This window comes from Amborella trichopoda, chromosome 1 (assembly GCF_054954075.1).
Source record: "Amborella trichopoda isolate Santa Cruz 75 chromosome 1, AtrichopodaSantaCruz75HAP2 v2.0, whole genome shotgun sequence".
NCBI lineage: Eukaryota > Viridiplantae > Streptophyta > Magnoliopsida > Amborellales > Amborellaceae > Amborella > Amborella trichopoda.
The window spans coordinates 35,085,806-35,157,894 of NC_142336.1; the positions used below are offsets into that span (position 1 = coordinate 35,085,806).

Genomic DNA, 72,089 nt, shown 5'->3' on the forward strand with positions numbered 1-72,089 from the left:
CACTTCTATTATAAGAAAATACTTTAATTGGCTAAGATCGTTAATGTCATTTATTATGAAGATTTGCCTCTAATTTTGAAATTCCCTTCTGGCCATTTCCTATGATGACAATGTCATCAATATAAATGAGAACAACGATAGTTCCCTTATTTGTTTTCCTTACAAACTTAGAGGAATCCGCACTATTTTTTTTTAAAACCCACATGAATGAGAGCATAACTCAATTTTGCATTCCATGCCCTAGGGGATTGTTTCAATCCATATAAAGCCTTTTTTAATTTACACACTATTCCATTTTCTAGTTCTTTTGGATGACCCGGAGGCAAACTCATGTAAACTTCTTCTTCGAGATCTCCATGGAGAAACACATTTTTCACATCCATTTGAGATAATTGCCGTCCAAGATTAGTAGCCACAGATAATAGGACATGAACCATGTTCATTTTTATGACTGGAGCCAATGTCTCTTTATAATCAACACCATAAGTTTATGTAAATCCATTGGCCTCATGTCTGGCCTTATATCATTCAATAGTTCCATCACTTTTAAATTTAGTTTTGAAAATCCATTTGCAGCCAACAGTTCTTTTACCTATAGGTAGTTTGACAATCTCCCATGTATGGTTTTTGTCAAGAGCTCTAAGGTCCTCCTCCATGGCTCTCCTCCACATAGGCAGGGATTGGGCCCCAAAAAAAGAACTAGGTTCTGGACTATTAGTGATGGCACTTATAAAAGAAACATAATTTGGAAACATATGATTGTAACATATGTATTTCTGAATAAGATGAGAAACAACATGACAAGTGAAAAAATCCGTAAGATTAGATGGAAAATATCAGTATTAACAACAGGTAGCGATGAGATATTAGTACACTCCCCCTGAGTCATATTTTCAGAAGATTCAGCAGAATTACTGTGAAAATACGACTCAGTTTCAATAAAAACAACATCCCTTGGGACATATAATTTTCTTTTCTTCGAATCATAGCATTTGTGCACCTTTTTAGTAGAAGAGTACCCAAGAAAGATACATTTAGTGACCCGTTTTTCAAGTTTGTCTCTATTTTGTTCATGAACATAACCGGTGCACCCAAAAACTTTCAAGTGAAAAAAATCAAGACATCTTCCTTTTAGAATTTGCAACGGTGACTTTTCTTTTAGAATTCTACTTGGGATTCAGTTAATCAAATAACAGGTTTTAAGAACAGCTTGAGACCAATAAACTTTTGGTATATTCATTTGGAACATGATGGATCTGATCCCCTCCAGTAAGTGCCTATTTTTTCGTTCGGCAATTCGATTTTGCTGTGGAGTCCCTATACAAGAGGTTTGGAGTATAATGCCACGAGGAGTGAGAAAATCTGAAAAATTCTTATTAACTAATTCGGTTCCATTGTCGACATGAAGGATCTTAATTCTAACATTAAATTGATTTGAAACCATATGACTGAATTCTTTGAAAAACTTCACTCTTCAATTTCAATAAATAGATCCAAGCTATGCTAGTTTTATCCTCGATAAATGTGACAAAATACTTAAACCCAATGTAAGAAGTTATCGAGGAAGGTCTCTAAACATCAGAATGTATCGAATGGAAGGGCTCATCATAAAAACTTGTAGAACTTTGAAAAGGTAATTGAACTTGTTTTGAAAATTTGCACACATCACATGAACTCTTGGAAATACAATCTTTAAAATATTGTCTGAAGGATGGCAATCCTAGAGTGCATTAAATTACTATCATTCAAATTTTGTCTAGCTGTTAAAGCCTTATTATGCAAATCAACTAAATATAAGCCATGCAAATTATGCCTCTCACCAATCGTCTTCCCCATGGCCATGTCCTGAAATATCACAGATTGGGGAGAAAATATGACGTTACAATCCAAATCATTGGTAATTTGCTAACCGAAAGTAAGTTTGAAGGAAATGGTCGCATATAAAAAGCATCATGATAGTTATCGGAAAGAAAATTGGCTTTTCCAATCCCTTGTATAGGAATCTTCACCCATTGGTAATTGACACAGGTTGGCTATTCATGATTTCTTTGAAGTTGGAAAGACATTCCAAACTCCCTATCAGATGGTCACTAGCCCCTGAGTCAATAATCCATGTGGATGTTTTTCGAGGCAACAAGGCACAAGAGTTAGCAAAAAGATTACTTGTTTCTTGAGAAGATTTATTACCCCGAGGGTGTTTCCTATGTGGAAGTAAAGTCATTCTTCCCCAATTGTTGAAGAAGTTGTGCTAATTGTTCCAGGCTAAATTGAGAGCCAGAAGATGCAGCTTGAGCAGAGGGACTTGCTTGAGCAAATGAGCCTTTGTTCCACGCCTGCCTAAGATGAGGATGTAAACCCTAGCACCTATCCTTGATATGACCAGTATTTCTGTAATGATCACACCGCGTAGAGAATCTACCCCCATTGCCACGTCCTCTCCCCCTTCCACGGGAAGCAAACCCTCTACTCGAATTACTTATATGTTTGGAGGATTCAAACTTGTTGGCAGTAAGGGCAGTTCTTTCGGAATTTTCAAAAGTCTATTTGTTTTCTGAAGTCGTGACATTCCTTCTAGTTTCTTCTTGATGGATTGATGCACAGACATTCATAAATGAAGGAAGTTCTTTAGACATTAATATTTGACTTCTGATATTCTTATAATTCGGTTTCAACCCAGCTAAAGATAAGAAAATTTTATCTTGCTCAATCCTTTGTTGAATTTCTTTTAGGTCGGTGGTAGCAGGTGAGTAAAGAGACAATTCATCCCAAAGTTTTATGAATGAAGCAAGATACTCTGTAATAGTTTTCTCTTCTTGCTTAATGCGAGATATTTCTTGTTTTAATTAAAAAATACGGGATAAATTATCTTGTTTCCCATATACTTCTTTTATGGATCTCCATAAATCTTCAGCATTCTCAGCGTCAGTGAAGATTTCAGCCATATTAGGCTCGATGGAATTGAGTATCCAAGACATAACTTTTATGTCTTCAAATATCCAGTCCTCATTGGCCAAATCATCTTTAGATGGTGATATTTTTTTCCCTTCAACATGACCTTGCTTCCATTAAAGGAGATAAGAGCAGCCTTAGACCAAGTTAAGTAGTTGCTTCCATTCAATAGAGTACTAGTGAGCTTGTCATTTGTATTATACTCCTTTTTATGAATAACTGTTTTTTCTTTATCTCCCATCTTAGAATACAATAATAAAAGAAAAACTTAACTATCAATGGTCACCACGGCACCAAGAATCAACAACCAATGACCTGCACACCCAAATAAAACCAAGAATCAACAACCAATGTGCTGCACACCCAAATAAAAATCTCGAGCAAAAAAAGTCAGAGCACATATCTTCGAAAAGTGCTCTGTTTCCAGCACTATTTTCCCAAGGAAATTTCTATTAAGAAATTTTGCACTATTTTAAAAAATAAAATAAAAAATGCCTGTGCACCACAAGTTCTGCTCGAGCATAAATTTGCCCACCAATTTGCACACAAGATGAGAACAAATTTTGCTCCACAAATTTTGCACACCAAAGATGGTGCAAAAAGAATGATGTAAACTTTAGATAAGGATGACTAGTTTTTTTTTTTCACAATCAAGATGATCCACCAGAAAAACTCGTGCCAAAGAGATAAAGATGCCTGTGCACCACAAGTTCTGCTCGAGCATAAATTTGCTCACCAATTTTGCACACAAGATGGTAACAAATTTTGCTCCACAGTTTTTGCTCACCAAAGATGGTGCAAAAAGGATGATGTAAACTTTAGATAAGGATGACTATTTTTTTTTTACGATCAAGATGATCCACCAATATTTGCACAAATTTTCAATATCGTGCAAAATTTTCTTTGTGTAAAGAGAGAAACAACCATGGTAACAAAAAAAACAAAAAAACTTACTGGTTCAATAATGGCAGAGGCTAGAACGAGTGTCTCTCAAATTTTATAGTGACTAGATCAACACGGACCCAAACAACAGCCATTAGTAGCTCTGGAATAGATATGCTCTGTTACCATGTAGAAAAAATAAATCAAATGAACGGTATATATGTGATTCGGCAAGATGCCTACATCCACAGAAGAAGAAAGTCACTATTTTTTTTTTTCTTGTATTGATTACATGGGCTGCACCATATATATATATAGACACACACACACAATGATACACCAAATCATAATCCCATAAAAGTAGCTCAACACGATGAACTAACAAGGAGAGACTCCACAAAGATAGATGATTATGTTTTTTAGCTGTAACCATCCAAAGATAGGGTCAACTTTCAACAAGCAAGCACTTATGCTCACGAGCTGCACAAGTCCATATTGATGTATCTAGCATGGTGCCTAATGTCGACACAACTGCTTGTTCTCCTTTCCCAGGACTTACTGTCGAGCAATATAAACAACTGTTGGACCTTTTTTTGGTTGATTCTTTTACACCTCTGCTAACCTCGCAAGTACTATCTCTTGTCATGCACATTCTACACTTCCACTTAATACTTGGATTATTGCTAGTGGGGTATCGGATCAGATGACACCCCACTCTCCTCTCGTTTTGACACCACCCATAAAATGGCTAACTGGACATACACAATCCATCACACACAAAGGAATTAATCACCTGAATTTGACTTGAGATTATCAAATGTCTTTTGTGTTCCATCCTTTAACTTTAACTAGCTTTCCCTTGGTAAATTGATCCAATTGATGAATTGTATTGATTTTTTTCCCAACCTTTTATGTATTTCAAGACCTTGCCATGAAGAAGTTGATTGGAGTGGGTGAAGTTCGTGATGGACTATATCATTATGTCCAACCATTATCACCATCAGCCTTGCTAGCTGTTCAAAAGGAAACTCGAGTCCTATAGCACCAGCGATTAGGTCATCCACTTTCTCGTTGTTCTCCTAACTTTGCTAGTTATCGTTCTTGCTTGAATAATTGTGATGTGTGCCATTTGGAAAAATGGAAAAGGTTGCCTTTTTCCATTAATATCAATAGATGTCATGATTTGATTTATTGTGATATCTTGAGGGGGGGGGGGGGGGGGGGGGGGGGGTGGTTTATAAAAACTGCATCTTTTTTACTTGCACAATACTTTCTTATTATTGTCTCATTGTCCGTGGGTTTATTTGATACGTTTTAAGTCTGAAACATCATATTTTTCAAAATCATTTTGTGCCTTGATAGAACCTCAGTTCCAATGTCAAGTTCAACAAATTCGAATTGACAATGGGAGCATAAGTTTTTTCGAGTGTTCGGGTCATCAACGAACTTGTGTCAACGCCCTCAACAAAATGGAGTAGTTGAATGTAAGCATCGTCACTTGTTGGAAGTAGCCTGAACCTTGTGCTTCCAAGCAAACTTACCTACACATATATCTAAAAAATTGCTTGCCTACACATATACTGTCTAGTCAAACCCCTCATAAGGTGCTTCTTGGTTCCCAACCATCCTATGATCATTTACGAGGTTATGCCCACATTCATGTGCCTGACTGACACAAATTTCCTCTTGGAGTATCTCTGTAATAATTCTAAAAAAAAAAAGGGGAAACTTTTAATAAGTGATAGTTCATATGAGCATGATGGTCTTTAAGGACCATAACTATTTTCAAAAGCTTTTTTGGTTTAAAGCTTTTGCTGCCTTGCTCTTGCCACATCCACTAAAGGACGTGGGCTTTAAGAGTTTAAAGTGTAATTTAACGGTTACACCTCATGTGTGAGGAGTAACTTAATAAAAGAATATAATATAGTATCCTAAGAATTTAAATACAAGAGGCGAGGACTCCCACCCTAGAAAATTTTGAGATCTCTCTCTCTAGCCGAATTTTTATCGGAAGCTCCCTCTCAAATATTTTAGGTAAGTGACTTCATTATCTTGAAAAATAATCCATTCTTTTTAAAAATAAAATGAAATAATTATTTCTGCTTATTATCATGAATTTTAGGCGCGATAAATTTTATGCACAAGTGACCGCATTATTTTAAAAAATAATCTTTTTAATAAAATTATAATATTAGAATTTTTAAATGCTGTAAATTCTTAGAAATAAATTTATTTATTTATTTTTCTTGTCTATTGTTAGAAAATTTTAGAAATAAATTATTAGAAATAAATGTGATATTTTTGCTGTTAGTAAAATTGTGAGATTTCTTTCTACTGTTTTTGAATATTTAGATATTGTAAATTTCATCTGCAATGACTGCCTTATTATTTAAAAACTGATATTTTTTCAATTGATTATAGCATTGTAGTGAAATGTTTTAATTACGAATTGACATCTCATAAATTGTGATAATTTTGTATTCTTGAAATTCTATAAGAGTTTTTCTATACATATTAAACTGGCAATTATGCTAGAATGTCTTTACGAACTGCTACCTTTCTAAATTTGAGCCCAAAATATTTGATTGGTTATTTTGAAATGTCATTGAAAGTGATTGTTATTAATGGTTTCAGTGAAATTTATATTAATGATTTCAGTGATACGTTGAGTACATGATATTGCTGCTTTCGAATGTTTAAAGAGATTTAGAAACACTTTAAGTACGCAAGTGGACTCATCTGGTTCGTCGGTGAGGTTTAAGTGGACCTATCCGAGATACCGGTAGGGATTAAGTTGACTCATCCGGTACGCCAGTGAGGTATAAGTGGACCTATCTGGGACGCCAATTGGGATTAAGTGGACCCATCAGGTCGCTGATGGGGTATATAGGTGACCTACTTGAGACGCCAGTAGGGTATTTTGTGAAATCCTTTGAATTATGTACTGCCGTTAAAATGTTATATGCATTTCAATCATTTGGATTATGTTTAATTATGCATTTCTGAAAGTGAAATTGTTATAGATAAATGCTTGTGCTCGAATTGTTTTTTAATTGACCTCCATTTTGAAAGTTTGTTTATATCTTTCATCGATGATTATTTTTAGGATTATGATGATCACTTACTGAGTAGCCAAACTCATCAGCCTATGGTAAACATTTTTCAGGATTACTACGGTTTCATTTTGAGTGCTCGTCAGGATCAACTTTAAAAGATATTGAAGTTGTGTCAAAGCTTTCTTTTGTTACTTTGTAAGAACTTGCCACTGTAAATTTGTCCTATCAAGAGATGTATATATGTTTTGACTGTCACATCTCAAGAATAACAGTATTATAAATTCTTGGTGTGTGATAATTATGGTATCAGAGCAATAGGTTTAAGATTATTTGGAAATTTAAAAAGAATGTACTTAAAGTAATATTTATTGCATGTACAGATCAGGGCGAAGTCAAGATCCAGAATAGCCGAAGTTATTATGAAAGGAATTCACAATGCCTTGGAAAATATGGTTGCTCTAATGCAACATCAAATGGAAAACAACGGTCCACCCAGGTAGTCAGTTACGGGAAATGGTGGGAGTGATATCAAACAATTTAAGAAATTGAACCCACCTTCTTTTAAAGGTGTTGTAAACCCACTGGAAGCCGAGGGATGGATTATGTAATTGGAGAAAATATTTGAGGTATGGAATGTCCTGATGATAAGAAGGTAGCCTTGGCAGTTTTTATGTTAGAAGGAGAAGCACAACATTGATGGAGAATGGTAAAAGGAGTATCGGCCAAAGAAAATAAACCCTTGACTTGGGAAGTATTTATAGAGGCATTTAAAGAAAAGTATTTCCTAGATTTTATTCGAGACCAAAATGAAATGGAATTTCTGGAATTAATCCAAGGAAACCGGACAGTAGCACAGTACGAGGCCAAATTCACTGAATTGGCCAGGTTTGCACCACATATGATTAACAATGAGACAAAAAAAGTGAAGAAATTTGAAAGGGGTCTCAGACAAGCTATTAGAAGCAGAATATCAGTCTTAAAATTGAGAACTTATGCTGAAATATTGGATTGAGCTCTAATTGTTAAAAAAGATTTCGAAGATTACCAAAAGACTAAAAATCAGAAAAGCCATGTTAGACCCACACCATCTAATCGACAACAGTTTGAAAGGGCAAACAAGAAGCTAAGGCTCGTGCCACTTCAAAGCCCAATAGAACCATGTAAAAAATGTGGGAAAAATCATGGATTCAGCCCTTGTTATTGGAATACCGGAGCCTGTTTTAAATGTGAAAAATTGGGGCACCAGATTAGAAAATGTCCTAGCTTGTAGATGCAACAGCTTCCAAAGTAGGGAGAGATAGCTCAAAAGCCTCAGATGAAGGGAAGAGTATTTGCGATCATCGAGCAAAACGTTCAAGCCTCAAAATTAGTGATCAAAGGTACTCTTATTATCTTCCAAAAAGTAGCTCATGTTTTGATTGATCCTGGATCTACTCATTCATTTGTGTTACCACATTTTGCATGCCACTTAAAGGTAGAACTAGAACAATTAGAATACATTTTAGAGGTAGCCACATCGATGGAAAATTCATTTGACACCAATATAGTATACAAATCATGTGTAATAAAGATAGAAGAAAAGGAACTGTTGGTTCATTTAATACTCCTAGAAATCCAAGATTTTAATGTAATCTTGGCATAGATTGGCTTTCTGTATACCATACAACTATTGATTGTTACAAGAAAATGGTTACCTTTAGTATTTCGAATCAACCAGTATTTTACTTCAATGGTATCAAAAAAGACTCTCCATCATATTTAATCTCCTGTATTCGAGCTAATTGCCTCGTTCGAAAAGGGTGTTAAGACTTTCTTGCCTATATCAAAGAAGATAGAAAAGAAGAGATAAATTTGGATACCACTCCGGTTATCCGAGAATTTCTCGACGTTTTTTGGGAAGAATTACCAGGATTACCTCCTGACAGGGAAATTGAATTCTCTATTGAATTATTGCCAGGGGTAGCCCCAATTTCTAAGGCACCTTATAGAATGGCACTTGCAGAACTTAAGGAACTGAAACAACAATTAGAAGAATTATTAGATAAAGATTTTATCAGGCATAGTGTGTCACCTTGGGGTGCTCCGGTATTGTTTGTTAAAAAGAAAGATGGGACTATGAGATTGTGTATCGATTATAGACAGTTGAACCAAGTGATAGTGAAAAATAAGTATCTATTACCTAGAATTGGTGATTTATTTGATCAATTACAAGGATCACAAGTGTTTTCAAAAATTGATCTTAAATCTGGATACCATGAGCTTAAGATTAAAACTGAATATGTTCCCAAGACAGCTTTCAGAACAAGGTATGACCATTATGAATTTTTGGCCATGCCTTTTGGATTAACCAATGCACCGGCTGCATTTATGGATTTGATGAATTAGATCTTTAAGCCCTTTTTGGATAAATTTATTGTGGCATTCATCGATGACATTTTAATTTATTCCACGAATCAGAAGGAACATGAGCAGCATGTAAGAATGGTATTGCAAATATTAAGAGAAGAAAAATTGTATGCCAAACTTAATAAATGTGAATTTTGACTTGAACAAGTGACATTTTTAGGACATGTCATATCAAAGGAAGGTTTACCAGTTGATCCTTCAAAGGTTGAAGTCATTGTTAATTGGAAACAACCAAGAAATGTGACTGAAGTTCGAAGCTTTTTGGGGTTGACAGGAAATTACAGAAAGTTCGTAAAAGGATTTTCTCGAATCGCAACCCCATTGACACCGAAAATGTCAAATTTGAGTGGACAAGTGAATGTGATGAGAGTTTTCAAGAACTAAAAGTTCGATTAACTTCAGCACCTATTTTAACTATTCCTGAGGGGAGTGGGGGATTTGTGATTTATAGTGATGCTTCACATAAAGGCTTGGGCTGTGTATTAATGCAATATGGGAAAAAAGTGGCATATGCATCCAGACAGTTGAAAGAATATGAGAAAAAATATCCAATTCATGACTTGGAACTGGCTGCAATAATATTCGCTTTGAAAATGTGGAGGCATTATCTATATGGTGAGCAATTCGAAATATACACAGTCATAAGAGCTTGAAATACCTCTTCTCTCAGAAGGATTTAAATATGCGGTAGATAAGATGGATGGATTTCTTAAAAGATTATGATTGTACAATCCATTATCATTCAGGAAAAACTAACGTTGTGGCCGACGCTCTAAGTAGAAAATCTACAGGAGTCTTAGCTCATCTAATGATCCAAGAAATGAGATTGTTAGAGGAAATAGTGCATTGGCATCTGGCTCCGTCCATTAATGGTGTGGTAAGTATGATTGCCAACATTAAGGCAGAACCCCAGTTAATCCAACAGATTCGATCGGTACAAAAGAAATACCCTAAGCTTATAACAATTGTAGAAGAGGTGAAGTAAGGAAAGAAAGACTAATGCTCTATATGTAGTGAAGATTTGCTAAGATTCAAAGGTCGGATTTGTGTCCCGAATGATGAGAGTGTGAAGAAAACTATATTGAAAGAAGCACATCATTCTCGTTATACGATACATCCCGAAAGTTTTAAAATATATCAGGACTTGAAGAAAACCTTTTGGTGGAATAATATGAAAACAGAGGTAGCACTATTTGTGTCTAAGTGCCTAACATGCCAGCAAGTAAAAGCTGAGCATCAAAGGCCCACTGGGTTGTTGTAGCCTTTACCCGTGCCAGAGTGGAAGTGGGAGCACATCTCTATGGATTTTGTCGCTGGTTTGCCTAGAACAAATTCAAGACATGATAGCATTTGGGTCATTGTAGACCGGCTGACCAAAGCTGCCTATTTTCTGCCAATTCGCACAACGTACACTTTGGATCGACTGGCCTAGTTGTACATTAAGAAAATAGTACGGTTACATGGAGTTCCGGTCAGTATTGTATCGGACAGGGATACTCGGTTTACTTCTAAATTTTGGGCTAGGCTACAATCAGCTATGGGGACGAGACTCACCTTTAGCACTGCCTTTCATCCCCAAACTGATGGACAATCGAAGAGGACTATCCAAACTTTGAAAGATATGCTGAGGGCCTGTGTCATTGACTTTACAGGAAGCTGGGATGACCATTTACCTCTGATTGAGTTTGCTTATAATAATAGCTTCCAAGCCAGTATCTAGATGGCACCATATGAAGTCCTGTATGGAAGGAAATGCAAGTCACCCATCTGTTGGGACGAGGTTGGTGAAAGGAAGCTTTTAGGGCCAGAAATTGTCCAGGTCACCATAGATAAGATAACATTAATTCGAGAAAGGCTCAGGACGGCTCAGAGTCGGCAAAAGAGTTATGCCGATAACCGAAGGAGAGATCTTGAATTTGAGGAAGGTGATCGAGTTTTCTTAAAGATCTCACAAATAAAGGGTATTATGAGATTCAACAAGAAAGGAAAGCTCAGCCCACGTTACATCGAACCATTTGAAATCCTGGAAAGAATCAGATGTGTCGCTTATAGACTTGCGTTACCACTCGAATTGGCAAACGTCTATAATGTCTTCCATGTATCGTCACTACGAAAATATCAGCCTGACCCATCCCATATCTTGAAATATGAACTTTTACCGATCAAGAAGGACCTATCCTTCATTGAGCAACCAATTTTGATACTGGATAGAAGCGTGCAAGTGTTGCGCAACAAGGAGATTCCTTTAGTCCGTATATTATGGCAGTACTATTCAAGAGAAGGTGATATCAAAAAAAAATATCCCTCTCTTTTTCAATAATAAGGTACACAAATTTAGATGACAAAATTACTTTAAGGGGGGAAGAATGTAATAATTCTAAAATTTCAAAAAAAAAAAAAAAGGGGGAAACTTTTAATAAGTGATGGTTCGTATGAGCATGATGGTCCTTAGGGACCATCACTATTTTCAAAAGCTTTTGGTTTAACGCTTTTGCTACCTTGCTCTTGCCACGTCCACTAAAGGACGTGGGCTTAAAGCGTTTAAAGTGTAATTCAACGGTTACACCTCATGTGTGAGGTGTAACTTAATAAAAGAATATAATATAGTATCTTAAGAATTTAAATACGAGAGGCGAGGACTCCCACCTTAGAAAATTTTGAGATCTCTCTCTCTAGCCGAATTTTTATCGGAAGCTCCCTCTCAAATATTTTAGGTAAGTGACTTCATTATCTTGAAAAAACTCCGTTCTTTTTAAAAATGAAATGAAATAATTATTTATGCTTATTATCATGAATTTTAGGCGCGATAAATTTTATGCACAAGTGACCTCATTATTTTGAAAAATAATCTTTTTAATAAAATTATAATATTAGAATTTTTAAATGTTTTAAATTCTTAGAAATAAATTTATTTATTTATTTTTCTTGTCTATTGTTAGAAAATTTTAAAAATAAATTATTAGAAATAAATGTGATATTTTTGCTGTAAGTAAAATTGTGAGATTTCTTTCTACTATTTTTGAATATTTAGACATTGTAAATTTCATCTGCAATGACTGCCTTATTATTTAAAAACTAATATTTTTGCAATTGATTTTAACATTGTTGTGAAATGTTTAATTACGAATTGACATCTCATAAATTGTGATAATTCCGTATTTTTGAAATTCTATAAGAGTTTTTCTATACATATTAAATTGGCAATTATGCTAGAATGTCTTTACGAATTGCTACCTTTTTAAATTTGAGCCCAAAATATTTGATTGGTTATTTTTGAAATGTTATTGAAAGTGGCTGTTATTAATGGTTTCCGTGAAATTCTTATTAATGATTTCAGTGATACGTTGAGTACATGATATTGCTGCTTTCGAATATTTAAAGAGATTTAGAAATACTTTAAGTACGCAAGTGGACTCATCCGGTTCGCCGGTGAGGTTTAAGTAGACCTATCCGGGACACCGGTAGGGATTAAGTGGACTCATCCGGTATGCCGTTGAGGTATAAGTGGACCTGTAGGGATTAAGTGGACCTATCTGGGATGCCAATTGGGATTAAGTAGACCCATCAGGACGCTGTTGGGGTATATAGGCGACCTACATGGGACGCCAGTAGGGTATTTTGTGAAATCCTTTGAATTATGCACTGCTGTTAAAATGTTATATGCATTTCAATCATTTGGATTATGTGTAATTGTGCATTTCTGAAAGTGAAATTGTTATCTATAAATGCTTGTGCTCGCATTGTTTTTAATTTGCCTCCATTTTGAAAGTTTTTTTATATCTTTCATCTATGATTATTTTTAGGATTATGATGATCACTTCTTAAGTAGCCAAACTCATCAAACTATGGTAAACATTTTTCAGGATTACTACGGTTTCATTTTGAGTGCTCGTCATGATCAACTTTGGAAGATATTGTAGTTCTGCCTAAGCTTTTTTTTGTTACTTTATAAGAATTCGCCACTGTAAATTTGTCCTATCAAGAGATGTATATATGTTTTGACTGTCACATCTCAGGAATAACAATATTGTAAATTCTTGGGGTATGACAATCTCGCTATGTATTTATAGGATATCCTTTTTGCACATCATGGGTACTACGTCTTTGATATCGAAACTCGAAAAATATTTACATCAAGAGATGTGTCTTTTATAAATGACATATTTCTTTTTCGCGAACTATCACAAAAAGAGCCAAAAGTAACCACTATACATTTACCAATTCTAGACAATGGTACTTTTAGCCTTGAACCCGAACCACTTCTCAATCCTCCTCCTATCACATCTCATGTTGACCTTATAACAAAACCACCAGAAGAACCGCTAATGGATGAACCTAGACGGTCAACATATAATCGCAGCATGCCAACATGGTAGAGAGATTTCGTTTGCTCTGTGGTCCATCCAAAAGTCACAACAACTTTTCTCATGACACATGGCTCTTCAACAGGTATTCGTTGCCCTCTTTCCAATTTTGTCTCCGATGTCAAATTCTCGCAACCACAATTTTCCTTTTCTCCAAGCAATATCCTCCAAGGAAGAACCCAATTCCTTTACCCTGTCGATTAAGTTTCTCCCTTAGAAAAAGGCAATGGACACTGAGATTGGTGCATTACAACAGAGTAATACTTGAATACTGCAGCCGCTGCCTTCTGGCAAGAAATCCATTGGATGCAAGTGGGTGTATAAGATAAAATACAAGGCTAATGGAACTGTTGAACGGTACAAAGCTCGCCTTGTGGCCAAAGGATATACACAACTCTAAGGGCTTGACTATCATGAGACATTTATGCCAGTCGCTAAACTTGTCATTATGTGGTGTGTCCTTGCTCTTGCATCTATCCGAAAATGACCCCTCTATTAGGTCGACATGCACAATTCTTATATGCATGGTAATTTGTACGAGGAAGTTTACATGCAGATTCCACCAGGATTTGCTTGACATGGGGAGACTCGAGTTTTTGGTCTTAACAAATCGTTATATGGGCTCAAGCAAGCATCTGGACAATGGTTCAATAAGTTTTCTTCCAATTTGCAATCTATTTGTTTTATTCAATCTATTGTAGATTATTCCCTATTTACCTTAATTGTTGGAAATACTTTCATTATTCTCCTGATTTATGTTGATAATATTATCGTCACTGGCAACATCGGCCACTTCATTTTGTTGTTAATATGGTTTCTTCACTCCAAATTTCATATCAAGGATTTAGGAGTCTTGAAATATTTTTTGGGCATAGAAGTCTCCTTTTCACAAAGAGGAATATTTATTAATAAAATATTATTGATATTTTGGTCAAAACTGAACTCATAGGTGTAAAGCTAGTTGCTTTTCCCATGGAACAACGCCTTCTTGAGGGGGTGCCAGACATTTTGATTAATCCAAAGTTTAATAGGAATAATTTGAAGGATGGGGTTATTAGAGGTCATTTTTCCTGTTTATTTTTGGTGCTGGTAAGCACTAATTTTGTCCAGCGTTTGTGTTGGTTGGAATTAGATCATGCGCGATCCAAGGCACAGATCATGCACTGCTATTATCCGAGAAGTTCCTGCTCATTGCCGATAAAATCGCGCAAAAGTTCAAAACCTCTTCATGCTTGAACTTGGGCATGACTTTAGGGGTAATAATAATGAGCGCATATACTATGCTCTCGTGGGAACATACTGTACATCAACTCCCTTGGTCTGAAGCCCTATTTAGGAGGTTTTTCGTATCTGATTTTGGGAACCACCCAACAATCATTACATGATTATTTAAAAATATATATATATATATTAAGTATGAGTTTTCTAACACTTAGATTTAACTTTTAAAAATTGCATTTTACCGTTCAATCTTTGACTCTTGAGATATTATTCAATTAGGAAATTGTTTTTATCAATGTCAATGTATTACATCTCCAAAAAATTGGGGTCCTAAAATCAATCTTAAACGGTAGGTTTTACAGAAGGGAATAAATAGACAAAATACTTCTCTGGGAGTACATTATGTTTTGGCCTAATTACAATAGACCTGTCAATTATCTTGTGGAAATGACCAACAAATACTTTTTGAATTTGTTCGATTGGAGACTCTTGAATTCACTTACTCTTTCTATCATACGAAGTCTCATGACACTTAATGGGATCAAAAGAAACAAAAAAAGAAAGAAAAGTCCTATGATCCTTGTAGAAGATTTCATCCCGGAACACACTACCAATTTCTTTCTTAGGGTAAAAATCCAATTTAGAGTAATTTTAGGGCCCCAATTGTTTATGAATATATATTCTTCAACATAGACTAATCTCAATAAAAAAAAAAGTTTCAAAGAACACTCCCTACGTACTTGAAAAAAGATATCTCAAGATTGAACAAAGAGCGACTAATTTTTGGTATGTGAAATCTAAGCGTTAGAAAACTCAAAATTTAATTTTTTATATTAGAAAAATGTTATTGAGTGGTTCCCTAAACATCAGATTTAAAAATAAATAAATAAATAAATATTGAAATAGGTTCTCTACCAAGGGAGTGTGTATACAATATATACTCCTGCGGGAGCACTGTATACGTCCTCGTAAAAGAATTGAGCAGACAGCTACAAGATAATGAATCCGTCTTGCCTTCCCTTATTACACGTCTTGCCTGCGCTTATTACACGCACAAATACTGAATCCGTCTTGCCTTCACTCACCTATCCGCTATATCCTGGTTTGACAAGAATCTATTGAAGAAAGAATGAAAGTGTAAAACGAAAAAATGTACCAAAAAAAATAAAAATAAAGAAACGGACAAAAGGAAAAGACACAAGGAAGAAATTATTCTTAACACATAAAATTCTTGTTGAAGAAATTTTTACTTCAATTGTTAACACTAAAAAAAAAAAAAAAAAAGTTACAAATAAATTCCAATACTAGACTCAACGAAACTTTTTTTCTCACTTGTTTTCCCAATATGCACTTTTCTAGCAAATACCCCCTCCCCCAATTAAAAAGGGTCATTTTTTTTGACGAAAATACCATTTTTCATACATAAAAATTTAAGTTTGGCCGACATTCACGTGGGCTTATATAGGCTGCCAGACCGCTCTTTGACATTACAGGACCACATTAAACTAAAAAAAGTGCCGGACCAATCTTTGACATCGCCGAACTGCACTTTGGGCCTGTTGTCGGACCACATAGGCTTGTTGTCGGACTGGATGGGCCTTTTGTTGGACCGCTCTTTGGCAGTACCGGACCGCATGGGTCTATTGTCGAACCGTTTCTTGTCAGTGCCGGACCGTCGCTTGTACTGCTGAACCACCACTGTTATTTATTGGACCTACATTACACTATCGGACCGCCCTAAGAATGCACTGGACTGCCTTTTCGTGGGAAAGAGGAGAGAGAGGAGTGGGTAAAAGTAAGAGAGAGTAGTTTAGACTTTTTTTATTTTTTATTTTTTATTTTTGAGTTGGGGGGGTATTTGCTAAGAAAGTATATTTTGGGATAAAAAGTGAGAAGAAGTTTTGTTGGGGGTATTTACTAGATGTAAAATAGGGAAAAACAAAACAAAACGCTCGAACCATGCTTTGACTTTTAAAGAAGAAAATTTATGCAAGGACCAAATTTCTTTAACAAAATTATGGTTTAGTCTAAACTTTAACGAATTTTACATGAATGTCTTCATTTTTTCTCCTTTTTTTTGTTTTCAGTTCAGCCCTAGGTACATTGTTGCAAGTATTAGACTGTATTTTTTATTTATTTATTTTGTGATTTTTAGGTAGTCTAATATCTCAAATATCCGAACGATCCATTTATAAAGTGGTCTAATATTGGAAACACCAAACTGTCCCGTACCGAGATATTTCCTGAAGTACACCATCCCGGTGACCGCATATAAAGTGAAAACTTATAAAAAATTAAGCAAGTTTGATATCTCTAATATTGTAGGGCCGAATTTCTCAACAAAAAAAACACACGAATATGGATATCTTGCTCCTTTAATGCATGATGAGTCACCATTCAAAAAGAAACCATGAATGTGGGTATTATAGTCATTTAATCCAAAGGAGTTAGAATTTGGAGCATTTCAATAATAGAGTTGTCAGAGTTTTTTAATTAATTTATTTTTATTATTTAAAATGCAGTTAAATATTAGAGACATTGGCTCGTATATTTATGAAACAGTCCAATGTTTCTAGTATGGCACCACCCTAGAAATGGATCAATCCTATATCTAGTGTATTTGACTGCCCTAAAAACTCCAAAAATACGAACTATGAGAAAATAAGGTCAAACATTGGAATCGGAGATAATTTTTTTCAAAAAAAAAAAAAAAAATGAAAATGCAGGACATCAAAATAAAAATTACAAAAATGACAAAAATTACGATATGTACATACCTTTTCCTTTCATGAATAACATGACTGGCGAATACTTGGTACTTACAAAGTAGCCCATGATAAACATGGTTGTTCGTTGAATCCGCGTATTTTTTTTCTTTGAGAAAATTTCGTAGGGATACCTTTTGTACTTGTTTATTACCATATGCGTACCTTTTTCGCAAAATTTACGAGGAGCGTCCCGCCTTTCTCAGGGGGCAGTGGTAATTTTTTTTTAGACACCTCGAGATGGATTTAATAATTACTTTTGTCATTGTTTGATCTTCATCTTGTCTCGATATTCCCATTTAAGTATGCAATTGCCAAGATTCATCATGATAATCGATGAGAAAGTCACGCAAAGTGGTTGTTCTTATCCGTCGTCTACCAATATGCTGAATGGCTCTAACATGCACAATTATTTCCATTGCCGCTATCTAAGGGTGAATCCCTTCATCATGAATTTTGTGAGGTGATAGATGACTCAAAGATAAATAAAAATAGTTCAAACCCCATCTCAAATAGATTACAGACGATGGAGATATGGCCCGTCGAAGTGAATATATTTCTACTGCAGATTGCAACAGCATATCTGAGGATTGCGAGCCCAACCGCTCTCGCCACAGGGAATTATAGACCTTGGGAGTATGATAATTTTGTAGATGCGAATATGACACACACTGCCACAAATTTTGAGCTCAAGATTCTCCATATATTTAGATAAAAATTACAGCTGTGGCCAAGCTTTTATACAATTTTTATGGTTACGGTTGAGGAGCTTGCCACTATTACATGAGAGATTGAAAATACGTCACACTTTATATGGCTGATAGGATATTGAGTCAGGAATCCAATGGTTTAGGTCCATGAGAAAAATCCTAATAGAGTGGGAGAAATCTCAAATAGTGTGACTAGAGGTCATCCTGGTTATCTGTCTGGCATATGATTTATAAGGATATGACTATCAACGAATATAAATAAGGAGTTAAGTCATCTCCAAATAACCTGAAACTTTGGGATGAGGGATATGATGCTTTAAATATGACTTTTCAAGAGTTTTGGACCAATAAATACAATGTTTTGGGCTGTAAGTCAATGCATATTATGGCCACCAACAAATTATGTATGATGAGCTAAATGATGTCTAATTTGTATGAAACTTGGACTAGAGGCATGTGAGGCCTCATTGAATATATATGCAAGAGAATGTCTCAATGTGCAATCACATGATGAGGTTTCCTTATGATCTGGCTGTCAAAACACTCATTTGGTAGACGACGGATTGAAAGACATACCATGTCGTATCCAAACTCTTTCAATATTGTGTGGAGAGATATATTATGTCCTCAGAGATATATGTCTCAAAGCTTGTCGCAAATTTAGAAGGTTTGTTAGTCTTTTATGATCGGTCGTTAACCAAGATACACATATTTAACCAACGATGGGTTTGAAAGTGTATCATATCGTATCCAAAATCTTCTAACATTGTGTAGAGAAACATATTGTAGCCTCGGGGATATATATTCGAGAGCTTATCTCAATTGAGAAGTCTTGATACCTTTTGCTATCATTAGTGGTTCGCCAAGGCATATGAGTTAACCGATAACCAGGATTCTTAAGGCATAGGGGCCCTCACTTGACAAGTCCTAGGCACATCATACTCCATTATTATACCAGGAAAATGCCCCACCAATATTATTCAAGAATCACATCTATTGGGTTTGTATAGTGATCCATTGTCTGCCAAGTTAAATAGTCTTGGTGTCCATTCCATACTTATTTCCTGTATCACACCCTCATGCTTGTATACATATTTTTTTCAGTGTTTTTAGTCTTGTATTATAACTAAAAATATACCCAACATGGTCCTGATCTATAATTTGAGCCACCCCACTTCTCTATCGATTTATCAAATTTTAACTAATTTTGTATGAATTTGAGTTGATATCACTCAAAGATTGGCGTAGATACGAGCATAAATAAGAAATACTATCAAGATACAACACTCTCTTAAGGAGTGTCACCAGAATAAAACAACATGAGGGTAGTAAAAAAATCCGAGGAACAAGTCCTCCAAATTATAGCTTGCACCAAAGATGACCCCTCCTTGGCGAGGCAATCCGCCACCATGTTCGCCTCCCTAAAGTTGTGCATGATCTGCCATTGGTGGTCGGTGAAGAAGGAGAGCTTTGCCTTGTAGTTATGGTGGTTTATACAAAGTCTCCATATGATTGAGCTCCAAAGTTTAAGTGAGTCGACGAGCACCTTGGAGTTGCTCTCAATAATCAGTGGCTTACATTCCAGATCATGAGCCAAGGAAATGCCCCATTCCAAGGCCTGAAACTCGACGACATTATTAGTTGTGGAGCAAAGTGGGCTATCAAAAGCCACAACAAAGTCTTAAGTATCTTTCCTGATGATTCCGCCACAGCTTGCAATGGTTGAGTTACTTAGGGATGAGTTGTCAATGTTGAACTTGAATAAGCCCATGAAAGGAGGAGACCAACCAACATGAAGAGTTAGGGGGGTCAGGGTGGTGGGGGGTACATATAGGAGAGAGGGTGTTGTGGGAACCTTCAGCTTGAGGCTGATGATGACGTGATGATCCGATTGATGGAAGTTCTAAGCCTTCCCCTGCAAGCCGGCTGGCAAACCTTAGGAGATGCTCCTGCTATTTGTACACGAAAGATGGTGTTCATTCTATTGTTTCCTTGTATCTTGGGGATAAAATCTTGAGAATTAAGATGTACATTGACTTTTATCAATAAGGGCATATATTTTCTTAAGATAGAAACATTTTCATGCTAGAAAATGCAAATGTTGTTGTCTATTTGTGGATCCTTTGGAAGTATTTTGTGTAGTATCTATTCTTTTTTTCCTTGTTCCACACACTATTTTTTACAAGTTACACATAAAAAAAACTGTCCATTTTAGATAATGAGCAGTTAAAAACGTATATTCCTCCTCCAAAGCCAAGATTGAGCTTAAGGCGGTTGTTGATAATGGATATTCGAGATGATGAGCACGTAAACCACAAATGAATCATTTCAAATATTTTTATTCAAGTAAAACTATGGTTGCTTGGTTAAAAACATGAACTCTTATATAGACGGTAATTTATAATTAAGCACCATTGAGAGAATCAATATTTATAGAGGATATGGGTTGTTCAATTAAAAGCCTATATACTTGTAGAATCTATCCATTATATATTAAGTGGGACAAATAGCTTGCTTATTCGTTGGACATGTGCTCAATTCATTTCTTATTTTATCCTACCCTTTTTCCATCTTTCTCCATTTAGCCCTTCTATTTTTTAGAAATTGTTGAAATATGCACAATCTGATTTTGATGATATCTTTGATTGTACAGTTGTGATATCTTTGACTATACAATTGTGTACATGTTTAATTAAGTATTAAGTTGTAAACAACATGTTTAATTAAGTATTAACTTATAAATAGCCTGTACACAGGCTATACCACAAAGATGTAACCCTATAAATAGGGTAGTATACACACGTCTAATGCATATTTAGTAATACAGTGTATGCATTCTGTAATACATCTATGGGGTTCAGTAATTCAGTTGTGTGGCTTTTATAATATGCATCCATGGGGGCTTAAGGCCCGAATATATAGCTTTTCACATTTTAACATAGTATTAGAGCAGGTCTGATCTGTGCACCTGCAAGCTTCCGCCATATGTATCATCTATCTCAGCCACTCTGATTTTTATATGTGAGCATGAAAGCTCCTCCGTCATTTGTCCTAGTGCCTCTTGCCAAGATTTTCAGCTACCTGAATCCCATGCCTTTATGCCAAATGTTTTCGCCACTTTGATAGGATTTGTTTGCCTCATATCTCATATATGGATTTTTATCTCTCTCCTTGGATATCTTTGTTAAGAGGGGGAAAGAAAAAAGATTTCACTCAGTCTCGTCCAAATGATCTGCATCTCCTTCCTTTTTCTTCTTTTTCGAATCATGATTCTTGAAATTTGCGCACCTTTTGTCTCTACTCGCAAAAATTTGTTATACTCTCACATCATGAAATTTGCTCGATGATGCTATAGTTTTTTTCCCTTGTAGAGAAGTAAAATCGTCTATGTTTTTTTTTTGTTAGTTTCAAATGTTCTTTCAGCAAGATGTCGTCAGCTTCTCTCTCTACCGCCAGCAAGAGCTCATTGTGCTGAAGCATCTGCTTCTTCAAGGGAAAATTTTCATCCACTTCACAATGATTTGCTTCTCTCTGTGTGCAATTATATATATATATATATATATATATATATATATATATATCTCTCTATCACCATCCAATCCATTATTTTAGGAACCTCTACATGATGTGCTTTGAGGTATATAAGATTTCCTATTTTGGTGGGAAATATATGGGATATGCAAAAGGGAGATCATGTTGATTGATATCTTATAAAACAAGAGGTTGCACATGATAGGATTTCTCATGTATCTTGGATATCCTACTTTGTAGGAAAGATATCCTAGTTAAACTAGGAATGGGAAAAATATCAATACCAATCCTATATAATATGGGATTTTTTTACGTGGCCGATTTTTGGATAACACTATATCCAACAAAAGGGAGTAGAGAGAAACAAATGGATAAGGGTAAAACAAAGGGAGAGAGAGAGAGAAGTTCGAGTGAAAGGAGAGAGATAGAGGGATCCGAGAAATATTTTATTGGGTAGTGATGGTCCTCTAGTATAGTGAGGGACCATTTTGTTTTAAAAAAGAAGCATTTATTTGCACTTTTTGAAATTGGGTGGGTCAATCTTTCAAATGGTGAACCAATTCAGTCATATTATGTCTTCGTTGTGAAGATTCTTTTATGTATGATCGAGTTTGTTACTCGATCTGATCATGTCTGATGATCTGCTAGATGCTGAATCGGTCTCGGGTTTTCACCGAGTTTTGTTGGCTCTTCGAAATCTCATTTTGTTTTTTTTCAGTTGTCTCGACAATTTTTCTACCTTCAGCTTTAGTGAAGATCTGAAGATTATACTGCTCGACCCTACTTTACTCTAGTCGTCTGTTCACGCGGACTATTACTCGAGCTTTCTTAGTTCGATGCATCGGTTTTTGACGATTGTTGATTTGCCGTTACTCGAGCTTCTTCTATTCTTGCCTTATTTCTGGGGCTTGCCTTCATTTGTTGAAACTCAAATGGCTTTCTCTTAACATATCTTGAGTTTGAGGGGGAGTATTAAAATATAGATAATTTAATGTCATTGATGATATCTTTGATTGCATAGATGTGATATCTTTCACTGCACAACTATGTACACGTTTAATTAAGTATTAAGTTGTAAACAACCTGTATACAGATGTACCACAAAGATGTAACCCTATAAATAGCGCCTTAAACACATGTCTAATGCATCTCTAGTAATACAGTGTATGCATTCTGTAATACATCTATGGGGTTCAATAATTCAGTTATGTGGCTTCTATAATATGCATCCATGGGGGCTTAAGGTCCGAATTTATAGCTTTTCATATTTTAACAGAAATGTATCAAAGTCTCTCGCTATTAATGACTCTGTCTAAAATAACTACAACATTAGCTCCATTCCCCACTCATTTAATATCTCACACTTTTTATTCTTATTTATTATCTATACAGCCTATTAACAAATGTGAACTCTTATAACTTTCATCCCTTCATAACTTTCTTAAACGTCTCTCTCTCTCTCTCTCTCTCTCTCTCTCTCTCTATATATATATATATATATATATATATATATATATATGTTTTGACAATATTCCATAATTTTATTGCTTATGAAAGAATTACAATAAGATTAAACAAGAAGAACATCCGAAATACTTAATGATTGTAAGGCAACTCATCTTTTCACACAAGAATCTGCCTCATTATTAGCTTCTCTAGAAACATGTTTGTAAGTGACACACACACCATTTCCAACAAAGCCAACCAAATCGTTCTAAGTCTCCACAAGGGTCTGAAAAATATTATTACACTAGTTAATAACATTCTGCTGAAATCCCCTATCCTTCAGTATTTTCATCCCTTGCAGAACCGCTAAGATATTTGCTTCACTTGCAGCTTTCTTACTATAAGGACCGGCAAAACAAAAAACCCCTAGAATCTCTGACTACTCCCCCAACCCCAGTAGGTCGTGGGTTACCCAACGAGCTACTATCAAAGTCAAATTGATGCTACTATCTTTCAACCTATTGGCTTTATGGCCTCACATTGATTACTTACTACATCATAAGATTATGCATATTCACTTCTATATCCACTTTCGAAACACCAAATCCTTCCTTCATGATTGAGAACCAACTCCACAAAGTGTGTTGAATCCTCCTTTGAATCATTATAAATTCCAATGAAATACCTTCATAGACCTGTCTATTCCTCTTTAGCCAAACTTCCCATAGAGCTACTATCGTCCCAATCTGAAAAGTTAAACTCCCTACTTTTGATAATCCATGGAATGTCAAGTACTCAATAATTTGAGTATGATTTTGAGACAATGAACCGACAATACCCATTTTTCTAAACAACCAATTCTAAATGACATATGTAAATGTGCAATGAAGGAAGAGATGTCCACTGTCATCACTCCCTTTACAAAGGAGGCAAACATTAGTAACGGTTCGCCCTCCTTTCATTATATTATCTGTTGTCAGTGTCTTCCCTTAAAACAATATCCACAAGAAAACTTTTACTTTCTGAGATATACTTCATGACCATATTTTCTAGAGAGAAGTTTTGTTCCACTTGTATCTATCATGAAACAATAGACTATATGCAGATTTTACCGAAAAATAATCATCACATTCAACTTCCCATACAAGCTCATACTCGACACTTTGGAAGATCCTTACTTCTTGTAACTCTCTCTCTCTCTTTCTCTCTCTCATCAATTTAAGTAAATGTTTCGCTTCCACTCCAACTTTCGAAAACTAGATTTCTTCAAACATCTCTCTCTCATCAATTTCAGTAAATATTCTGTTCTTCCACTCCAACTTTCTAAAACTATATTTCTTCAAACATCTCTCTCTCCATATGTTACCCTCTTTTTCCATATGACAGCATAGATGCAACTATGGAACTATTATTTTCCTTCAATGAATTATCTATTTACAACTCTCTCTCTCTACATGACCTCTGATTTGAATCTATCTTTGTTATTTTAAATTTCTAACCGTGTGTGAAAATAAAAAAACGGAGAATATTTCCCTACCTCAAGAGGTGAAATAGTAAAAAAATTTACCATGGGCTTTATTTGCATATGTATAGCATACCAAACCAGCATATGAAATAAAATTTTCACGTGAAAATATTTTTCGAAAAACATTTACTTAGGAACCAAACGTGCGATAAGTGTTATTTTAATTTTAATTTTTGTTTTCTAGAATTATTTACTATAAAAATTATGATAATCTGACTAATATAATAAATAGAAACATTTATCAAAACACGTATAAGAAATGAACTCTTTAATAATCTATTGTTTTGGAACTATTTTAACTCAAGATCATGTGTTATTTTAAGTGTATTTTAAAATTAAATCGAAAGATATGATAAAGTGTTAATATCTCAAGGGTAATTTGATAAATTTTCTTTATAATAGTCCCTTCATAATTAAATATTGAAATAACAATAGTTATGATAATTCTATATTTTTATGATAAACTTAACATAATTAAATATTTAAATAAAAGTATTGTAATTATACTATTTCGTTTACGTTAAATATAACGTACTACTGCAATATGTGTTGAATACTATTAATCTAGTGCAATATGAGAAACATTTAAATTTTCTATCATTCATAAATTTGTTCGAATTATATAATATCATTTATCATCAATAGTAATAAATATTATTATAATTAATTATTTTATTAATATAATGAAAACAATAACAATAATATTATGAGCTATTAAAAATAATAACAAAAAGCAGTTACTTTATTATGAACTATTGAAATAAAAATTTCTTTTTTTTTTTCAACCAATGTTAATACTAAAATAAAAATAAAAATTTCTTATGAAGACATAAATAGTATTAACAATATTAATACGTATAACCTTTTAGTGAGACCTGCGAAGCGGGTGCATCTTACTAGCGTATATTATATGAGCTCCCATGCATGTCGCTGATTACGTTTTGGGAAGTGTGATCATTAGTGAAATTTTGAGTAAATATAGACATCTACGTTAAATTTTTCACTGGCAAAGACAAGCCTTCATAAGCACAACAAAACAGATTTTTACAATTTTCGAAATTTTACATACCCTACTTGATATTTCGAGGGTTAGATTAAAGGGAAAATTACAAAAAACCCCAAGACTACACTTTCTATGCCATTTATCCCAACTTAACTTTTTCTTTTATTTTTTTTTTCAAAATAAACTTTTTATGCAAATAGCCTCCTAAGAGAAAAAATTTATTTTTTTAGACAGAAATGCTCTTCTTGTACACAAAAATCATTTTGGACATATTTGACGTTGACTTTTAGACCCAGTAGCATATTGTCGGAGCACACAAATGTAAGACCGCCTTTTACACAGTGTTGAACCGAACTTTATACAGTACTGGAGTGCTACTGTCGGACCCCACTTACAGGGTGCCGGAGCCCCTATTTTGGTGGGATAGAGGAGAGATAGGCGTGGGTAAAGTAAAAGTAAGGGAGGGTTGTTTAGGTTTTTTTCTTTGGTTAGGGGATTTTTTTGCTTAGAAAGTATATTTTGGGAAAATAAGTGAGAGAAAAAATTAGGTTGGGGTAAGTTGTATAGAAAATGTGGTTTTGGAGGTTTTTTTTGTAATTTTCCCTAGATTAAAGATTTACGCATAAATATTTATCTTGATCGATTCAAACACAATTTCATATTTAATATTTGATTTAAGATATTACTATTTTATATTATGCAGGTTATGTTTAAATCAGTGTTTAAAAAGCCAACTCGGCCATGTGTTTCAACCCTTGGCCGAGCTGAGTGACTTAGCTAAGTCCGAGTGGACTTGGGCGAGTTCATGCACAACCCAAAGAAAGGCAAAAATAAAAAGTAAAAAATTCAAAGTAGTTAAAAACAAGAAGATGATAGAGATAGTAGAAATCATTTGAGGCCTAAAACTATGAAAACCTGTAAAAAAAGATGGTGATTAAGAATTTCCTTGACAATGCTCATGACCAATAAAATCGTATAGAGAGAGAGAGGTTCAAAAGCGCGTAAGAGAGCGGAAAACAAAGAAAAACCAGGAAATATAGTTAATGGTGGAGACTTAATGGTGAAGATAGATATATTCAATTGACTAGGCATGCTTTTGAGTCGAGCACGAGTCCACTTAAGCGCGTGACTATGAGGTAAGAATACTTGATGAGCGCGCATACTATGCTCCTACGGTAGCATGGTGTATGGTACTCCCTCTGTCCGAAAACTTATTTGGGAGGATTTTTTTCAATCCGAATCACTAAATAATCATTAGATAATTATTTTTAAAATAAAAAATATTAAAATTTGAGTTTCTTAACACTTAGATTTTTTTTTTTTTTAACAAGATTATGAGCTTTTATTGATAATCATAAAAAGAAACATTACAGTTACTACCGAAGAGAATCATTAATTAAATTGGATGGTCTATACTAAATCTTGCGACATTTTCAAGTATATGGATGGTGCAGTTAGGAAATTCTTTTTTACTAAGGTTGGTCTATAAGTTGAAGATGTTGCATCTCCAAATTTGGGGTCTAACTTGAAGAGGTTACATCTCCAAAATTTATGGTCTGTTCAAACTAGATTAGGTTTTATCCGACGAAGTAAATGGGCAATGTACGTCTGCAGGAGTATAATATCTTTTAGCATAAGTACAATAAACCCATAAGTATCTTGTGGCAAAGGCTCAGTAATGGACTTGAGATATTATTTGATATCGTTTAATGGGAGACTCTTGACAATAAAAAAGTTTGCCCGCATTACACGGCCTATCCACTATAAATAATTGGGTTTATGATCATTTTTTCACAAAAGAAACTGAAAATATTTCATAGTTACAGGGAATTCTCTTTTTTAATACATGGCTTCTTCATGGGACTACTGGTTTTCCCTATGGTGTACTGTGGCTAACGTTGGTCTTCTCATGGTTCATCTACAAAACGCAGGTGAGAAATATTGTGCCTTATTATTGGAAAAGTGCTTGGTGAGTCAGCCGACTCACCTGTAAATATGCAGCCCATTCAAAATGCATCGATCCGTGATTATGAATTTGGAATTTTAAATTTTAAAAATCAAAATGATATTTTTTTAATATTTTGTCCGTTTTGAGTAGAGTAGAGGCATTCTTCTTTGACATCCATCTCTAATATGGACGTATGATATATGAGGAGTTGCACATGTTTTTGTGAGTCGTCCGAGTCACCAAAAACCCTGTCCTATTTAATTATCACTTTTGGTGAAGGTCGTTCTGATGTTTAAAGTACTTTTCTAATGGAGAGTTGTTTCATAGGGGGCTGGACCGTATTTCTATAATATGCGATCCAGAGGTATAAAGCATCCATCGTAGAGATGGAATAGGTGGTCCATCTAAAAACATGTGTAACTAACCTTCCAAAATATTTATAATTTTTATTTAAAAAAATGATGTAAATATTCATTTTAGTTTTCGTTATTAGCAAAATACTAAATACTTTATGTTATTAGTGATATGTCCGTTTTTAAGATTCCATAACAATTTATTTTTTTAAAAAAGATAAAACTACCTTTTTTTGGTTTTTCAAAAATTGAAATCACGTAAATTTCGATTTTTGAAAAACCGAAAATTTAAAATTTTCAATTCATGAAGAACCGAAATTTTTTTTGTCGGTACTCTGTGCATTCTCTCTCTACCTCTCTTTCTCTATATTACACAGGGAGTTTTTCTCTCTCTTATGGATCATCGAGATTCTTATCTATATTTGGTTGAAAGCATTCGCCAATTACCCTCTCAGGTAATATTTTACGCCATGATCAGATAACAGAGATTTCATAAACTTTGAAAGTTGACTCTCCTATGCTCATCACGCCTAAATTTTATACTTTCTTTTTCTCTCTCTCATCATGCCCAAATTTTATATTCTTTTCTCTCCCCTCTTGCTATTTTCGACTCTCTTCTGTCCTACTCTCTTTCATTGGGAAACTCATCAAAACCCAACTTCACATGAGGACAGAAAAAAGTAAGGTCACTACCATACATACCTTCGGTTCCTTAAGTTAAGTAATTCATGGCCTTTCTTTGCAAAACCCATTGCCATCCATCTAGAACTTGATTGGTGGCCAAAGAATCACTCAGCAAGAAACCCACCACTACAAAGGATGAATAGAGAAATAAAGTAAAAGGAATCCCAACAAAATCTTTCAGTTTCTCTAGAAATCTCGAATTTGAAAGCAACTTACTTTTGTTTTCAAAAGAAATAGCGTAGATATCATCAGAGCATAGAAAAACCTCTTCGAAGTGAGAAAAAAAAAAGGGTAAGAAGAAGAGAGAGAAACCCTCAATATATGCACATTTTTGAAGAGTACAACCAAAAGTATCTTCTTTATGTTCACGTTATGTGGAGTTTTAGAAAGACATGGGTAGAATGATCCCATTTTTGTGTATTTTCTCTCTCTAGACTCCGGTTTTTTTTTTTTTTACCTTCTTCTCTGTGGGTAATGATAAGAGGAAGAGGGATTGCTAATGAGGAGATAGGGGGTGGAGCGACAGGGATAAATCTTCATCTCTTTGGTCCAAGAGTCTAATAATGGTATAGAGGGAGAGATGGAAGTTATGGCTTTGAATCTTCCTTGTCCTCATATTCTTTGGGCCTTGTTCGGAATCCCCGTGTAATGTAAAGAGAGAGAGGTTGAGAGAGAATACTCAGAGGACTCACAAGAGAGAGAAATAAAATTTCGGTTTTTGAAGAATTGAAAATTAAATTTTAAATTTTTGGTTCGTCAAAAACTAAAATTTGTTTGATTTCAGTTTTTGAAAAACAGAAAAGAGGCAGTTTCGTCTTTTTTTTAAAAAAAATTGTTATGAATTACATAAGACAAACATATCAGTAATAACGAAAAGTATTCGGTATTTTGGTTATAACGGAAACTAAAATAAATATTTATGTAATTTTCACTTTCTATTTTTCATATTCATAATCTCCATATTAAAGATTATATACTCTCTAAAAAATAGGATCAAATTAAAAAATATATTTATTGCCAAGCCCGCATTTCTACTATATGCGGGCTGGCCGCATAGAAACTGTGTCCTTTTCTAATATATGTATGAGCAAATATTTTATTTATTTTTTTATTCCTCCTTGTACAATTTTGAATTTTAGGGCTCTCACCTATGTAAGTTGGTGAATAAGGGTGGTTATTGAAATGGTTAATAAGCAAAGGTGGATTGTAGTAGGATTATTACCCTACACAACGTCCAACATAACATTGTATAAAGTTCTTAGGAAGCTCATGATCAAATAGAGTTTCAAAATGCTCCTCTCTCTCTCTCTCTCTCTCTCTCTCTCTCTCTCTCTCTTCTTTATGATTAGAGAAACGCATTAATATGGGGCTAGTTTGGATGGTCTCAGTTACTATATCCATGAGTGGTTTAATCATCAATAAGTGAAAGCTAGTTTTTGCTATTCCTATTGTTAATATGTAACAGAAGTTCCTGGTTTCACAAAAACTTATTGAAGAGAGAATGGAAGTGTACAAGGAGAAAATGTAAAAAAAAAAAAAAAAAAAGGAGTCAAATAAAAGATACAAGAAGGAAGAAATTCTTGTTAACACCCAAATTCTTGTTGAAGAAATTCTTTGTTCAATAGATTCTTGTTAACACACACTAAAAAATTAAAAATCAAACGTTCCTGGTTTCAAGTAAAAGAGAGAGAAAAGAATACCACAAATTTGAAGAAGATGAACCTCAATGAAAACTAGGAGAGTAAGACCAGGAAAGAGTGGTCAGTTCCTTGGCACTCTTTTCATTCATGAGTTTTTGAGTCTCCAAGTTTAAAAGTTCTCACGGCTAGTTTAAGTCATTAGTTTTGAATCTTTGATGCAATGGTACAATGTTCGATCGAGTTGTGAAACAACAGTTGTGATTTTCGTTTCATCTATGTTTCTGATCTCCTTACTTGTACGGCAGGGGCGCAGTCACCACCGGTGGGTGTCTGTTATGGGATGTTGGGCGACAACCTTCCGGCCCCTAATGAAGTGGTGGCCCTCTACAAATCCAAGGGTATAGGGAAAATGAGATTGTATTACCCTCTAGCTGCTGCATCTGATGCACTGCGAGGGTCTGATATTCAGGTCATCCTCGACCTTCCCAGAGAAAACCTTGGGCAGGCAGCCTCGGATCCTACATTTGCTGCCAATTGGGTCAGGGACAACATCCAGGCATACCTCCCAGATGTCAATTTTCGGTACATTGCGGTAGGCAACGAGGTCATCCCCGGAGAGAATGCCGGTAATGTCCTGCCTGCAATGCAAAACATATACAATGCAGTGAGCTCTGCAGGATTACAGGACGGGATCAAGGTCTCGACATCGGTCTCAACGGGAGTGCTGGGTGTATCATATCCTCCCTCTGAAGGTTCCTTCTCGCAGGAAGCATCATCAACCATGGGGCCCATCCTTGACTTTCTCTCGAAAACAAGGGCGCCACTACTAGTGAATGTATACCCCTATATGAGCTACAGAGACAACCCTTCGGACATAAGATTGGACTACGCGCTGTTTACCGCCCCTTCAGATGTGGTGCAGGATGGGCAAAACAATTATCGCCACCTCTTTGATGCCATTGTAGACTCTGTCTATTTTGCCATGGAGAAGGCAGGGAGTGGTGGGGTGCCAATTGTGGTCAGTGAGAGTGGCTGGCCTTCGGATGGTGGATTTGCAGCAACAAAGGAGAATGCACAAACCTATAACTCTAACTTGGTGCGACATGCGGCACAAGGGACACCGAAGAGGCCGGGGCCTTTGGAAACCTACGTGTTTGCAATGTTCAATGAGAACAAGAAGGACGCTGGGATTGAGCAAAACTTTGGACTCTTCTATCCAAACCAAAAGCCAGTTTATGAGGTGAACTTCACATAGAGACTGAAGAAGGACCAAACATGGGGGTTATCACATTTTATTATCAATAAGAGCCAATGAATCAAAATCTCTCGTTTCCCTTTTATGTAATGTAGGAATTGTAGTTTTTGCCCACTTATGTGATGGATTCTTTATGTAATGGAGGTAAAGGCGGTAGCGGGCTGAGCTTGGGCCTTGTCAGGATTGGCTGGAGTCCAATTAGGTAAGCTGGCTAAGTAGGCTAGGTCATCATCATACTGAGTTAGACCATATAATGTCAGTTTGGCCAATTCGGCCAAGTCTTGAATGGTTTCTCTCATTTACTCTAAGTATTGTTTAATTATGCTTAACTGTTATGTTTAATATGAAATAATAGTCAAAGTTTACTATTATTGAATGGTCATCATCAGACTGAGTTAGACCACACGCATCATCAGACTGAGCTAGACCATATAATGTCATTTTGGCCAATTCGGCTAAGTCTTGAATGGTTTCTCTCATTTACTGTAAGTCTTGTTTAATTTATGCTTAATTGTTATGTTTAATATGAAATAATAGTCAAATTTACTTGGTTACAATGTTTACAATGTTGAAAATCACACTAATCCCATAAAAAGGAAATACATTTATATCATCTCTAGGGTCAAAATGACTGAGGTTACAAAATGATCAAGTTTCGGATCTATTGGAGGCTCGAAGTCGCTAGAGTACTAGAATCTGGTGAAAAGTCGTCTTGGCACTATTTTGTTATTTTGGGGTACAAACCCTTTCAATCAACAAAAATTGGGTTAAGATGACCAAAGGTAGGCAATAATGAAGAAACTGTGCCATAAAGATCGAGTTATAGGCCCATCAAAAGCCAAAGACACCCGCACCTTGGTCAAATTTTGAGTATGAATAACCACCGAGCTATTGTTTGCTGAGCCACAGCTTTGTAATCAACCTTGAAACAATTGGAGTAAAGTTTTCAAGCCATTCCTGAGCTTAAAATCATGAGAGCGTTATCAAAGTGTTGAAGAGTCGAGAACTCTCCCAAAATTATCAATTTTACGGTTTACATATTCGAAGTTTGTGTTTATGATGAAAAAGATCAAAGTATGTATAAAAGTCTTTGATTGCAGTAGAATACTACAGACTAAAGGCCTTAAGTCTGACTTCTGACCCTCAAATCCATGGTCTTTGTGTTCAAGCATTAGAGAACTCAGTGAAATTTATGCCTCATAACTGTTGGACTTCGGCATAATTTATTGTTAGAAAGTATATGTGTTTCATATGTCTATGCTGAAACATGATACACATGCACATGGCACGAATGACCCTGCAAATTTTAGAAAAAGATTAGCCATACAAGAGCCAAAGCAGTGCAACTTCTCTTGAGGAAAAGATTAACCATGCAAGAGCCAAAGCAGAGCAACTGCTCCTGACCGCGGTCAAAATGGACATGAAAACTGGCCTTTGATGAATGGGTAACTTCGAAAAGGATGCATATGTATCCTCTATGACCTAAATGCCTTCTCGGATAGGTCTTGAGATATATGTAACACTTATAAGAAGTTTTTAGCTGAATAAATACACAATTTTAGTGGGATCCAACTTTTGGAATTCTTGTTTCCACATTTAAGAGGGTTTCTTAAATCCTAACAAGGGTCTTGGGTGGTTGGTCTATATCCCATTACACGTCCCATAATCAAATAAGTCTTACTCTATCTACACCCCTTATGGTGGCTCGTATAAAAGGTGATTGTTGGGTGGTTTTTTGCGAACAAAACAATCATGAGTAGAGAAGATGTGCAAGAGAGGGAGAGATTGGTTACCATGGCCCTTGTCAAATTCAAGACATTAAATCGGTAAATCAGAAAAGGAATTAACTCTAGAAGGGGTCAGCCATTAAGAAAGAACCATATCATAAAGGATAGTGAACCATAAATCGAACTTGCAGTGGTTAGGATAGGTATAACATAGTTTAGCCATCGTAAATTTATTGAAGTGCTATCAGAAGTATTCAAAGTCTCTCGCAATTGACATGGAGACTTACTGAAATTCTAGAGCTGTATTAGAAAATATTTTGGATGATCAAAGAGTGTATTGTCCCAGATCAAGTAATTTGCACTGCTAAGTCAGAAAAAGCCTCATTTAACCACAAACAATTTTTGCATGTACTCATTTTGTTTCCAAATGCACTATAAATTCGCTCGAGGGTGAACCAGAATCTTGTATCATATTCCATCTACTAGGAGTAAAGCCCGATCTCAATATACACAACACTTAAAAAAGCATACCGGCAGTTTGAATCGTGAAAGGTAGCTTGCTTGCTTCTCGTGGGCCCCCATAATTCGGGAAGATTACGTACAGATCATCTTTGGGCTCATGTAATATGGGTTGGTCCAAAAATTTAGAAATATCATGCCCATCCTCTCCCCCCCAAAAAAATGAAAAAAACAACCCAAAAAAAAGAAGAGTGCAAAAACTGCTTCTGTGAATTTGCCCAATGTGAAGGGTCTTCTAATTCAGTCTTACGAATTTTAGTTAAAGCCCTGAACATCAATGTTGATCTGCGGTACGGTGCTGGCTTTGGAAGCCTACCTAAGGTGGTCCACAAAATCATTCACAAAATTCAATCGATTGTCTGGGGCTTGAGGACTATTCCCTCTTCTAAAATTTGCGATCGCATGAAAACATTACGTATTGCGATGACCGTCCTTGATCCACTTACATCTAGAACTCTAAAACCAATATAATTCTTCTGAAACCAATATAATTCTTACTTTTTCATCCACTCGTCAAGTTCTGCCTTCAGGTCAGAGTGTAACTGAGCTTGTTCTTACGAAAACAATTTTGTTCCCATTCTGTTATTTTTAAACTCCAAAAGGATATGGATAAAAGAAGTAAGAAAGGATACGAGGACTTGTCACCTTACTGAGGGTATAGTCCATGATAGCACAAGCATCCATTTGTGCAAAATGCACCATCAAGCGCCCTTGCGAGTGCAAAATGCGCCATCAAGTGCCCTTGCGCTTACACCCTCCCACACGCACTCGTATGCGCTTTGTATGCTTTGCGTGCCCAACAGATGCAATATCATTTTCACCTTTGTTCTAAGAGTATAAGGCATGATAATGGCCACACTTGCTTTCTTTTTCATGTGGGACTAAAAAAGCACACATTTTGCTCTCTACAAAATAAAACTTAAGAAAAACACACAATACTATGTTATTTTGAAAAGCAAAAAGTTTATATAAGGATGCAATCTTATAATGTAGAACTACGGATGCACCTCAAAAATCCATCGGAAAAGGTAGTTTTAATGTTGAAAAACCTTTTGATTGGTCATCTTGACATCGAGATGTATGACCATAAAAAATAAAAAGATTTTAAGTCTCAGAAATAATGCATTTTCTAACATATTATCTATACCGTCTATTTTCAAGATTTTCATATTTATAGATCTACTTGATTTTAACCATTTTTGAAATTTAAAATTTTATAATTAGGTATAAAAATAAATTTTGAGATAATCCTAAGGACATTTTACTTCAAAATTATATACCATGATAAAATTTGAAGGTGCACCTTACCTCTATAGCTACGGATGCATCTTAATGCCAACTGCACCCTTTTGAAAAATACATACAAGTATTTTTTAAAAAAAAGAGAAATGCAAAAATTTCTTCCACTATTTCAAAATAACATAAAAAAACATAAGTAAGCATACTATTTACATACTACAAAAGTATCATTCAATTGAACAATCACTTTGAGTATACACTACAAAGCCCATCAAGTACCATGGTAGCATGTAGCTTTGAATTAGGTTGCTTATTTAAAAGACCAGTAGTATAACTCACAAATAATATCAATTATGGTGTCTTTTAGCTGCCAGGCATATTTTGGGTCTTTTTTTTATTTTTCAATTTCATTAATGCTCTACAGACTCATCCCTTAAGGAAACAACCTCACTTCCACATTTATATAAGTATGTCCATCAAGAGTGCCCCAGTGTATAAAACACTCTTACTTATAAATAGTTTATAAACAACATGAATAGTATAACTTAACTACTAATATACAACTCATCACTAGACTTATCTAATGTATGGATTTCTTTAGAATGAGTGCTTACAATATATTGACGTCTAGTGACAAAACTATTCATACATACAACTTATTTTGAACATGTTGACCTTGAAATTTGAGGTTACAAAAGACTAGATTGAGTCCCATTGTAGATGATTACTCAATGGACTCTAACCTCGTTCTTTTTAACGTCTTACTAGTTTCATCCCTCGCAAGGTCTTTTATTTAAGGATCATCAAAATTTCCCTTTGATCTTACATATTCTATGCACTCCATCTCCAATTAATAGTTAATAGACTTATGCCTTTAGGCAATATGTGGATTTTTCATTATATATATTATTACAAGCACTCGCAGTAGTAGCTTGATTATCATAATATATTGTAATCGCAGGTATCGGTTTTGGCCATATAAAAATATCATTTAACAAATTCTTTAACCATTCTGCCTCTTTTCTAGCAAAGTTTAAAGCAATAATTTCGGACTCTATAATAGAGTGTGAGATACATGTTTGTTGATTTGACTCCTATAATATCACACCACCTACTAGTGTAAAATCCATTCAGAAGCTGATAGTGAATCTTGAATTTTTTTATTCCAAGTAGCATCACTATACCCTTCCAATACTCCAAAAAAACCCAAAAAAGTGTATGCCACATTTGGCAATTTCTTATAGGTATATTAATACTCGAAATCAATGGTTTAAAAAAAGGATCGGTGCCCCGGATCGAACACCTCAAAAATCCATCCGAATCGGTGAATAGACGATCCGGATCGGGAATCAGCCGAATAGGTCAGATTAAGCCTTAAAAAAATCCAAAAATATTATTTAAAATGATTATAAACATTGTTTTTTAGGAATCCAATAAGAAATGAGGGTACTACATTAATAACTTTAATTTTTTTCATCAATATCTTATAACATCATCTATTTTTTTTAAAAAAAAATTTACAACTATAATAAAAATCAATGATTTAAAAATCGTCGAGTCGAACTGGACTCGCTCGGTTCGACTCGGGAATCGGCACAAGCCATGCAGGTTCCAGCACAAAATCGGGAACCGCCAGGTTCCAGAGCAGAACCATCGGTTCCCTCCAGGTTCTAACGGTTCCCTCCCGATTCTAACCTGTTCCCTCCCGGTTCTAGCCGGTTCCCTCCCCGTTCTAGCCTTCACACGTGTGTACGCATCTCGCGTGCCTCGCACACCACTCACATACGTGTGTACGTGTGACACGAGCCGTACACACTCCCACACGTGCATCGGTTCAAGCCTCAAAAACACCTTCACACGTGCATACGGGTCACACGTGCGACACACCACCACATGTGACACATGTGTGATACGCACATACACTTACGTGTCACACATGCGACACACACCACTCCCACATGTACCATGCGTGCGATATGCACATGCACGTGTGCATGTGCACTGATGCCCTAGTGTTTCACACTTACATTAATCTTCCAATTACATAGTTATTTATATAGCATATTTGAATACTGATCTTTCGATGTGGGATAATTCCCAAACATCATTAAATGAAAACATAATGTAAATATATGCTATTAATAGGCAATTTTAAACATATATGTTAAGGAGGCATGATGGTTATCACCAATGTCCTTTGTTTTGACATCTCAAGTTTGAATCCCTCTTGGGCCATATAATAGTTATCCCTTCTTGAGCTAATTTTTGTTCCTCCTTGGGCATATAATAAATTAAAGTGTTTTTTCCAAAATTTGTACGTATTTTATTAATTTTTATATTAATAACCAAATCTTTTATTTTATTTATTAATTTTTACATTATAAATCATGTAATGTACTATTTTTCTTACGGTTGTCAACAATACATTTTTAATTAGCGAATATTACAAAATATTTTTAATTTGTTATTATTTATCTAATAAAATAATTATAAAATGTAAACTAATAATTATAATTTCAGTATATAATATTATAATTAGTTAAGTTGTAATAATGTTGGATTATAGTTAGTTAGGTTGTAATAATTTGGGTTTTTTTAGCGGATTAGGGGTTTTCGCGAAAACGAGATTTTAATGGCCATTTTTTCATTGATTTAGTCTATTCTTTATTATAGTCCATGTATAATTATATATTTTATCCATGATAATGCTATGATTTTTTTTTTTATGTGATGCAATTTTAATACTTAAGTTTATATAGGGAAAGAGCATCTCAATATTCACAAATTGATGAAAAAACTGAAAGTTAATAATGTAGTACCCTCATTTCTTATTGGATTCTTAAAAAATAACATTTATAATGAATTTTCATAATTTTTTTGGGATTTTTTTGAAACTTTAATCAGACCGATTTAACCGATTCCCGATCCGAATCGTCGACTCGCCGATCCGGATCTGTTTTTGAGGTGCCCGATCCGGGTCACCGATCCGCTTTTTAAATCATTGATAAAAATAATACATTATATAATTTATAATGTAAATAAATTAATAAAAAAAATACAAGAATTGGTTAGCGATGTATAACTATTAATTATAATATACGTAATAAATAAAGGTGTGACCCTTACAAATAAATAAATCTACAAAAGTATAGAATTTAGAAATGTAAATTTGTAATTATATTATAATAAAATTAGAAAAATAAATAACTATCATACTTGCAATATGGGATAATTGACAAAGCAACTTTAAAATAGATTTTAAAGTTGTTTGGGCTAGTGTTATTTTTTTCTCTTAAAATGTCTCATAAACTAGTAATATTTTTTAATGGTCAATAAATTAGTATTAATATTATTTTTATTGTTCTAATATCCTATGAGCTAGTACTATTTTTTTTCTTTTCTAATAGCTATACACACTTCAACGGTTCTAGATAGAGTTTTGGTGGAGGCGTGAAACCCGCTCATTTGTTAAATAATATGTATACCACATTGTTCAAGTGTGGGAGGAGAAGAAGTCAAAGGGGCAATAAAACAGAGACAAGATGACTTAAAGGAGTTATATTTGCACTTGGGGCAATGATGCGAGGCATTACTGAGGACCTTACCGTGCTGTGCGACGATTTTTTAAATAAAAAAGTCAAACATGCAGCTCTTTTTTCAATAAAAAAAGTCAAAAAACTGTAACCACTCTGATCCCATTTTCTTATTGGATCCGGAGCAGTATCACCGATATCTGATCCGAATCACCCGATTCCGGATCACATCGGCGATTTTTAAAACATTGCTCGAAATATAGAATTTGAATGCTCTCTACCAAGGCAACTTGTATTTCTATTAAATTTGTTCATCGAATGTACAATGTTAGGCTTTGTATTGTTCATTGCATACATTAAACTACCAATTACCTTGACATATTCAATTTGAGATATACGTCTCTCATAATTTTTCATTAACTTAATAAGATGATCTATGGGGGTAGAGACTAGCTTACTACCATTATGCTTAAATTTATGGAGCATTTTCTCAATGTAGTGAGATTGAGTCAATATTAATTCGTTTTCTTTTCTCACTATTTTGATTCCAAGTATCATATCATCCTCTCCTGAGTACTTCATATCAAAATTAGATGAAAGAAATTTCTTAGTTCCTCCACAATTTCCATATTGGGGTCTGACATTAAGATATCATCTACATATAGACATATTATGACACATAAAAAAATTATTTTATTATTGTACAAACAATTTATCAGCCTTATTCTGTTATGTCCATTTGACATCAACACACTGTCACATTTGTTACACCATTTTTTTGATACTTAAAATAAGTCCATAAAGAGATTTAGCTAATTTACAAACTTTGTTCTCATGGCCTGGCATCGCCAACCCTTTAAGTTATTCCATATAGATTTATTCATCTATCATTGTTTAAGAAAATAATTTTTACATCCATTTGTTATATGGCTAAATGGTCAATAGAAGCTATTGCTAAAAGCAATCGTAGAGTAGTAATTCTTGTCACAGTTGCATATGCGTCAAAATAATTCCTTTGGCTACTAATCTTGTGTTGTATTTATTAATAAAACCATCATCATTGTGTTTTTTTTTAAATTCTTTTATAACCTATGGGTTTAGAGCCCGGTGGAAGATCTACCAATTTTCAAGTTCTATTCGCAATTATGGAACCCAATTCACTATTAGTATTGAATTTAATATCTTATTTTGTTTAGCCTCAGCTAGATAAATATAAAAATTTAGTCCAAGTTATAAGATGGATGACCTCTAATTCTTTTACCTCTTATTGGTTCTATTTTCTCATCATCATTATTTTCTACATGTTCGTCATCAACATTTTGATCAATATCATAATTATTTTTACTTGGTCGACTACTTGTTTTATATGGTTTACTTTTACAAGTAATATTTTCAAAAAATCTCAGCATCTCTAGATTTCTACTATTGTATTAGAATTTGGATCCAAATGTCTATATGCTTTACTATTTCGTGAATACCCTAGAAACACACATTTAGTGGTTTGAGGAACTAATTTGTTTCTTTTAGGATTTGGAAGTCTAACATATGCAAGACACCATATTTTAATAAAGTTAAAAAATGATTTTCTATAAAACCAAACTTAGGGGTTTGATCATTAACTTTAATTTGGAATTCTATTCAAAATAAGCATGCATACAATAAAGTCTCACCCTATAAATTTAATGGCAAAAGAAGAAAAAATTAATATAGTATTCACCATTTCTATAAAAGTTCTACTTTTTTTTTCTGCTAATCCATTTTTTTGAGGGGTATAGGGAGCAATCAGTTGATGAATATGTCATTATTTTGACAAAATTTATTTAAATCATTTGATAAATATTCTCCACCTTATCACTTCTTAAAATTTAAATTTTTTTATTAAGTTGATTTTTTACTTCTGCTTTGAAATTTTAAAAATTTTCAAAAACCACATCTTTATGTTTAAGCAAATAAATATAAGCACATTTCAAAAGAGGGTGTGGTTTGTATAGAGCCTAGGCTCTAAACATTCAAATTAGAGCATGCCTTCAAATAATATTTAGAAATGTGGTTTTAATATCAAAAATCTTTGTGATAGCCTTAAAATATATTTTTATATTTATTTATAAATTTTAAAACTTAAAAAATAGTATAGATCGACAGATCTATGAAAACTTGACAATCTTGAAAATTGACAGTCCAAAAATGCATTATAAAATGCACTATTTCCAAAACTTGAAATCTGTTTTTTTCTCATGCCCATGTATCTTGATGTCGAGATGATCAATTTGAATATATTTGTACATCAAAACAACCTCTTCTAGTGAAAATTTTGAGGTAGGCTCAAATTTGATTGTTTAGAGCCTCAGCTCTATATAAACTTTTCCCTTAAAAAAATATCAATAAATTTAATGAAATACCTCTTACCGCCTATAGTTAGAATATTATTTAAATCATATATATTATTTATCTCTCCTAACAATTCAGTATTTTTTTCTACTGTAGGAAATGGTTTTTTAGTTATTTTAGCTTATTTCATACTTTTTCATTAAATAATTCAACATAATTAAAAATCAATAGTAACCTAACTAAGTATATAATAGAAGTTAATATGTTCTAATCTACCATGTCATACATGACAAGAAGTTACAATATAAGCAGAATACTTATTTATTCTATTGTCCAAATCAAACCTAAACATCCCATCGCTAGAGTAACCCTTGCTATCAAGCACACTATTTTTGTTCAAAATGAGTTTGTCAGACCAAATGACCATTTTAAAACTTTTTGTTATTCAAGATATATTTGGACACAAGGTTTCTTCTCATATCCGTTAAATAATTGATATTTTCCAATGTATGAACCTTGTCCAAACTAAACTTTAATTCCACCATATCTTTTCCAAGCATTTGAACCATATCCCCAGTTTTATACATACAAAACATATACATTTTTTTTTTTTATTGGGATTAGACTTTTGGTCCTTCAAATGGGAAAAAATGCTCTCTTTTATAAAGCTCCTTAAGGCTCCTTGTTTACTGTTGTAATGGTTGCCTGCCCCATTGTTAATCTTGATGGATGTGATCTTTTACAAGCTTTCATATGTGCGAAGAGGTTATCTATTTACTGTTGGAGTGGTTACCTCCACCACCCTTAATCTTGATGGTTGTAGCCTCCTTGACTGACTGTGATATGTTACAAGCCTCCATCCATGCAAAGTGGATATCTATTTACTATGAAATGGTTACCTGCATCGCCCTTAAAATAAAAAATACTCCCAAGTAGTTTTGTTGAGGGAGTTGTTGTACTGTCTGCTATCTCATATGAAACTTTTGTAAGAAAAATATGTTGACTTTAATGAAAGCCTACCCAGCTTCTCTTTGAAGTGTTTGACTGCTTCATCGAGCCTCATTCAGGTGGGACTTGAACACACTTAATACTGCTGGGGAAGCAGTCCACCAAGAATGCAATGCCCACATATCCAATGGTGGTCGTTGGCAGCACAAAATTTTCCCTCAATTAAATGATATCAACAATTGTTTCAGGTAGACTGGATCCCATTTGTACAATATGCAATTCAGAGGTATAAAGCATCTATCTTAAAAATGGATGGAAATAGATAGTTCATCTAAAAACAATTGTAACTAATACTCCAAATGTTTTTTTAATATAATTATTATTTTAGTTTTCAAAATTTATTTATTTTTTCATATTCATGATCTCCATGTTAAAGACTATATATTCTCTAAAAATTAGGATAAATTTATCTTTAAAAAATATATTTATTGCCAAGCCCGCATTAATACAAGTGCAGGCTTGGCCGCATGCTAGCCGCATCCATATAATATTAAAAAAGAAATACTATCGGTCCTATTGTCTTTGTTTTGTGTGCTTTAGGCTGCTATCAATCACTCCCCCTTATTGACTCATCTTATAACGAATATCAATTTTTTTTAGTAGTAAAAACGAATGTCCTTTTAATAATATAATGGGTTATTTCATTTCAAAGATGATGCCAAATAGAGCCATTGTAGGACAGGCATTAACTTATTTTATTTTGAGTGCGCATCCTATCTTGAAGAGGAAAATAATGTTTTGGGTGGGTTGTTGTGGAAAAAGAGGTCGCGTTAATGCCGTGACCCTAACGCGAACCACGGGTCACCAAATACTCTTACTCGGTCAGCCTACGGCTCCAAGTGAGGTTGTCATCATCCCATTGATAGTTTCAACGACCATAGGGGAGTCCTTTTTTTTGGGTAATTAAGTGAAGAAGATATACCTTATTCATTTTTTTAAATAAATTAATAATTAATTTTTTTGAAGGTATTAATGAGATAATATTAATGACGGGAATGAAAAAAACAATGTGATAACTAAAATGTGAGGTACTAACACCACGACCTTAATCCCTTTCCCTTTCCTACCATGATAAGGGAGTCGGTCTTAGTAATGTGCAAAGGGTCTAAAACTCGAGGAATTGATTTTCGGCAATAAGTAAATAACAACCAAAAAATCAACGAGCACGAAAGGATTCTCAAAGAAAGAAAAAAACGAACACTTGGAATTTATGTGACTTTTGGAAAAGTGATTGGGTCCTAGGATTTAGTGTTGTGGGTACTTGGGATTTCCCTCAGCAAAAGGTAGGGTGGCTATACTCAGTTGGCCAAGGAATAAAATATTTAGGAGTTTTAAATCCAATTCTTGGGATAAGGGTCCTTTGATACGGAAAGGATAGAAAAAGTATGCTATCAAAAATGTCATGTGGAGCAGGTTTTACGGTGCTTCAATATGCAAGATGCTAAACTGTTAGTACCTAATTTTCTTTTTCAATGAATTTGCCTTCAAATAATGTCCCTGTCCCAACAAGAAGGCATAGAAGTCTCAAGTATTGTATTTATCTATGGTATGGTGGCTCATGTTTAGTCTTGTATTTTATATGGTTAATGGCAGGCTAGACATAACCCAAGAAATAGATCCTTCATTGTCCAAAAAAAAAAAGAAAAATCCTTTATCATTTGAAGGGAACTTGTAATTATGGTATTTAGGGTTTGGTGCAATTACTTGATCATCAATGTTACATCGCATGGTTGCTTTGTCCTCTAGAAGCTTAAATATATATTACTTACTCATGTACCTAAAGAACCAATTTTACTACACATGTTACTTGAATTGTTTGTAGTAGTGCAAAAAGTATGCCACATCATTGTGATCGCCAAAGTACCCTACTTTGAATAATGTTGTTGGGTCTATGTGGTCATTAAAAGTTTTGTGAGTGCATGTAATTAAAATGTTTGATAAAATGGAACTTGAATTCAGTGGGAGTGTAGTCTTGTGTGGATCATATTAAGCAAATGATATTTTCTTATACCGGACTGGGCTTGACGTGTTAGGCCAGTCAATTGGGAAAAACTCATGTTACCTGGGCATAGAAATTAAACCCATAAGGGTTATAGTGGGTCATCGATTGATGAGGTCAGAGTATGCCCGGATGAGTAAGTCGAACAACTATGTGGCCAATATGCGTGATGGAAACCCTCAGAGACGAGAGCCAAAGCCTCATCCGCGTACTATCACAAGGCGTATATATAATAGCCATATCGAGAAAACGAACAAGCTTTGAGGGTGAAGCATGTATATCTGTGAGAGATTACCCCTAAGCACCGTAGAGTTGTGGTTACATCAGGTCTAGGTGACCTTGGTACATCTCTAGGGAAAAACCTGAAATCCACAAACTGTGATTAAGCCCTCTTGCCCACTAGTCATGGGGTTTGTTTGATAAAGCAAGTGTGGACCGTAGTCCACAAGTAGAGTGCTCTAGAGTTGAAATATTCCTAGACCATATGGATCCAATTCCCGTCAAAAGTATTTAATTATATTTATTTTAATGCTATTTGATCTTAGATTTGTTATTTAAATTTTTCTAAATATTTGGATATTTTATTATGAAATTTGGATTTATAAAAACAAAGTCATCGAATTTACAATGTTTTAAATATTCAAATGAAATTTATAAATTTTATAAATCATGAATTAATTTTAGAGATATTTTTTGTGCATGGGGGGCCATTAGTATACATGGGCCCACCATTGCATCTTGGTGGGGCCCATGGAGTGCCACATAGGGTGGCACGCCTCGCCCTTGTCTCACTTTTTATTTTGTTGATTCAAGCATGATGGCTTGAAGGAAAAGATATTATATTTTAGAAAGTTTAATTTTATGGAGTGTTTAAATCAAACTATGAAAAGTGTGAGGAGGCTTGTGCATGAGAATAAGAAAGCACAATATTATTATTGATATTTTTTATTTAATTTAATGGATAAAAAATTGGTTTAGGAAACTATGAATAAAAGTTCTAGCACCTTCCATATGATCTTGATGATTAATCTATGGAATGGAGGGTTCCCATCTTTCACCCCACAAGTCATCCAAGATCAATGGTGTATATTTAATTTCACTTAAGAGGCAAACCATATGGAAACCCTATTCCCCTTTAAGCATTATATAAAGGGGTGCCTTTTCCATATCTCTCACGCATCTAATCCTCTCTCTCTCTCTCTCTCTCTCTCTCTCTCTCTCTCTCTCTCTCATATGCTTTAGAGGAGCACACCCCTAGTAGATGTTCTCTCTCTCTTTGATTCAATAAGAGGGGCACACTCCTAGTAGAGGTCTCTCTCTCATATGTTTCAAGAGAGGCATGTCCCACTTAGATGTTATATCACTCATCTCCTAACTTTCACATAGCCTAAAGGGTTAAGGTTTTAATAATGAAATGTTATCTCTCTCAACTATATCTCTCTCAACTAAGTTATCAAGAGGTAAACCTTAGTTTGATATTTGATCATTATCTTATGAGTTTTTATTCCATTTGAGGATTTGACCTATTTGCTTTCTCATTTTTAAGATTAAAGGTTAACCATTGATCTTACGCCATCGGAACGTGGTAACTTGGTGTGGGGTGTAATAAGTCTGGTTGAGGTAATTTCCGGCATTCACTTTCTTATTTTTTGCCATATTTATTTCTTATATCTTTTATTATTCCAAAGCATATTGCTTGTGGTTTTCTTTTGATTAATAAAATAGAGGTCTTAGTGACATCAAGTTTTGGTTCCTATATTTGTTTTTTTTTATTTCTTTTCAAGTCAATTTATTGTAATTGACTACTTGTGAATGTTCTAAGGCGGAAGAGAAAAAAAAAAGATAAGAAAAATAATTTATATATATATATATATATATATATATATATATATATATATATATATATATATATACTCGCTAGATCACATAAGTCCAACTTTCACATAAATCTAATTTTTCATGATTTAACTAAGCATGTTGAAGTTCAATATCACTTTGTTTGTGTATGATGTGATATAAGATAGATATATTTTATAGCAAAAAACTAATATTGATTACAATCAGACAAATGTCAAAACAAGTATATTAGGAAGGGAAGGTTCACTTGGTGAAAGAATTTCTTTGGACAAGTTCATTTGATGATTAATATTTATTGGGCAAAATTTCTTGAAACAAATTAGCCTAAATGAAAACATTTCTTCAAGTGAAATAATGTTACATTGAATTCATTTGTCAAGGAAGATAGTACAACTCTTTTGTTGAATCCTATAGGAGTTCCTAAATATGCCATGCGGCATATCCTTATAGGTTTAGGAAGCCTTTAGTGGTGGATATCATCCTATACACCACATATATCCCATTAAAGGGAAAATATCTTTTTATTCTCTATTTTTAACTTCCATATCTCATGAGATCCAAAAATTGAAAATATTACTTGTCAACTAAAGGTCTTTATCTTTTCTATCTTACAATCCTCTGGATCCCTTTGACCATAAATTTTTTATCGAAACAAACACTAAAATGATATCCTATTCAAACTCTATCTCTCTCTCTCTCTAAAACTCCATCCCTCTCTCTTCACTTCTCGATAAGTTTAACAGCCAAGGGGTTTAGTTTGAGCTCAAACACGAGCACACCTTCTTTTGTGTGAGAGAGAGATGGAGTTTGGGTTTTAGAGAGGGTTTAGTTTGAGCTCAAACACGAGCACACCTTTTTTTGTGTGAGAGAGAGATGGAGTTTGGGTTTTAGAGAGATGGAGTTTTAGAGAGAGAGATGGACTTTGTGTTTTAAGGAGAGAGAGAGAGATGATGATGTGTGAGAGAGAGATAGAGTCATTCCATAAGTTGTTGAGGTCAATAATACTTGGTCAAAAGGGTTTAAGGGGTTGAAAGATAGAAAAGATAGAGTCATTTTGCTTACAAGTAATATTTTCAATTCTTGGATCTGATGAGATATAGAAGTAAAAAATAGAAGATAATAGGATATTTTTCCTATATTTATATTAAAAGCTAGGAAACGGAGTTCATACGGATAGGCATCATGTCCTGGCATCTTAGATTTCCCTAAGAGAGAGAGATTACGAATGTGTAAAGAGAGAAAAAGGATGAGTTTTCTTGTGGCCTCTTGTGTGGGCATTCTAAAGAGAGGAAAACCTTGTTTTAGGATCTATAAGAGAGGGCTCGAGGCTGCATGCTGTTTCTTGGATTAGTGGAAGAGAAAGTTTACTGCCTATAAATGTAGGCAATTGTTGAACCATGTAAAATCTTTCAGTTTTGTTCTTCTAGGTTTACATCATTTTTTCTTTCCCTTATTTTTTCACCTAAATCTTGAATTTTTTTCCTTTACAATAGTTAAGCCAATTGCTGTTTATTCAATTACAAGTAGAAAAAAAAAAATGTGCTTGAAAACTTTGAAATCAAAATGGTGCTAAAATCTCTTTGTAATTGAACCAAAACTACTCTGTCTTCTAGCTTCCCTGCTCCAAGAGGGTGCTTAGAAGGGATTCATGCACATATCCTCAGTTCTGTACTTAAAAGCTGTCAAAATACATGATTTCAAGCTGGATAAACAAATGCGCCCCAAATAATATAAAAATGAAAATGAGGGAACCCATTACTATGTACATATCCAAGTGCCATTATTCCAAAGAACAAGAATCAGGAATGGCCATTTTCAGACTGTGGGGAAGAAGTTGACAGGGTACACTTGGGCCTGGTTAGGAAAGAAGAGCCCAAAGTTCTGCTCGATGCCCTCGGCCTTCAAGTCTTCATTGAAAGTGGCAAAAATATATGTCTCTATGAGCTTACCTGGTCTCTTAGGTGTGCCCTTAGCCAAAGCAATGTGGCTTACCAAATTATTGGTATAAGCTTTTGCGTTGTCAATGGTTGCCACCCCAGGATTGCCATCGGATGGCCACCCGGTCTCACCGATGCCAAGCTCGATAGACGATCCCCCCACCTTCTCCAATGCGGAGTATATTGAGTCCACCATTGCATCAAAGAGATTTTGATAGCTCAGGGTGCCATCGTGAACCACCGGACCCGGGGATATGAAGAGGGCATACTCGAGGGACACATTGGCAGGGTTGCTAGAATAGGCAAAATAGGGGTACACATTAATAAAGAGGGGGATTTGGTTTTGTGCTAGAAAAGTCGCAATTGAGGTCATTGCGGTGGCCACACCATTAGTGAAGGCACCTTGTGAAGGTGGGTATGAAACTGAAAGCACGCTCGTGGACACAGTTGTAGTGACCTTGATGCTTCTGAAACCAGCCGTGTTAAGGGCATTCTGGAGTGCCAGGATCGCCGAGTTAACCTATGAAAATCCCAAAACAGAACGAGGGAAAAATAAGTATTTACTTCATTGCATGAGAAAAGAGTAGTATGACTTACAACTGAACACTGCAAATGTGGAGATTCCTCACTAGAATTTGGCTTAGTACATTTCAAATTTCATTTGTATTGCTAAACTATTATTTTATATATATAGCAGAATTTTATGTGATCGTCGCATACCAATGAAGTTGAAAGGTAAGTCCTATAAGACAATTGTGAGACCAACTTTGATCTATGGGGTGGAACATTGGGTGGTCAAAAAATAATGTACCCATAACATAAGTATATAACAAATGAGGATGTTGAGATAGATAAGTGGCAAGACAAGAAGTGATAGAGTTTGAACTAATTACATTAGAAAAAATTTAGGTGTGGCACCAATAGGCAATAAGATGAGAGAAAGTAGACTTGGGTGGGTTGATCATGAATAACGCATACCCAATACAACACCTATTAAGAGATACACGTTAAGTCAAGTGGAAGGCTAAAAAAGCACAAGAGATGGGTTCAAAAAGACATGATTGGAAGTAATGATAAAATATATAGAGACTTATGGCCTCACTTAGAGCGTGATCCTTAATAAAAGAGAATAGTGAACCAAAATTCGTGTAGCCGACTCTAATTAATTGGAAAAAAGTTTTGAGATGATAATGATGTCTTATTTGACGACCACCTTCTATGGTAGAACACTCTGAAATTGAGGGTCTTTCCTTCCCCTATGCATATGAGTAACTCTTCCTGCTTAAAATAAGGATTGGTTCAAACGCCCAAACAACTCATTACTTTACCACATAGGACCCGGTAAAAAATGCAACGCAAAAATATCTAGAAAATGAAGACGGGTTCAAGTTCAAACACGGGCCCCATAGCCATCCGGGTAATAACCTGTGCAGCATTTACATCATTGACTAACTCGTTGCCTGCAGAGACATAGGTGATGTTAACGTCGGGCACATACGGCTTTACATGGGCCGCGACCCACTGATCCGCAATAGAATGGCTCGTGGCGATGGCGATGACATCGTTGTTGGTGACACCGAGGTGGACAGCGATACCAGAGCCACGCAGGGCCTCGAGGGCGCCGGCATTGGGGTCGAAAAGGCGCACCCTAGGGATGCTGAGGTTCTTGTAGAGGGCCACCACTTGAGGGGGTGGGGGGAGGTTGTCTCCCTGCATTCCATAGTTGAGCCCTATTTTCGCCAAATCGTGCGTATTAGCTGCACACATTGGGAAGAACATTACATGGTTGGTGCCTTTCAAGATGAGGTTATTTGGTTATATTATAAAGTAGAAATCGTCAATGTTTTGCTTGACGACAAGAAAAAACGCAAGTCGGTGAGAAAATTAATGAAATTGTACTGTGGCTTACGATGGACGATGCCATTTTCAAAATGACGTAAGCACTATAAGGTTCCACAAGTATTCTTCGAAGGGTATGGTTTGTATGGTGGCGAGGGTCTAAACAATCAAAGTAAAAAGCACCTTCATATAGTATCAAGAAATATACTTTCAATCAATGGTTTAAAAAACAGATCGTTGACCCGGATCGGGCACTTCAAAAATCGATCCGGATAGACGAATCGACGATTCGGATCAGGAATCGGTTGAATCGGTCGGATTAAAGCTTCAAAAAAATCAGAAAAAATTATTAAAATTTATTATAAATGTTGTTTTTTAGGAATCCAATAAAAAATGAGGGTACTACATTATTAACTTTCATTTTTTTCATCAATTTGTGAATATTGAGATGCTCTTTTATAAACTTAAGTATTAAATTTGCATCACATAAAAGAAAAATCATAGAATTATCATGGATAAAATATATAATTATACTTGGACTATAATAAAGAGTAGGCTAAATCAATGAAAGAATGGCCATTAAAATCTCGTTTTGACGAAAAAACCCTAATCCGCTAAAAAAAACCCAAATTATTACAGCCTAACTAACTATAATCCAAAATTATTACAACCTAACTAATTATAATATTATATACTGAAATTATAATTATTAATTTATATTTTATAGTTATTTTATTAGACAAATAATAACAAATTAAAAATATTTTATAATATTATCTAATTTAAAATGTATTATTGACAATTGTAAGAAAAATAATACATTACATGATTTATAATGTAAAATTTAATAAATAAATAAAATATTTGGTTATCAATATAAATAAATAAAATGCGTACAAATTTTGGAAATAACACTTCAATTTTTCGAAAATTTATTTTTTTAGGTTTCTATAATAAATTTAGTGAAAGATATTGTTAGTATAAACATGGAGATTTCAAATAGAATAAACTTTTTATTTTTTATTTTTTTATGCCTTTCATATTATTTACAAAAATAATTATACCACTATATACAATAAAAATTAACTGTTATAAAAAAAGTTAACTTTTTATTTTTCATTTTTTTATGCCTTTTATATTATTTACGAAAACTACTATACAACTAAAACTACTATACAACTAAAATGAAACGCCCAAGGGGATTCGACCTTGGGAGGTCAAGTAAAGTAACAAAGGTCATAACCATCCCGTTGTCTCGCGGCATGTGATTATCAGTTGCTGATTAATAGAATATATTTACATTCCATTTTTCGTTTAATGATGTTTGGGAATTATCCCACATCGAAAGATGTGTATTCAACTTTGGTATATAAATACATATGTAATATGAACTAAGGTATTCGCACAGAAACATTGAGGCAATCTCACACGTGATTTTGTCGCACGTGTCCGCTTGTTGCACGTGTTCGTGTCCATGTGCACGTGTCCGCTTGTTGCACGTGTCGGAGTAGTGACGTCAGAACCGCCGGTTGATGATGTCAGAACCGCCGGTTGATGATGTCATCGGGTGGTTTCATGTTTAAAACCGCCCGGTTCTCTCTAAACACGGGCGGTTCCTATTTTATGTGTGGAACCGGCTCGTTCTGTGACGATTCTCGGGTCGAACTGGGCGAGTCCGACTCGACTCGGCGTTTTTTAAAACCCTAGTTTCAAAGCTAAAAATCTTTGTGATAACCTTAAAATATATTTTCATCTTTAATTATAAAATTTAATGCTTTAAAAATAATGTATATCGATCAGATCTATGAAAACATGAAAATTGATGGCCCAAAAATATGTTACAAGATGCACTATTTCCAAAACTTGAAATCCATTTTTTTCTCATGTCTATGCATCTTGATTTCGAGATGATCAATTTGAGGATATTTGAGCATCAAAATAACCTTTTCTAGTGAAAGTTTTGAGGTGGGCTCTAATTTGATTGTTTAGAGCCTTGGCTCTATATACTTTTTCGTTCTTCTAATGGTTAAGATTTCATATGTAATGGTCAAAATTTAGTCTTTGTATATTTAATTTTTTTTTATATAGATAAGATATGTATTTGAATCTTAAAGTGTAGATGTATTTTTATTAAGGGTCAGGTTTGTATACGAGGTTACTTTATAAGTAACGTGCACTGCCAAAAATGTAATTGTAGAGCCACAAAATCTTGTGATGATATGTAAATATGTTGCAACCTCTAATTATGAAATTTAAAAGTTCCATAAATGATCATGCAAATCTATAAATAATTGAAAATCTTGAAAGTGGTCGGTCCAGATAGTTTGTTAGAAGATGAAATTTTTTTAGAATTAGAAATCCTTTTTTTTTAATGTCTATGAATCTCAAGGTTGAGATTATCGATTTGAGGGTTTTCTAGCATATGAATAACCTTCTCTAGTGAGTTTTTTAGGTGCACCTTACTTATATAGTATAAAGTTGTACCTTATATAAATTTTTTCTTTTATTAATATGACTAAATAAAAATGATTATAAAATGTTATAAATAAAAAATAATCGAAATGCCCCTAAATTTATTTTGAACAATATTGCTTATTCAAAATATTAAATTATTTTGAACAATATTGCTCATTCAAAATATTTTGCAATATTTTATTCAATACTAATTATAAAAATGAAACTATATTCCAAATCTCTTATAAATATTATTTTCAAACAAAAAAAAATTTCAACTATGGCCCTTTTAAGAATCCATGCCAACCCATTGTAAAAAGGAAAAAGAAAACTGGCCACCACTCCCTATTTATTCCTAGCTGTGCGAATGTACAATGTGCTCCAGCGGGAGCATCTAATATTTTTAGCTATCATATGTATCAAAGGGAGCGAGAGAAATCCTCTTAAGTCGCACATGACCGCATGCTAACGGATGGTGTCCGCATCGTGCGGACGTTTTAAGGGTACACAAGCGCCATTCATTGTTTGAGATTGAACTTAGCTGTGATCTAAAGGCCCAAACAAAGTTTTCTATTTTATTTTTTATTTTTATTTTTACTTAAAAATAATATTTATCCAAAATTTGGGAAATAAATGTATGTTTATATGTTGCATGAGATAACAATAACAAAAAAAAAAAAAAACTATTTTCAAAGTATCCTTAAATTAATTCTTTATTGTTTTAAATTGGGTCATCCTATAAAAGTTCATCTATAACCTAAATTTTAAATAAATATTATTTCAAAAATATAAAAAAATCCTATTGCGACTGCTGGATGTGACCATGTTTAATCTGAAATCTGAGTCATTGAAAGGGTTCATGTGCTTCCTTCCACCTTCCACACTTGCTCCTAGGATAAAAAGAGAGTTTTCTCACTTTATTAAGATCTCGAAAACAATTTTGCAACATCTCTATGTGAAAGATTTGTGCAGCATCTCTCTCATTGTGAAAGAAATTTTTTTGAGCCACAAACTAGCATAGATTTTCGCCAACACTGTGAAAGAATCATGCAACATCTCTCTCAAACACATACACACTCTCATGGGGTTTGTGTGTAAGATTTTGTGCTAGAAGGCCATTCCCTCTTGTGACAAGATTGTGACAATCATCTTAGTTATTAGCTATAAGATGAAACACCTCTAGCCACTCAATTTCACATCTCAATAATGATTGTCACTTACTTATATCAAAATTAAAAATCTCATTTTGTGTGTGGGAGTGTGTATGCGCCTCTATGTGAGCACATGCACAAAAAGGACATGAAAACTGAATTCTACAAAGAAAATCTGGACGATAAGATTAAATGAAGAGATTTGGATAAATATGATACGATTCTGATCTTGAAAAGAGATAGAGAGCATTGAAGGAGAAAGGCAACCGTAAATGCCTTCTATCCTGGTCATGAGTGCATACCTGTCGGGGACATGGCTTGAAAAACCAAAACCCAGAGGAAAGAAACATATGTGCAAACCCTCCTCTCCATTATAAAATCTGCTCTCTCCACTTTGTTAACTTAGAAGAGGTAACGATACAACGACTGAGTGCAATCACAAGTTCTTTTTGGAAAGAAATCTGATATCTCAGTGAAAGAATCAATGAAGAATTTACAAAGGCCAACACCAATCTTTTCTCTCTGCTCTGCTATATAAAGAGGGGAGAGCGATTCTCTCTCTGTCTGTCTCTCCACTACATTTATTTCTCAGGTTTATGAGGATAAAGTTGAATAGAATGAGAAAAAAGAGGGTCTCTCCTTCCCACTTTTATAGGAAAGTTATGTTCGAAAACAGTAGGGATAAAAGAGACAGGGGGCAGCCCATTTGCTTATGTTTTTCTTTGCATTTGTTTCGCCGTTGACAATTTAAGGGCACATCGAAATAGAAAGTGAATAAATTTATTTTTCTGGATGGATAGGTGGACCAAGACAACTACTTTGGCTCTTATCTTTTATATAAGGGTGAGGTTTGTATAAGGTGTCTAGTATTGAATTAACGTGCGACTCAAAATTATACTGTAAATGTAGTGTTCGGTGCCGTAAAGCCTTGTGATGATGTGAAAATTTATGGTTGCCCCAAATGTAAAATTTAAAATTCTATAAATGGCGGGTTAGAATATGTATATCTCTTGATTATATGGGTATATATCTCTTGATAAGGTTAGGTGTCAATAGGTATCTCAAGATCAGTTAATAATTGTAACAATCCTAAACTTTCAAAGATATATATATATATATAATAAATAAATAATTCTTTATAGTGTGATGGTCCATATAAGTATTATGGTCCTTATAGACCATCACCACTTTATTAACTTTTTTTTTTCCTTTCATTACCCCGTCCTTGAGTGGATGTTGATGTGTAATATAATTGTTACACCTCATGTATGAGGTGTAACTTAATAAAATATTATAATAAGGTATTTTAAGAATTTAAATAGGAGAGGTGAGGACTCTCACCCTAGAAAACTTTTGAGCTCTTTCTCTCTCCAGTAAAATTGCAGTAAGCTCTTTCTCTCTTTAGCCGAATTTTTATCGGAAGCTTCCTCTCAAATATTTTAGGTAAGTGACTTCATTATCTTGAAAAAAAACCCGTTCTTTTTAAAAATGAAATGGAATAATTACTTCTGCTTATTATCATGAATTTTAGGCACGATAAATTTTATGCCCAAGCGACCTCATTATTTTGAAAAATAATCTTTTTAATAAAATTGTGATATTTTATCCATGTTAGAAATTTTAAATGATGTAAATTCTTAGAAGTAAATTTATTTATTTTTCTTGTCTATTGTTAGAATATTTTAAATACTGTAAAATTATTAAAAATAAATGTGATATTTCTGCTTTTAGTAAAATTGTGAGATTTCTTTCCACTGTTTTTTAATATTTAGACATTGTAAATTTCATGTGCAAATGACTGCCTTATTATTTGAAAACTGATATTTTGCAATAGATTAAAGCATTGTCTGTTAAATGTTTATTTGCAAATTAACATCCCATAAATTGTGATAATTCCGTATTCTTGAATTTCTAAAGGAATTTTCCTATACATATTAGATTGGCAATTATGCTAGAATGTCTTTACGAACTACTACCATTCTAAATTTGAGCCCAAAATATTTGACTGGTTATTTTTGAAATGTCATTGAAAGTGACTGTTATTAATGGTTTCAGTGAAATTCATATTAATAATTTCAGTGATAGGTTGAGTACATAATATTGATGTTTTCGGATGTTTAAAGAGATTTAGAAATACTTAAAGAATGCAAGTGGACTTATCTGGTTCGCCGGTGAGGTATAAGTGGACATATCCGGTACGCCGGTAGGGATTAAGTGGACTCATCCGGTACGCCTGTGAGGTATAAGTGGACATGCAGGTATTAAGTGGACCTATCTGGGATGCCGATAGAGATTAAGTGGACCCATCAGGACGCTGATGGGGTATATAGGTGACCTACTTGGGATGCCAGTAGGATAATTTGTGAAATCCTTTGAATTATGCACTGTTGTTAAAATGTTATATGCATTTCAATTATTCGGATTATACTTAATTATGCATTTTGAAAGTGAAACTGTTAATGCATTTTTGTTAATAGATCTCCTTTTTGAAAATATTGATGTCTTTCACCCATGATTATTTTTAGGATTATGATGATTACTTACTGAATAGGCAAGCGGTTTCATTTTCAGTGCTAGTCAGGATCAACTCTGGAAGTTATTGTAGTTGTGCTTAAACTTTCTTTTGTTACCTTGTAAGAATTAGCCACTGTAAATTTGTCCTATCAAGAGATGTATATATGTTTTGATTGTTACATCTCAAGAATATCAGTATTGTAAATTATTGGGGCGTGACAATTATGATATCAGAGCCAGGTTTAAGATTATTAGAAAATTTAAAAAGAATGTACTTAAAATCACATTTGTTGTGTGTACAGACCAGGATGAAGTCAAGATCCAAAATAACTGAAGCTAATATAGAAGGAATTCATAAAACTTTGGAAAATATGGTTGCTCTAATGCAAACATCAGATAGAAAACAACAATTCACCGAGGCAGTCAGTTACGAGAAATAGTGGTTGTCATATCGGACAATTTAAGAAGTTGAACCCACATTCTTTTAAGGGTGCTGTAAACCCATTGGAAGCCGAGGGATAGATTATGCATTTGGAGAAAATATTTGAGGTAATGGAATGTCCTGATGATAGGAAGGTGGCCTTGGCAGTTTTTATGTTAGAAGGTGAAACACAATATTGGTGGCGAGTGGCAAAAGGAGTATTGGTCAAAGAAAATAAATCCTTGACTTGAGAAGTATTTATAGAGGCATTTAATGAAAAGTATTTCCCAGATTTTATTCGAGACTAAAAAGAAATGGAATTTCTGGAATTAATCCAAGGAAACCGGACAGTAAGGCCAAGTTTACTGAATTGGTCAGGTTTGCACCACATATAATTAACAATGAGGCAAGAAAGGTGAAGACATTTGAAAGGGGTCTCAGACCAGCTATTAGAAGCAGAATAAGTCTTAAAATTGAGAACTTATGCTGAAATAGTGGATCGAGCCCAAATTGTCGAAAAAGATTTCGAAGATTTTCAAAAGATGAAAAATCAGAAAAGTCAGGTTAGACCCACACCATCTAATCGACAACAGCTTCAAAGGGCAAACAAGAAGCCAAGGCCCTTGCCACTTCAAAGCCCAATAGAACCATATAAAAAATGTGGGAAAAACCATGGATCGAGCCCTTGTTATTGGAATACTGGAGTCTGTTTTAAATGTGGAAAATTGGGGCACCAGATTAGAGAATGTCCTAGCTTACATATGCAACAGCTTCCAAAACAGAGAGAAATAGCTCAAAAGCCTCAGATGAAGGGAAGAGTATTTGCGATCACCCAGTAAGATGTTTAGGCCTCAAAATCAGTGGTCCAAGGTACTCTTATTATCTTCCAAAAAATAGCTCATGTTTTGATTGATCCTAGATCTACTCATTCATTTGTGTCACCACACTTTGCATGCCACTAAAAGGTAGCACCAGAACAATTAGAATACATTCTAGAGGTAGCCACACCCATGGGAAATTCAAGTGACATCAATATAGTGTACAAATCCTGTGTAATAAAGATAGAAGAAAAGAAATTGTTGGTTGATTTAATACTCCCAGAAATTCAAGATTTTGATGTAATCTTAGGTATGGATTGGCTTTCTGCATACCATGCCAGTATTGATTGTTACAAGAAAATGGTTACCTTTAGTATTCTGGATCAACCAGTATTTTACTTCAATGGTATCAAAAAAGACTCCCCATCACGTTTAATCTCTTGTATTTGAGCTAATCGCCTCCTTCCAAAAGGGTGTCAAGGCTTTCTTACCTATATCAAAGAAGACAGGAACGAAGAGATAAATTTGGATACCCCTCTGATTATCTTAGAATTTCCAGACGTTTTCCCTGAAGAATTGCTAAGATTACCGCTTGACAGGAAAATTGAATTCTCTATTGAATTATTGTCAGGGGTAGCTCCAATTTCTAAGATACCTTACAGAATGGCTCCTGTAGAACTTAAGGAACTTAAACAACAATTGGAAAAATTATTAGATAAAGGTTTTATCAGGCTCAGTGTGTCACCTTGGGGTACTCCGGTATTGTTTGTTAAAAAGAAAGATGGGACCATGAGATTGTGTATCGATTATAGACAGTTGAACCAAGTGACAGTGAAAAATAAATATCCATTACCTAGAATTGATGATTTATTTGATCAATTACAAGGATCACAAGTGTTTTAAAAAATTGATCTTAGATCTGGATACCACCAGCTTAAGATTAAAAGTGAAGATGTTCCCAATACAGCTTTCAGAACAAGGTATGACCATTATGAATTTTTAGTCATGCCTTTTGGATTAACCAATGCACCGGCTGCGTTTATGGATTTGATTAATCGGATCTTTAAGCCCTTTTTGGATAAATTTATTGAGGTATTCATCGATGATATTTTAATTTATTCCAAGAATAAGAAGGAACATGAGCAGCATGTAAGAATGGTATTGCAAATATTAAGAGAAAAGAAATTGTATGCCAAACTTAGTAAATGTGAATTTTGGCTTGAACAAGTGACATTTTTAAGACATGTCATATCAAAGGAAGGTCTATCAATTGATCCTTCAAAGGTTGAAGCCATTGCTAATTGGAAATAACCAAGTAATGTGACTGAAGTTCGAAGCTTTTTGGGATTGACAGGATATTATAAAAATATTGTAGAAGGATTTTCTCGAATCGCAACCCCAATGACTCGATTGACACAGAAAAATGGTAAATTTGAGTGGACAAGTGAATGTCAGGAGAGCTTTCAAGAACTAAAAGTTCAAGTAACTTCAACACCTATTTTAACTATTCCTGATGGGAGTGGGGGATTTGTGATTTATAGTGGTGCTTCACATAAAGGCTTGGGCTGTGTATTAATGTAATATGGGAAAGTAGTGGCATATGCAACCAGACATTTCAAAGAATATCAGAAAAATATCCAATTCATGACTTGGAGTTGGCTGCAATAGTATTCGCTTTGAAAATGTGGAGGCATTATCTATATGGTGAGCAATTCGAAATATATACGGATCATAAGAGCTTGAAATACCTCTTCTCTCAGAAGGATTTAAATATGCAGCAGATAAAATGGATGGATTTTCTAAAAGATTATGATTGTACAATCCATTATCATTCAGGAAAAGCTAACGTTGTAGCCGACACTCTAAGTAGAAAATCTACGGGAGTCTTAGTTCATCTAATGATCCAAGAAATGAGATTGTTAGAGGAAATAGTGGATTGGCATCAAGCTCTGTCCATTAATGGTGTAGTAAGTATGATTGTCAACATTAAGGCAGAACCCCAATTAATCCAACAGATTCGATCGGCACAAAAGAATGACCCTCAGCTTATAACAATTGTGGAAGAGGTGAAGTTGGGAAAGAGAAAAGAATTCTTTATATGTAGTGAGGATTTGCTATGATTCAAAGGTCGGGTTTGTGTCCCCAATGATGAGAGTGTGAAGAAAGCTATCTTGGAAGAAGCACATCACTCTCGTTATACGATACATCCCGAAAACATTAAAATGTATTAGGACCTAAAGAAAACCTTTTGGTAGAATAATATAAAAAAAGAGGTTGCACTATTTGTGTCTAAGTGCCTAACATGCTAGCAAGTAAAAGCTGAGCATCAAAGGCCCGCTGGGTTGTTGCAGCCTTTACCCGTGCCAGAGTAGAAGTGGGAGCACATCTCTATGGATTTTGTCTCTAGCTTGCCTAGAACAAATTCAAGACATAATAACATTTGGGTCATTGTGGACAAGCTGACGAAACCATTTACCTCTGATTGAGTTTGCTTATATTAATAGCTTCCAAGCCAGTATTCAGATGGCACCATATGAAGCCCCGTATGGAAGGAAATGCAGGTCACTCATCTGTTGGGACGAGATTGGTGAAAGAAAGCTTTTGGGGCCAGAAATTGTCCAGGTAACCACAGATAAGATAGCATTAATTCGATAAAGTCTCAGGACAGCTTAGAGTCGACAAAAGAGTTATGACGGTAACCGAAGGAGAGATCTTGAATTTGAAGAAGGTGATCGAGTTTTCCTAAAAATCTCACCAATAAAAGGCATTATGAGATTCGGTAAGAAAGGAAACCTGAGCTCACATTACATCGGACCATTTGAAATCCTGAAAAGAATCGGAGGTGTCGCTTATAGACTTGCCTTACCACCCGAATTGGCAAACGTCCATAATGTCTTCCATGTATCATCACTACGAAAATATCCACCCGACCCATGCTATATCTTGCAATATGAGCCTTTACCGATCAGGAATGACCTATCCTTCATTGAACAACTAATTTTGATATTGGATAGAATGGTACAAGTGTTGCGCAACAAATAGATTCATTTGGTCCGTATATTATGGCAGTTCCATTCAAGAGAGGAGTCGACTTGGGAACGAGAAGACGATATCAGAGAAAAATATCCCTATCTTTTTCAATAATCAGGTCCACAAATTTAGAGGACTAAATTTTTTTTAGGGGGAAAGTATGTAACAATCCTAAACTTTCAATATATATATATATATATATATATATATATATATATATATATATATATATATATATATATATATATATATATATATATATATATATATATATATATATATATATATATATATAATAAATATATAATTCCTTATAGTGTGATGGTCCATATAAGTATTATGGTCCTTAGGGACCATCACCACTTTGTTAACTTTTTTTTTCCTTTCATTACCTCGTTTTTTAGTGGACGTGGGCTTTAAACGTTTCATGTGTAATATAATTGTTACACCTTATGTATGAGGTGTAACTTAATAAAATAATATAATAAGGTATCTTAAGAATTTAAATAGGAAAGGCGATGACTCCCACCCTAGAAAACTTTTGAGATCTTTCTCTCTCCAATCGAAACGCAGTGAGCACTTTCTCTCTTTAGCCGAATTTTTATCGGAAGCTCCTTCTCAAATATTTTTGGTAAGTGACTTCATTATCTTGAAAAATAATCTGTTCTTTTTAAAAATGAAATGAAATAATTACTTCTGCTTATTATCATGAATTTTTTGCGCGATAAATTTTATGCGAAAGCAACCTCATTATTTTGAAAAATAATCTTTTTAATAAAATTGTGATATTTTATCTATGTTAAAAATTTTAAATGCTGTAAATTCTTAGAAATAAATTTATTTATTTTTCTTGTCTATTGTTAGAAAATTTTAGATACTGTAAAATTATTAAAAATAAATGTGATATTTCTGCTTTTAGTAAAATTGTGAGATTTCTTTCTACTGTTTTTTAATATTTAGACATTGTAAATTTCATGTGCAAATAACTGCCTTATTATTTGAAAACTGTTATTTTGCAATTGATTATAGCATTGTCTGTGAAATGTTTATTTACGAATTAACATTCCATAAATTGTGATAATTCCGTTTTCTTGAATTTCTATTAGAATTTTTCTATACATATTAGATTGGCAATTATGCTAGAATGTCTTTACGAACTACTACCATTCTAAATTTGAGCCCAAAATATTTGACTTGTTATTTTTGAAATGTTATTGAAAGTGACTGTTGTTAATGGTTTCAGTGAAATTCATATTAATAATTTCAGTGATATGTTGAGTACATGATATTGTTGCTTTTGGATGTTTAAAGAGATTTAGAAATACTTTAAGTATGCAAGTGGACTCATCCGGTTCGCCGGTGAGTATCCGGTACGCCGGTAGGGATTAAATGGACTCATCCGGTACGCCGGTGAGGTATAAGTGGACTTGCAGGGATTAAGTGGACCTATCTGCGATGCCGATAGGGATTAAGTGGACCCATCAGGACGCTGATAGGGTATATAGGTGACCTATTTGGGACGCCAGTAGAGTAATTTGTGAAATCCTTTGAATTATGCACTACTGTTAAAATGTTATAAGCATTTCAATTATTCGGATTATACTTAATTATGCATTTTGAAAGTGAAACTGTTAATGCATTTCTGTTAATAGATCTCCTTTTTGAAAATATTGATATCTTTCAACCATGATTATTTTTAGGATTTTGATGATCACTTACTGAGTAGGCAAACTCATCAAATTATGGTAAACATTTTTTTCAAGATAACTGCAGTTTCATTTTGAGTACTCGTCAAGATCAACTCTTGAAGATATTTTAGTTCTGCCTAAACTTTCTTTTATTACCTTGTAAGAATTAGCCACTGTAAATTTGTCCTATCAAGAGATGTATATATGTTTTGATTTTCACATCTTAGGAATATCAGTATTGTAAATTCTTGGGGCGTGACAGTAATTATCAATAACGGTTGGTATATTAGAAACTCAAAATATTGTAAGGAAATCTCTTTTTATTTATTAATAAAGAATATACAAGACCCGTATAAGTATACGACAGAATAGATACCATTGATAATTACTAACTGATCTTATACTACTATCTATCCATTGATAATTACTAACTGATCTTATATTACTAGTAACAGTTCTGGATAGACACTAGTTATAATTATTAATTAACCTTATCATAATCCTAGACACTTAATCTTATCAAGAGATATATACCCATACAATCAAGAGCTATATGTACATTAACATGGTGATGATCACACAGATATATACGTACTTGAATATATTAAAAATAGACAGTACAAATAATGTGTTAAAAGATAAACTATTTTTTAGACTAGAAATCCCCTTTTTTTTCATACATATGAATCTCAAGGTCAATATAATAGATTTATGTGCTTGAACAATATAATATTGATTGATCAGAGACCGTCCAATTTTGGAGGGCATTATCTATATGTTGAAGAATTTAAAATCTAATTTTGACTTCTTTTCCTTTTTCTTTTTCTTTTTTAAAGCATCATCTAGTGACTCTTAGGTGGATCCCAAAATTTCATTTCAACGAAATCTTTCGTATAACTTTTGTCTAAGTGAGTTTTTGTTGGGGTAAATGTCGGAGGGAGTTAATGCACACTATGCTCTAGAAAATGAATGCATAAGGACCTTCTCCTTCTCGCTCTCAGATGCCACACACAAAGTGAACCCCGAAAGCTTCCTGAACAAGCCCAAAAATATACTTCTCTATGCGTTGTGCACGACCATGGTTTATGTGGGGAGCAATGATGCTTCTAGTGTGACAACCTTTTTCCTCTTGGTGCTACACAAATGAGTTTGGACCTTCAATACTCTCTCAATTAAAACTCAGTCTCTCTAGGCTTCCCCATTTTTTTTTAAAAAAAGAGTTCCTTCTCAAAAGGTGGTTTCTTTCTATATTTTTGAAGCCATATCAGGCTTTAAGCACAAAATGGACTCTCAACACTCAGTTCTCCAATGGATGGGATTGTTGTTCCCAAATGTCTTAAGGCAAAGGGGCAATTTATAAGCCTTAGTGGGTGTTTTCCCAAATTTGTTATCTTAGGGAGAAATTTTGGCTCAATATGACACAGATTACCCGAAAAAATAAAGAGCTAGGCCGCCTTTGAGATCCCCAATGGTTCGGCGTTTTCGATTGAGAATGAGCCCTTCTGGCTGGTCACATTACTCTCATATGTTGTTTCCTTCTTCCAAATTTTACTAATGCGAAGGTGGAGAGTGGAGTTGGACATATTTTGGCTCGAATCTCGCGCAGAAACACCGATTATTGAAGATTCAAATTGATCAGGCCACCATGCTCACAATGTGCAGCAGATTCGGAAGGTCCTGAAAAAAAAACCTATGTAATCTTTTGTTAGGGAAATAAAATTTTTTTTTTTTTTTAAATAATAATCACCCCATGTGCATTGTGGGCCCCCATGGAATTTTATATAAAAAAATATATTATTTTTAAAATTGAATAAAATAATTTAAAACATATATTGGAATTTTTATCTTTGCAAGAACAATAAACGTATTTTTATAAGTCCAAAAATCACAAATAAAATATTGAGAGATTCATAAAAATTTAAATAATAAAACTAAAATCATTTCAATAATAAAATGAACACAATTAAATTAATATGATGAGAAAATGATCCATATGGTTTTAGGAATCCAATTTGTAATAACGGGGTACTCCCTCGGCTCACTCATCTAAGCATAAGCTTCAACCTTATCAAGGCTTAATCCAAAACCCTCATCGGTTAATTATTTATGCTCAGATACTTAGGGTTTTCCAACCATCTGGCCTAGATCGATAAGCACAGTCTGGTATAAGCAAACATCATTTGCTTAGTATGGTCCTCGAGGGAACACACTCCCACTGACTTTATGTTTTACTATAAAAATATTTCAATACACACTCATAAGGTCTTTAAAGGTCACATAAACCTAGCATCTCTCACTTAGCCTTCGAAGGCCTTACATTCTCTCTTCCTCACTTTCTTTCATCCCCATCTCTCTCACATGGCTTACAAAAACTTTAGAGACAACTCCCTTAGTCAGAAGGTCTGCAATCATTAAATCTGTAGATATGTAGCTGATCTCGATCTCTTTTAATCTCACCTCATTTTCCAAGTGATAAAAATAAGGCTTAATATGCTTGGAGTTCTTGTGAAACCGAAGCTCCTTATAGACACAAATAGCCGTAGTGTTAGCACAAAATATTCGCACTGCCTCATAACATACAGGATCAAAATTAAGTTGATTAAGAAACTTCTTAATCCACAGGGCCTCATTAGCTGCTAGACAGCATGCCACATACTCGGATTCCATGGTAGACAAGGCCACAATATCTTGTTTCTTTGACTTTCAAGAAACCGCACCCGCTCCAAGCATAATCACATACCCAGATGTAGACTTCGCTTCATTTGGATCCACGAGATAGCTTGCATCTGAATATCCCTCTATTGCTATTTCAATTCTCCCTTTATATGTGAGCGTATAGTTCATGGTCCCCTTTAAATATCTAAAAATTCTTTTTACAGCTTTCCAATGTTCCTCTCCTGAATTACTTTGGAAACGGTTTACCAAACTCATGACGAATGACAAGTCAGGCCTTGTTCCCTTCATGACATACATAAGGAACCCAACTGCGCTCCTGTATGGCACTCTCTCCATGGCTCTTATATCTATGTCTTTTGCAGAATACATCTTATTACTAAGCTTCGTCTTTTTGTCAATTGGGTGGACATGGGCTTACACATATTCATATCAACCTTTTCTAGAATCCTCTTAAAATAGGTTGCCTGGGAAGATGGATAGTCTTCTCTCTTCTGTTTCTTATTATCTTGATGCCCAACACATATGAAGCTTCTTCAAGATCCTTCATATCGAAGTGTTGTGTAATGAAATTTTTGTCTTTACTACTAGGGCAATTGAGCTACTAACAATTAGCATATCATCTAAAAATAACGATATAAAGACCACATCACTTCCACTGATCTTTTGATATATACAATAATCCTCATTATTTGTGGAGAGCCCTACAAGAGTAAGGGTCTTCTGGAATTTTATATACCACTGTAGCGAAGCTTGTTTTAGACTATAAAGGGATTTATTAAATTTGCATACTAGGTTCTTTTTCTCTTTCTCCTCAAATCCCTCAGATTGGGTCATGTAAATTTCTTCTTCTAAATCCCCATTTAGAAAGGCTATTTTGACATCCATTTGTTGAACCTCAAAGTCAAAATGGGGCTGCTATAGTTATAAGAATTCAGATGGATGAAAATTTGGCAACAGCGGAAGTTTCCTCATAATCTATTCTTTCTTTTTGGGTGAAACTCTTTGCAACCAACCTAGCTTTATATTTTTCTATTTTTCCTTCAGAGTTCAACTTCTTCTTGAAAATCCACTTACAAACGTTTTTCAAGAAGGGTACTAATTCCCATACATGGTTTTGGTTAATGGAAGCATACTCATCTTTCATGGCTTCTACCCAGTATTCCCTTACAGGACAGGTCAAGGCTTCTCGATGAGTTCTAGGTTCTGAATCTGGATCTTCCCCTACCTTATCAAAATATTCTCCAAGGTAGACCAAATGTTCTAGGTAAAGAGGTGGTTTACTGACTCGGTTTCTTCGTCTTAGTTCAAGTAAATATTCACTTTTTATAGGGAGTTCAAGATCAGGTTAGGTTGGTTTAGAAGTTTCAGGTTCAGGGTCTTGAACTACATCTTTGTTTTGGGCCTTTTCATAAAAGTCGGTTAGTTTTCTACTCACCCTTGCTTCAAGGAACTCTTCATCAAAGAAGTGAGTATCATGGCTTTCAATAACGGCACATGTTTCAAGGTTGTAGAATCGATACCCCTTACCATGATCTGGGAAACTAATGAAAATGGATTTGACAGTTTTGGGTTGTAATTTGGTTCTATTTGATGTGGAATAAGGACATGGGCTGAGCAACCTCAAACTTTCAAGTGTTCAAGGGAGGGAGTACGACCTGTGAAAATTTCGTAAGGAGTAAGTGGAGCAGCTTTTGTGGGAGTCTGGTTAAAGATGTAATATGCCGTTAATACGACTTCTCCCCAAAACTCCAATGAGAGATTTGCATGCCCCATCATACTCTTTACCATTTCCACTAAGGTCATATTCCTTCTCTCAGCTACACTATTTTGTTCAGGAGTATAAGGCATGGTGTACTAATAAATGATCTCATTTTCAATGCACAATTCTTTGAAAAGGTCAGATGAATATTCCCTCCTTATCGGTTCTAAGGACTTTAATTTTCCGGTTGGTTTGGTTCTATACTTAGGTCTTATATTCTTTAAATTTTTCTAGGGCTTCTAATTTTGTAAGAATAGGGTACACATGACCATATCACGAGTGGTCATCTATAAAAGAGATAAAATATCTTTTTCTACTTTTGGTGATCACATTCATAGGTCTACATATGTCACTATAAATGATTTCCAATACGCTAGTTGCTCGTTTTGGCCTGGTGGTATTTTTTCTTATTAGTTTTCCTTGCACACATGACTCGCACACTTTCGATAAATCTCCCTTATATATTTGAAGAATCTCGTCCCTTTTTAATCTTTCCATTCGTTTGATATTAATGTGTTCTAACCTCATATGCCATAGGGTAGCATTTCAATCATTAGAAACGACGATACATAAGCAATGTTCTCTTTTATTTCAATAGTAAATAGCCTGTCTACTAGTCATGATTTCATCTTTTCCCTTCTTGACCATGACTTTCTCCCTAATGAAAGTGGTTATGAATCCAGCCATGGACATCTTAGGAACCGAAACCAAGCACTTCCTCATATCATGAGCATACAGTGCTTGCTTTAGGATCAAGGTACTCTCACTCTTCAATTTCAGCTCAAAATCTCCAACTCCAAGTACATCAATCTTCTGATTTCCTCCCATATAAATATGCTGTTGTCCTGGCCCCATGGGAGTGAAAGAACGATAACTTTCCTTGGTGTTTGTGACATGGGCCATATGCCCCGAGTCAAGACACCAAGAAGCTCCCTTGGGGTCAGCGAACATGGACTCGAAAACCACACATGCCAATTCCTTGTTAGTTCCACTAGATTTGTTGAACCGACAACTATTGGCTATGTGACCCACCTTCTTGCAAATAAAACAAGTTTGAGTCTCTCTCTTTGCTCCCTTATTTCCAAAATCTCTTCTTTTAAAATATCTTTTCTTCTCAAAAGTATTTCTTCCCTTTCCTTTTTTAAATTTAAAAGATGGTTGAGATTTTACCATATGCACAGCATCCCTTGGGGTTTACCTTGAACTCGTCCTTTCTTCTTCAGATTTGATAGTCGTGATGAGTTCCTCCAATTTTGGTGCCTTTTTCTAGTAGAGATGAAAGATATGAAAGTTTCCCATGAATTAGGAAGAGAATTTATTAAATGAATCACTTACTTAGATTCATTGGGCTTCATGCATGTATCTTCCAAATCTTTGAGTAATGCACGAAACACGTGCACATGGTGTGCAAACTTGGTACCTTCTCATAGTCATAGTTTGCTTCATGAGAGAGGGTTCAACATACTCGTTTTCAAGTTTATCAAAAATCTCACTTATAGTATAGATTGACTCGTACTTAGAAGCATACGAGTCAGTCATGACACATAAAAGAATGTGCTTGCATCTCAAGTTCACCCTCTTCCAATTGGCGTACTCATCTTTGATTATTTGAGATGAGTCATTAGTTGGATGACGAGGTCGGTCCTCAAAGAGTACCTCATGCAAGTTTTCTTTATAGAACACAAATTTGATTTTTCTTTTCCATGAAGCAAAGTTGGTCCCATTAAACCTTTCGGTTTTCAGGATCTCAGAGATGAAGGTATGAACAACCATATATTTCTATTCTCAAGCAAAAATAATAAAAGACTTCTAATGGCAATCAAGTAAAACTAGCTCTGATACCAATGAAAAAAATACCTATGTGATCTTTTGCTGGGGAAATATATATATATATATATATATATATATTAATAATAATCACCCCTTATAATTTTTGCAACAAGATCATCACAGATGGTCTTATTACAAACAATAGGAATTTCAAAAAAAATAAATCTCAACTACTTGATGTCATTTATATAACCTAATATTGTGTTTGAGAATATAAAATAAAAGAACTTAATAAATAAATAAAAAGGACGCTGGAGATTACCTCAATCGGGCTTTTGACACCCCACACCGAGTCACCACAGTCAATGGCACGGGATCTGTGGTCTAGCTTCAATCTCGAACTGGGATAGCTGATTTCGACCAAACTAGATAATCACCCCTTAAAAACTCTACAAAAACTTGAACCCCCAAAATTAACTTAGATCTAGAAAGGAGAGAGAGTACCACCAAAAATTTGAAAAGAGCAAATTAGAGAGAGAAAGATGGAGGAGAGAGAGTGGGGCGTGCCCCTCTAAAAGAGAGAGAGGTTATGGGAGAGAGAGAGAGGTTGTGTTGAGATTGGGGGGAGAGTACCCATATTTATAGTGAATATTTAGGTTTAAGGTTTCTTTAGGGTTTTCCCACAGTTTGCCTCTTTCATAAGATTGAATCTAGACTATTGATCAATGTGACTTGTGGGGTGAGAGATCTGAGCCATCCATTCCATAGATAGGCCATCAACATTATGGAAGGTGGTTGGACCATTATCCCCATTTCCTTAAACCATTTTCCCATCAATATATTTAAAATAAAATAAATGTCATGCATTCTATAAAATTGCACGATCCATGTCACATATTTCATAAGGATATGTCAAATAATATCAAGTAGATAAATATAACCAAATATAAATAAGATAAAATCTATATCAATTCGAATTGACCATATCTATTTAAAACATACTTGCTACAAAATAGATAAAGCCATGGTCAATATATCCCTTTCAAGATTTGACTACATGCCACAAATCAAACTAACCTTATCTTAAAAGCAAACAAGAGAATCTAAAGAGGGTGGGGCGTGCCACCCTTTGGTGGTACATGTGGGCCCCCACCCACATACCACATGATGGGCCGATGTGCACTATAGGCCCCCATGGAATTTTATATAAAAAATATCTATTATTTTTAAAATTGAATAAAATAATTTAAATTTTTATAACTTTGTAAGAACAATAACTCTATTTTTATAAGTCCAAAAATCACAAATAAAATATTAAGAGATTCATAAAAATTCAAATAATAAAACTAAAATCATTTCAATAATAAAATGAACACAATTAAATTAATATGATGGGAAAATGATCTATATGGTTTTATGAATCCAATCTGTAATAACGGAGTACTCCACCTTCAACTGTGAACTACAAACCACACTAGCTTTATCGAACCGACCCAGTATTTCCCATGACCCACAGTCCAAGCAGGGGCTCATTAGCGAGTCACCTAAGTCAGGTAGATAAATAAAAGGTTCGCAATCCCAGTCTGTGGATTACAGGTCCTCCCCTAGAGATGAGTCAAGGTTACCACAACGTGATGCGACCACAACTTTATGGCGTATAGGGGTATCTCTCGCACATGCATACACTTCACTGAAAGGTGGATATCTGGCTTTCCCGAATGATCTATCAATATGCATGCCATGTGATGGAACATGGATGAGGCTTTGGCCCCCGTCTCAGTAGGCCTACCATCACACACAAGGGTCACAGAGTCCCTCGACTCACTCATCGAGGCATAAGCTTCGACCTCATCAAGGGCTAACCCAAAACCCTCCTCGGTTAATTATTTATGCCCAGGTACCTTGAGTTTTCCAACCGTCTGACCTAGATCAATAAGCACAGTCCGGTATAAGCAAACATCATTTGGTTAGTATGGTCATCGAGGGACCACTCTCCCACTGAGTTTATGTTTCACTATAAAAGCATTTCAATACACACTCATAAGGCTTTTAAAGGCCACATAAACCTAACAGGTTCTTCAATTTGATCGCTAGTTCATTTTCAATTCAAATGACTAATCCTAATTTTTACACAGGTTTGTAGAACATCGAATGAGGAAATGCCAGACTAAATTTCAACTCAACACTATAGAAAAAGTTAGAAATTAAGCACCAGCAGTTGGGTGCTTGTCAGGCTATGCTACAACAGAGAGCTTCCAAATCCACCATCAATGTGAACTGTGAATAGTGCCACCGACCATTTGGTCTAACTTCACCCATTCAAAAAATTGGGTCAAACAATGTACAAATGACCTGAAATTTGGAGGATAGTGATGAAATGCTCTAGATTAAAAACTGAGTTTTGTCCCAATTAGAGACCATTTATTGCAACCTTCTTCTAAAAAATGAAGGATTCCCATCGATGTCGACACTTTGTCAATACTTTTAGAGAGGTCATTACAAGCGTAATTTGATGTCCCTTCGGATAAGTGTACAAGAGAGAGAAAGAAAGAGACATTGAGAGAGAAAGAGATATAGATAGAGTGTTAAAATTGTTAAAGTATAATTTCTAAAATTTATATTAGCTTTTATTTTATTTTATTTAGAGTGATGTAGTTAGTGTTATTTGTAATCTTGTGTAATGGGAAGTTGTGGAACTAATATGTGGTTGGTGGGTTTTTTTTTTTTTTAATAGGTAGTTATTGCTGTAAAAAAGTAGTTGTTGTAAATGGGTAGTTTAATTTTTGTTGTAGGAACCTCTATTTCAAAACGAGTTATGTGGTGCGAAATGTGGTCATCTTGTGTGTCAAGTGTAAAACCTTGATATACTCCATTTTCAGTTTTTTAAATGCAAGTTTTTCTTCTAATTAAGAAGCGGATAGTTCCGGGATTACATCTTTCTCTACATAGAGATGAAGTAAGAGACTTTGAAACTCTATCTCATGTCTTTAAGATGAGAGAAGTAGTATGGGTGCAGTTTGTATAGAGCCGAGACTCTAAACAATCAAAGTAAAATGCACCATCAAATAGAGTTGAGAAATGTAGTTTCAATACTAAAAATCTTTGTGATAGCCTTTAATATAGCAGGTGCGGTTTCTAAAAGGTTGCAACCTTCAACAATCCATTTAATATAGCGGGTGTGGTTTCTAAAAGGTTGCAACCTTCAACAATCCAATTAAGGCGCACCTTACAATTTTATCATAACATGTAATTTTGTTGTAAAAAATTCTTAAAATCTATTTTCATACCAAATTAGAAATTTTCAAATTTCAAAAATGGTTAAAATCAAGTAGAATGAAAATCTTGAAAATCGACGATCTAGATAATGTGTTGCAAGATGCACTATTTCCAATATTCAAAAACTTTTTCTTTTCATATTCATATATCTCGATGTCGATATGATTTATTAGAGGGCTTTTTCAACATTAAAACAACATTTCCGATAGATTTTTGAGGTGCATCTATGATTCTACATTTTAAGGTTGCAACTTTATATAAACTTTTCCCTAAAATATATTTTCATCTTTAATTATTAAATTCAAAGCTTCAAAAATAGTGTAGATCGAGTAGATCTATGAAAATCTTGAAAATTGATGGTTCAAAAATGCGTTAAAAATGCCCTCTTTCTAAAACTTGAAATTCAAGTTGAGAATATTTGGGCAGCAAAACAACCTCTTTTAGTGAAATTTTTGAGCTGGGCTCTAATTTGATTCTTTATAGCCTCGACTCGGTATAAACTTTTTCCGTGATGTATTTCTATAAATTTAGCAACACCTAACAAATTGATATGGTCAAATATTGGTTTGTTATTGATGAGGTGGAGATAAGTTTGGTTGAGTGCAGTTTGTTATTGATATGGTCAAAGATTGGTTTGTTGTTGATGAGGAGAAGATAGATTTGGTGGAGGGTAGTTTTACAAGTTCGTCAATACGCCCCCACAAGTAGACCGTACGTGTAGAGGGATGGACAGTCAACTTGTCGCAAAACATGTAGTCTTTTGGTGAATAAATTTGCCGCTAGGTCATGGGTGGAGACATAGTGAACA

General features: G+C 34.6%; 2 protein-coding genes across 2 annotated transcripts; one reads left to right on the top strand and one right to left on the bottom strand.

The window, feature by feature from the left end:
- Positions 1-27,614: 27,614 nt before the first annotated feature.
- LOC18433300 (glucan endo-1,3-beta-glucosidase-like) lies at positions 27,615-32,109 on the top strand. Its single transcript, XM_020666547.2, has 2 exons — positions 27,615-27,789; positions 30,789-32,109. The coding sequence occupies exons 1-2, from the start codon at positions 27,705-27,707 to the stop codon at positions 31,736-31,738; spliced, it is 1,035 nt and encodes a 344-aa protein (XP_020522206.2). The 5' UTR covers positions 27,615-27,704; the 3' UTR covers positions 31,739-32,109.
- A 15,403-nt stretch (positions 32,110-47,512) lies between these two features.
- On the bottom strand, positions 47,513-53,715 carry LOC18433299 (putative glucan endo-1,3-beta-glucosidase GVI). Its single transcript, XM_006843393.4, has 3 exons — positions 53,632-53,715; positions 49,311-49,642; positions 47,513-48,405 (listed from the first exon to the last, which is right to left on the bottom strand). Exons 1-3 carry the CDS (start codon positions 53,699-53,701, stop codon positions 47,764-47,766), a joined length of 1,044 nt encoding a protein of 347 aa, XP_006843456.3. The 5' UTR covers positions 53,702-53,715; the 3' UTR covers positions 47,513-47,763.
- Positions 53,716-72,089: the final 18,374 nt, after the last annotated feature.

Bases quoted from the DNA above. Each gene is read 5' to 3' on its own strand.
- LOC18433300 (XM_020666547.2), top strand. From the start codon at position 27,705: ATGGCTTCTTCATGGGACTACTGGTTTTCCCTATGGTGTACTGTGGCT. The intron at 27,790-30,788 runs GTGAGAAATATT...CTTGTACGGCAG, and splicing joins GGTTCATCTACAAAACGCAG to GGGCGCAGTCACCACCGGTG.
- LOC18433299 (XM_006843393.4), bottom strand. From the start codon at position 53,701: ATGGAGAGGAGGGTTTGCACATATGTTTCTTTCCTCTGGGTTTTGGTT. The intron at 49,643-53,631 runs GTATGCACTCAT...CAATGTGTGCAG, and splicing joins TCAAGCCATGTCCCCGACAG to CTAATACGCACGATTTGGCG. The intron at 48,406-49,310 runs GTTATTACCCGG...GGATTTTCATAG, and splicing joins ATGATGTAAATGCTGCACAG to GTTAACTCGGCGATCCTGGC.